At 35.1% G+C, this 72,089-nt stretch overlaps 1 protein-coding gene across 3 annotated transcripts; it reads left to right on the top strand.

Annotated features, from left to right (window-relative positions):
- Nucleotides 1-24,507: 24,507 nt before the first annotated feature.
- MS3_00007449 (uncharacterized protein) lies at nucleotides 24,508-64,557 on the top strand (the record flags this gene model as incomplete). Of its 3 annotated transcripts, XM_035730042.1 has the most annotated exons (15): nucleotides 24,508-24,810; nucleotides 26,829-27,488; nucleotides 41,769-42,026; nucleotides 42,061-42,177; nucleotides 42,209-42,352; nucleotides 42,384-42,446; nucleotides 42,477-42,569; nucleotides 46,405-46,503; nucleotides 46,540-46,713; nucleotides 55,794-55,880; nucleotides 58,845-59,162; nucleotides 60,925-61,096; nucleotides 62,135-62,234; nucleotides 63,018-63,416; nucleotides 64,034-64,397. In XM_035730042.1, the coding sequence occupies 15 exons, from the start codon at nucleotides 24,508-24,510 to the stop codon at nucleotides 64,395-64,397; spliced, it is 3,351 nt and encodes a 1,116-aa protein (XP_035589209.1). The 3 variants fall into 3 exon arrangements, with proteins under 3 accessions (XP_035589209.1, XP_051066254.1, XP_051066255.1); XM_051215724.1 differs by lacking the exons at nucleotides 24,508-24,810; nucleotides 26,829-27,488 and having other exon boundaries at nucleotides 42,209-42,569; nucleotides 64,034-64,557; XM_051215723.1 differs by lacking the exons at nucleotides 24,508-24,810; nucleotides 26,829-27,488; nucleotides 41,769-42,026; ... (8 more) ...; nucleotides 63,018-63,416; nucleotides 64,034-64,397 and adding an exon at nucleotides 54,085-54,389 and having other exon boundaries at nucleotides 58,845-60,096.
- Nucleotides 64,558-72,089: the final 7,532 nt, after the last annotated feature.

Genomic DNA, 72,089 nt, shown 5'->3' with positions numbered 1-72,089 from the left:
TGATCATTACTATCTAATTGGTATCGACTTTCTATTCATTTACATTAGTGTACATCCTTGACGCAGAACTAATTAGAAAGAAATATTTCTTCGCTTAACTTTTCATTTTTTTGTCTAGATTGTTGAGAATGAATAGAATTCCTCTTGACTGTTGCTACCTGATGTATTTTTAAGTCGAAGAAGACATTTACAATCGATAGACTATGACAGACTACCAGGTTATGAAATTTATCTTCTGAAAATTAAAAATAACAAATCATTTTTAAAAATAAACAATGAATTCATGCAATTATGAACTATTAGAAGTAACTATGGAAAAGTGCTTAATTCATACCGAGTAATTTTTAATACTAGTAAGGATAGCTTCTTCAAGAAAGTTAAAAATACCCTGAAATCGCTAATTCACTATTTATTACACAAGTGTGGTGTTTGAATGAACTAATGATTCCTTTGTACTTGTTGAATGCTTGATTTCGAATTCTAAATACAATACATTCGTTTGTGGTTATCTAGTACTTCTTGATCCAATTACGTTATTTCTGGGATTCTTAGTTCATACCATAATTCAAATACTTCTTATCACCATAACAAGTTTATGTAATACTTAAATAAAAACCGAAAATTATTAATATTGACATACAAGATGAATTTCGCTCCACTAACTTATGCGATAGTCTATGAAAATCTTCAAATGAACTTTCATGTATCAGATCCAAATAAACGATATCTCTATGGAATCTGTCAACATTTTCTATACATTCTCAATTGATTCTTCTTTAAACAATCCATATTTAGAGATTAATTATTTACATACATTTTCTCATGAATTTCATGATAGTCTCAAGTGATTCCTTTCTTAATTTTATTATAAACTATGTATGTTAATGAATAGTCTATGCAAGAAAGAAATTGTCGATACACTTTGTCTATTAAAAGCGGTACCTTCAATATTATTTTATCATTTTTTGTTTGTTTATTTATGATGATACCAGGGTAAAGTAACAATTTGGATTATTTAACTCAATTTTTAAAAAGAATGGACTGACTAACTTAATTAACTGGTAGATGAATGTTATCGATGGAAACTGTTAAAATAAATGATGTTTCGTTTTAACTAACACTTCAATAATTAGGGATTACCATTATTATTATTATTATTATTATTATTATTATTATTATTATTATTATCATTACCATTATCACTATTACCATTATTATTATTACTATTATTGTTACTATTATTATTATTACTAAGTTATTGCTTGTCTGTAACATGTTTTGACGACAAAACTTATCAAATAATTTCCAAGTGATTATCATCTATAAATATTGGACGAACATAAATTTTTACTTTAAAAAAAGTGTAACATTGAATAAGTAGTATCATTTGATGAAATATTTCTTTATTTTTTCCTGTTCATATTTTATTATCATTTCAAAATCATTAGGAAGTAATAGACTGTTAATTTCATTCTATTTATTAAGAGTAGGATTGTATAAATTGTACTGAGGTGGTTTGCTTGAATATTTAGACTACCTGTTCTTGATATCTGGATATTTCAACAAGTTATCTGTTTTCTTGTTTGTTTTAACACATCATTATGCCTATTAGTCTCATAACTTATTCAGGTGTGTTTATGAAAAGTTAATGACATTTTATTGTACAAAAGAGTCTAATCAAAGACATCGTGATGGCTGGCAATACACATCGAGAAGAATATACATTATTCAGATGTCAATTCCTAAACTGCCAACATCTAACTGGCGATCACTCAATATTTATCTCCAGGATCAATCAAGAAATATGAACAGGAGACTTGTTGAATTACTTTGTGCTGAGAATTCTATATCGTACCAGAAATATAATATTGAATAAAGCTAATAATAATGAAAATATGTTTTGCGTCTATTTAATAAATATGTGGTTATTATTAGATTAACTGTCTGCAAATTTAGTATAAATAAGTCAATAATGAGCAAAACATTTGCGATAACAATCAGTAGAAATTTTAGGTAGATAATCCAAACTGAAGATAAAATGAGTAGACCTTTTGAATGCTGACATTCTTCAAGAGGAATTGTTTAGATAGGGATTTTTCTTCATCTCTCACTTTAAGTATTAACCTAATATAAGAATTTTTTCAATCAGAGATGTATTTTAGTAAATCTGATTTGTCGCTAACAGTACAATCCAGGATATTCGCTTTATTCTATTTGGGCCTAGTCGGTCGGATTAACCTTGGTGTACATATTCCAACAGAGACTGATAAATTGTATCTCTAAATATAAACAACCGGATAATATAGATTCTTACAAGTAGTTCTATTTTGTGTGTAATTATTTCCAACGTACAGTTTTAGAATTGACTAAATATCTTAGAGATAAGTTAATATGATGAAAAGAGATCAAAAATGAATCAAGATAGTCTAACTTGTTGTGTGTTATACAGATAAACAATATGGAAAATTACTTCATTTGTATGATGACAAGTATAAAATTGAACCGAGTTATTTCTCTATTCTTATCTACTCACGTTATTTGATTGACGAAATATTTACGTGATATAAATCATTACAAAGACTATGCTCAATACAGTTTATTCATTGTATTGCACAACTAAATGAACAAATAATATATTTGTAATATCCCAATAAGTAGAAAAACAAGATTTTCGGACGTTTCGTGACTTGGTGTAAACCACTTATTCAGAAAATAAATAACTAACTCAAAATTTATCCAAGTTTAAATAATACAATGGAACAACAAGAACATTATGTATGATTATTTATTTATAACAATCTACTCAATGCTCAATTTATTCGAAATGATCAAGTCAAATCTTGGTAATGATACCAACTAAATGAACAGATACATGTTAATTGTGTTTCTTTCATTTCTACATACTTATTATCTTTTCATTCTATAGTTCTTATCATTTTCATCAACACTTTCATGATTGTACACTTATCATAGTCTTATCTTTTAAAGAGATTTATTTCTTTTAAAATATAAAACCATGAGAATTTCCTCAATCATTTTGAATAACTTTTTCATAACGAAACAAATAAAATCTTCCCATTTCTATGTTTATATATATTTATGTGGATTGTAAATCCTTCCATTTTTTAACGATCATTAGTACATCCGTCCATCGGTTCATCGATTCACCTCCCTCAAAAAATGAACAGGTGATATATATATGACATAGTAAAAATATATACCATCGTATATACTTATTCCTTACGACAAGTAATTACTATACAAATTTAGACCACCCTTACAGTACGTTCAGTAGTCTTTTGTTCAGAAAAATACAATGAATTCTCTTATCTTTATAAGACAAATTCTGTGAATAATTATCCCCATATTCTCTCTCTCTCTCTCTCTCTCTCTATATATATAGAGAGAGAGAGAGATTGAGGGGGTAAAAACAACTAAAAGAGTGATAGAGTGGATGAGTTAGTAACAAAGCTGAAAGTTTTACAGTGCACCTGTAGACAAAATAAAAAGAATCATACTATACACAGTTTAATACACTTTATTATTTAGTAAGGAAATGAAATAGAAAAGCCAAAATTATGAAATATAAAATGATAATAAATTAACAGATATAAAGAAAGATGAATAATAATAAAAAATTGTCTTTTCAGAGAGAAAAAGAAAACAAAACAAACAGTGGACATAATTTAGTAGTATTGAACAGGTTTTCGTCCATTATTTTAATCAAAAGGGGTTTTTGTGGAGATTTTTAGAAATTTCACTGATTGAAATCATGAGTCAATTGAAGCTAGTGATTTCAATAGTTAAATACCGGCTCAGTGGTCTAGTTGGTTAAACGCCTGGCGCGAGACTGATAGGTCCTAGCTTCGAATCTCGTGGAGTGTGGGATCGTGGATGAGCATACTAGGACGAAACGGCCGTCCAGTGCTTCCAGGTTTTCCATGGTGATCTAGCTTCAGTTGACTCATGATTTCAATCAGTGAAATTATTTGAATGTAAATTGAAAATTATAAAATTATATAATCTCTCTTGATTTTTCATGAATTGTTTCGCATAATCAATTAATATCATCATAGAAGTAATAACTTTAAACATACGGAGTTAAGTGGATTTGTAAAAGTTTTAATTCCTCATTGTTGATAATCAAGATTGTAATTGATCAACCTCCATTGATGTATGTACATCTTATATAGATTTGTTATGACCATTTAATTACAATGTTTTTAGTAATATTTGGTATGTAACAAATTGTAGAAGACAGGAATTGTGTTTTTTGTTATTCAAAACTAGTCATTTGAATATACCTGAATCGTATTGTTGGTATTCATGTTTAGATTTAAATTCAGTACTTATTACCTTAAATGCCACCATCTACAATAGTTGTTCATTGAATAGAATAGAATAATTATTCATCTTGGACCAGATTGTCAGGCGAAATGTTGGATTTACTTCAAATTCTTTCGTTGAGATTTTACAACTACTTCATCCTCTTTAGAATAATTATTTGTTAGTAACGAATTTTATAATTGCTACCTTCAAAAACAAACCACCATACTGTAAAATGAGCATAGTTTTTTTAAATGTAAAATGATTATGAAAATTATTCAATTTGAAGATAGTTTTAGTCATTTATCGAATTTAACTTTAAAGAAAAATCACTGAAAATCAAAGAATGGTAAATACAACTGATCTAATGAAGAGAACCCAGAGGTTACAAATAAGTTTTACCCATAAACAGTAAGCTTCTTTATTTTTAGTAAAAACATATAATTGAAATTAGGTGAATAGAAAAATAAATAAAAAATCAGTTGCTTAAAGTAAGGACATTCAGCTTAAAACTTATCCTACTTATTAGATGACATATATATTACTTACTTACTTGCGCCTGTTACTCCCAGTGGAGCATAGGCCGCCGACCAGCATTCTCCAACCCACTCTATCCTGGGCCTTCTCTTCTAGTTCCATCTATTTCTTCATTTTTCTCACGTCTATTCCCATTTCACGGCGTAATGTGTTCTTTGGTCTTCCTCTTTTCCTTTGACCTTCAGGATTCCATGTGAGGGCTTGTCTTGTGACGCAGTTGGGTGCTTTCCTCAATGTGTGTCCTATCCACTTCCAACGCTTCTTCCTGATTTCTTCCTCCACTGGGATCTGGTTTGTTCTCTCCAACAGTAGGTTGTTGCTAATAGTGTCCGGCCAATGGATCTGAAGTATTTTGCGTAGACAACTATTAATAAACACCTGTATCTTCTGGATGATGGATTTCGTAGTTCTCCAGCTTTCCACCCCATACAGTAGAACTGTCTTGACATTTGTATTGAAAATCCTGAAATTGGTGTTGGTTGACAGTTGTTTTAAGCAACAGATGTTCCTCAGTTGTAAATATGCTGCTCTTGCTTTGCCGATCCGTGCCTTCACATCTGCATCGGATCTACCGTGTTCATCAATGATGCTGCACAGATATGTAAAGGATTTTACATCTTCCAAATCTTCTCCGTCAATTGTGATTGGATTGGTGCATTCTGTGTTGTATCGGAGAATCCTGCTTTTCCCTCTGTATATATTGAGACCTACTGTTGCTGAATGACATATATATGGTACGTATAAAATGATGTTCACAAGCTCTGAACCAGTAAACTGTTAACTCAACACAGATGTATTCAGTTATCAACATATGAAATTCTTCATTATAAGAGATAGATATATTGTTAATAAGGTGGAACCAACTAAAAGACCCTTATCACCAGGACTAACATAAACTTTTCAATCTCTCTAATTCAAATCTAAGTATTATCATCTATTTGAACAAAGTATAAGAAAATGAAACATACATATTAACGCAAAAGTTGAAATTTGTACTTATGATATAGAGATTAAAGTGAAAATGTAAATGTTGCAAATGAAACATGAATACATATTGGTGCCGGTTACTTTATTCCTTATAATTATTAAACATTAGTAATCCTTTTTATTGACATCAATTAGTTATGGTGTAGACATGTATTTCCAACAATAAATAACGAACTTTTCCTACGGTTTAGATAAACATAAGCTTACAGTATAAACCAATTATATATATTACAGAACTAACCAATTCAAGCGAGAACAATTATCAATTTTCCGTTTCATTAAAGTTATTTAGGTGTATTATTTTTCTAAGCTCAAAACATGAACATGTACGAACATGAACAGATTTAAGCAATAGCTTTGATATTAATGACATATTTTACAATTTTCTCTTTGAATAGTTATCATATTTACTGTAGACTAGCAGTACGACAGATGATAACACTACTAATAGTTGTAATAAGAGTAGTAGTTGTTGTTGTTCTACATCTTCCTTACTCTTTACCCATATATATTTCCTCTATCAAATTCACAAAGAAAATCCGGAACAGTCAAGTTAAAAATGGTTTTTTTTCTAAGGAAAGAAAGAAACATGAGACTTTATATATCAAAGAAGGGAAAGCAACAGTAGCAATGACAACAGGTAAAAAAAAGAGGGTTAAACAACAAATTGACAATAATTGACTAAGTATACTGTTTCCTCTTTTATTCAATTCCTATATGTGCATACATGTTCCACAATGAAAAAGGAAAAGTCGATTATGCATGAATAAACTTTATTTGGAGTTATAAACACATGATAGATGTTTTTTTGTGACATGAATTATGTTGTTAAAAAATGATATTTACACCAATGTTAGGCTGTTTTTCGCATAAAATACCAGAAATAAATAAATGAATGGATCAGAACATGTATGATTTATGAAGTGGACATTGTCAATGAGCCGTGTACTAGTAAATATTATGTATGTATCCATTTTGATGATCGGTTTTACCATGTAATTTTTGGTAAAACAGACGATAGGGGATTTTAGCAAGCTACTTGAATTATCTACTTAGTTAATAGGCATCTAATTCTAATGAATAAGAACATTGTTGAAGATTATCTCAGTGTTAAGAGTATAATACATGAGTTGGTTATATGAATAAGAAAGACATAAACATACCGTATTCTGGATTTCGGTTTTCATATATTACTTAATATGATAAAGTACGTTTACCTTAGTGTTAGGTAAGAAATGAATTGATTATTTATAAATAATATATACTGCTTGAAACAATACAAGATATTCTATTCAACTGTTTCATTTATTTAATGAGAGATTTAATGCAAATCTATGACTCCACTAGACATTGAATCCAGGGCCCTTTGAACTTACGGCTGATGTTTGACATTTAAACTACTGAATTAGCACCCAATGGACTGCAATTCGAACTTCAAGCAATTTATGATACTGGATGATAATCAACCTTTACCTCTGGTGATATTTGTTTTACTCCCCATATAGTTTAACTCTACTGGTTGCTCCTTGTTACTAGAACTCCGGTAACTACTTCCAAAGTTAGTCAGCGATAAGCTCGAATAACATTATTTCAGTATATTGTCCTAACTTCGAGTACATATCGGCTTTGAGCAACTATTTCCGTATTATTTTGTGGTGTTGTAGGGTGTACAGCCATCATATACTGCTGTCCAACAAAATTTAGATGTCAGCTGATGGGATTAAAGAAATATGAAGAAAGAATCTATATCTTTCGAAACCGAAGTTTATTCGATAAAGCTAGTGCTATAGGAATATGGATAGGAGAAGTAAGTATCGAAATTCAGATTCAAACTCAAATATTTACGAACTCTGAAATGAATTAGGACTACTCTGTGCTTTGTATAGATTTCAGAGACCATAGAGATATTTTGAAATTATGAAATATGAGAATCATGCTGTTAACTCATGAAGCACTGAGTAATTAATTTTAATTCCCAAAGGTAAATAGTTGTCTCAAAACGGCAGCTTAGGATTCTGTAATGCAATTTTCATTTGGAAAGCGTCTGTCACATCATTGACAATTAATTACCGCCCGCCCTCGATAATGTTTTATTTGAAATAATTCAAGTGTAAATAGTGTTGGTGAAAATTGTACTTCTCTTAGGATGGAAAAATTGGTCCTAATGTACATTGAAATGGGTTATTTACCATAATAATTTATGCTACTTTCAATCTTTATTAGTAATATAAATAATGTTGAAAAAGTTTTAAACATTTCAAAGCATCCAAATATTTTTTAGACTAAAGAAATGAAATCAGCAAATTTCATGTAACACTTATGATATTTCCTGAAGTCTGCCGAAAATTCATTGATTGCGCTGTAATAGGATTTTCTGAAGCTAAATCTTTGTGTTTTTTTAAAATATATTTGTATAAGATTTATTCAGTAGTTTATATCATAATATTCAATTATATGATTTATCCTAAACTTGTGTATTCATAGTATTGGTTTTCCATATTTTGCGGTTTTCCCAACATAATAATCAGATGAACAAGTAATCATATCAGTGGATTACGTAAACATAGCAGTTAATCAATTTAGGTACCTTATAAAATGTAATTCAGGTTTTAATGCGGAGGCAGTAAGTAATGCAATTGATTAAATGAACAATGATTGTAATATATTATTATTATTATTATTAGCTTTATTCAATATTATATTTCTGGTACGATATAGAATTCTCAGCACAAAGTAATTCAACAAGTCTCCTATTCTTATCTCTTGATCGATCCTGGAGATAAATATTTAGTGGTCGCCAGTTAGATGTTAGCAGTTCAGGAATTGACATCTGAATAATGTATATTCTTCTCGATGTGTATTGCCAGCCATCACGATGTCTTTGATTAGGCTAGTTTGTAAGTTGTGCAGCGAAAAATACGGTAATGAAAATCACTCCTATGGAATCTGAAACAGTTATGAAAACTTTATGAGTCAACATATGCTTAGTATTCTTGGTCACTACTTCAGTCGCCAAGTCGCTAAATCATAACACGGTTGAAAAAGAACACAATTATACACCAAATAAGAAGGTTGATTGGAAGCGGAAATCACAATAAGAGAAACGCTAATATATTTACAGCTTTTACAAGAGATGATTCTAGAGTCTTCTCCAACTATCCACTAACGCTGATTGCTTAAGAAATAGCCATTCAGTGTCCCGACACAATCCTACATGAAACGTGCTTTAATCCAATCTATATCCCGCTAAAAGAACTAGACCTCAATGAACATTGGAAGTGATAACTAGAGAGTATAGCAAGTTTTAGAAAGTAGTTGTATAATATTTTGATATGTTTCTCAGATGAAAAAATCACTTGACAGAAATGCTACTGTTTTAAAGTACAATAACTGTAGCTTTCAATGTAATGAACGTTGATTTTTACTATTGGTACGTCTTAGTTCAGTTATTCGATAAGTTAATGTTAATTATGATTCTCAGAAGGGGTTTTGTGAAGATTTTAGAAATTTCACTGCTTGAAATCATGAGTCACTTGAGCTAGACCGCCTGGTGCGAGACTGATAGGTCCTGGGTTCGAGTCTGGCGGGGTGTGGGATCGTGGTTGCGCACTGCTGAGGAGTTTCATACCAGGGAGAAACGGCCGTCCAGTGCTTCCAGGTTTTCCATGGTGGTCTAGCTTCAATTATAATTCTATTTTATCAGGAATTATCTTTGTCAATAATTAAGTGACTTAAAGAAAACAAAGTATTATAGCTTATCAATATATATTTATGAAGCGTAGATTTTAGCTGAATTGATGTGATTTTTAGTATGTTTGTATTCATTATATGTTTGACTTTTCATAGATTATTCGAATATTTCTTATCTACAGTAAAGAGAATCTCTAAATTATTATAATCAAGCTCGCAACAGATTGGTCACTTATTAATGACCAATTTCATGTTTGTTTAGTTATTAGGTGCACTTGATCGATTTCTATTGATCAAGTTGCGTAATAAGAGTTCAAATCCCATATAGAGTAGCATTCCCTTAATAATTATAAATACAGCATTGTTGATAAGGGTCAGCTAGATCAAACAGGGTTTCCTACTAACTACCTTTCTTTGATTAAGATTCAGTTTTTTGAAATCTTTGGTGAAATATTTCACTTTACTATGATAGGTTATATTAACTAAGTTAGAATTTCACAGAATTACTTCATCATAAACACTATGCTGTATACCCTACATATATCATGAAATAATTACTCACTTAGACAGATTATTTGGATAAGGAAATTCATTTTGTTGTTGTTGTTGTTGAATGAAACGTAACATTATGCATGAACATTTGATGGATGACACTCATTTAACAAAATTAAAAAAAAGAAAACAACAAATATGGTAAAGCACAATCATTATCATTATCAATACTTATTAGGAGAACACAGAAAAAGAAAATGGTGGCGAAAACAAAACAAAACACTCAACATTTAGAGTTAACAAGACTTAAATTATGAGAATACATGGAAATGTATTAATATATCAATGTACTAAAATGTGTAAAGCAAATAATAAAAAAGAGGGAGTGTAATACTCCCTCGGGTAATCATGTTTAAATTATACAATATAATATTATTTCCAGTGAGATTTGTCCTTGTTAAAAAATAGATTCCTTATATACACATATTATGTAATGTATAACGCTTGTGTATATGCGAACATAGGCTCTTAACCAATTGATTGACTGATTGATAAACTAACTGAATGACTAAGTAAACTATAATTTTAATTATGACATGAACATATTTAACATTAAATGAGCAAAATATCAAAATGAAATAGTTGTATAATGAATAGATGTTAAATTATTTTATTTTTTTTATTATTATCATCATTGTTATTTATTCGGAACAACAAACATTTATGAGTTTCTCATGTCAATTGATCAGAAGAAAATAACTCATTTAAATGAGAAAAAACATCTGGAAGCACTGGAAGACCGTTTCGTTCCAGTATAGGACTCCTCAGAGGTGCGCACTCACAACTCCGCTCGTGGGATTCAAACCCAGGACCTATTGGTCTCGTGCGTAAACGCCTAACTTGTAGACCAATGAGCCGGCATCCAACGGTGTTAATGTCTGCACTGTTGAGGAGTCCTATACGACGACGAAACGGCTGTCCAGTGCTTCCAGGTTTTCCATGATGGTCTAACTTAAATTAACTCATGAATTCGACTATAAATGAATAAAATCCCCACAAAACCCCCTTTTGAAAAAAGTCGTTTTTAGAAGTGATGACAAAAAAAAGCAAAGAGTGATACAATATAAACTCCAATGAAGTACATGATGAAAAGCTGTTAAAGTTGTATTAATCTAAATTTATAGTTTGTGAGGTTATGATTTATGATTGAATCAATGAAATGAAAGTTAGCATGTCTTGGATTTTGGCACGAAATTCATTTACCCATATAATTAATTAGTATTTCAGTATTATAGCTGATTTCAGTTTGTGATGAAATCTATTAATAACCGTTTTTAAACATTTTAGGATTATTATTAAACCGTTATCATCTTAAAAAGGTTCATTTCTTCTTCGTACCTATCAAGTGGGTAACTGTCTCTCCTATTTTTGCCCCTTAAGTTAGTTTTTCTTATTCTTCGTTAATATAGAGCAAGACAGGATTGTCACTAATTTTATACACTTTATGTTTTGGGAAGGTCATCTTATAGAAGTAGTGTTAAGTGAGTAGTTTACATTATTTGACTACTGATTAGCGAAAATAAATAAGTTAGCAAGCACATTTCACGTATCTGGAGTCTGTTCACTCTCTTATTTTACAAACTTTTCTAGTTAAGCAATGAAAAACTCAGGAATGATTTGTTAGAGCCTTCAAAAAACTTTAATTTACTTCATCTTGTAGCCTTATCTAATCGTTATTAATATGATTTTAATGTATGAAATCATAAACGACTTGACAGATTCAGTCGATCAGTGAACAATTTCGAGATGCAATATTGTAATAAAATACCGACATAAAAGATAGTTTTATAATCTTGAAGAAAATTCAATTTGTCAGAATTAACCTAGCAAAATAATAGTTGTTTGAGATATAGTTTCATGCAGTCTCTGAGAATAACAGGATCTATGTCAATCGTTATGACGATACACTATGGATACAGCTGAATTTTACGTATATAAAATAGACACACCGTAAATAATTGACAATCATATATGAAATTTGTTTTGTATTGTTTGTTTGAATCTTCCCATTGATGTTTAGAACTTCACTTGATCAATCTCTTATTAGTATGTGTGCATCCTATGCGGATTGCCTCGATATTGCTTTAATTCACAAGCATTATAAACAAACATAGATAGTGGCTAACGTGTGGAATCCAGGACGCGCGTTTTGTCTTATTTGGGACTCGTCCCAGAGAGAACATCAACCCTGAGATGCAGGTATATCCAGCTGACGAGTCCCAAACAGGACGAAACGAGCGTCTTGGATTCCACTGCTAGCCACCATTCATTTTTGCTTATAATCGCATATAAAGTTTTGGTTAATTGAATTAATAAAATCTCTGAATATTTCTGCAGTAGAAACATTAAAATAACTTGTCCTGTACATAAAAGCTGCTAACAATATCCAAATTCACGAAATTTCTTAAGTAAGAATTGAAAATTTAACTACATTAAAAAAATATGTTATTGAGGCATACATCATAATTACTTGACTTTACCATATAAATATTATGTGCTCTACCATCTAAAGACGTTTTCGTAATTTAAATGGAACATAACTTTTTTCAATGTTCCATAGACTTAAATAATAGAAATTACATTCCTTTATTAACATAAATACTGTAAGTAGTTTATTTGTCATTTTTCAGTAATATAATAGAATTTCATCTTCAATTGCAAACATATCTTTATTTACAATAGTTGAAATCACGAGTCAATTGGGGCTAGACCACTATGGAAAACCTGGAAGCACTGGACGGTCGTTTCGTCCTAGCACGGGACTCCACAGCAGTGCGCATCGACGATTCCGCCCCCGCCAGATTCGAACCTAGGACCTATCAGTCTCGCACGCGATCGCTTAACCATTAGACCACTGAGCCGGTATTCAGCTATTGAAATTACTAAAATCTCCACAAAACCCTTTCTGATAACAATCATCTGCTCTCTAGTGACTGACTTCAAGAGGCATGTTCTAGAGTTCTAGTGAGAAGCCGTGACCAGTGGAGTTCAACCAGGTCTGTTGTGAGATATTAGCTTACTGAAGACAATCGTGTACAGTGGCGCGATTTCGTGGATTGATTGAAGTTAGACATTAACACCGTTGGATACCGGTCGACTCAGTGGTCTAATGGTTAAGCGCCCGCGCGACAGGCTGATAGGTCCTGGGTTCGAATCTCGCGGGGGCGGAATCGTCGATGAGCACTGCTGAGGAGCCCTATACTAGGACGAAACGACCGTCCAGTGCTTCCAGGTTTTCCATGGTGGTCTAGCTCCAGTTGATTCATGATTTCAACTATCGTTATTACTACAATCTCCACAAAAACCCTTCTGATAACATCTTTATTTAAATTGTTCATCAAGATTCTTTTAAATATTATTTTCCCAAATTTATTAATATTACGTAACCAACAATTAGATAATCTATATGGACAGATTAATATTTTAATTTATTTATTTACATAAATCAATTTAAAAATGTTTATTATTTTATTAATTCCTAATTCTCCCGTCATCAGTTTTACCATTTCACATATAGAAACACAATGAAGTTGAAAAAATAACCAAACAAAAAAAAAACATCACAAAAACAATGTTATTACTCTCATTTAACAAAGAACAATGATAACTAAAGAAGACAAAATTGTAAAAACAATAACAAGAACAACAACAACAACAACAAGAAAATGATATATTTTCAATCAAATCTTCTGCGCTAATTTTAAACCATACTAAGGCGCCCAAAATAGTAGTGAAGAAGCAAAACAAAATACAAAAAGACAAGCTTCTATTGATGAAGAGAAAGAAGAAAAGAAAGAAAACATACAATTAAAATGAAGATAATATAAATTAGTATATGAAACTATGATGAAAATGAAATGGAAATGTATGTCAACTTCTTAAATGATAAAACCAGGTGCAGATTTATTAATTTTTTTTCTTTCATCAAGAGTAAAAATTATTCACAGTTCATAAAACTAATCATTATTGGTAGGTAAGGCGCCAGAATACTGACATCTAATTTTTTTTCAGGGATTTTGTTATCTCATCGATTTGTGTTTTTTTCTTTTAAATATCAAATGAGTATTTGTAGATTTAAAACAAAATTTTTAAGTAATTAGTTATAAATATCATAGTTGATTATTTAAGATTTATTATATTTCTATTACACTATATAACCTAGTTACTAAGGTCAGAATTTTCAATACAAATGTCAAGACAGTTCTACTGTATGGAGTGGAACCCTGGAGAACTACAAAAGATATCATCCAGAAGATACAAGTATTTATTAACAGCTGTCTACATAAAATACTTCGGATTCGTTGGCCGGACACTAACAGCAACAACCTACTATGGGAGAGAACAAATCAGATCCCAGAAGAGGAAAAAATCAGGAAGAAGCGTTGGAAGTGGATAGGACACACATTGAGGAAAGCACCCAACTGCGTCACAAGACAAGCCCTCACATGGAATCCTCAAGGCCAAAGGAAAAGAGGAAGACCAAAGAACACATTACGCCGTGAAATGGGAATAGACGTGAGAAAAATGAAGAAATAGATGGAACTAGAAGAGAAGGCCCAGGATAGAGTGGGTTGGAGAATGCTGGTCGGCGGCCTATGCTCCATTGGGAGCAACAGGCGTAAGTAAGGAAAAAAGTAATATGACCTAGTGTTGGAACTTTTATGATTCAATTGTTGTGATTATTTATTGTTTATATTTTCAAATAGGAAGTGGTTGAACTAGAAATTAACAGTTTAAGTCATTGGCTATAAGGTGGAAGTTATTCTTCTACGAAGAGTCTAATTCATGCTTTTATGTGGTAAGAATCAATCAAGCCAAACATTTTAATCATAAAGAGCAATACTTTTCCAAAATATGGATTCTTGGCAGTCATAGATCGGGGATTTTCTTTTGGTATTCCATGTCTCAGTCAGATATACGGTTCAATGGATAGTAATTATATTTGTTATTGATTTGTATATAGGCAGTGCAAATCCGTTCAAACTGTGGTCAGAATAGGACTAGAAAAAATATAAATCTACAGCTTGATGAAATGCTTATTGAAAAGAGATTTCTTTCCTGAATTCTGTGTTTTCGATTTTCTAAAGAAAATGTATAACTGTTTTCGTTTAATAAAAAAAAACAGCTTTCAGAATTATCTTCTTCCAGAGAAATAAAAATAACGACAAAGATTTTTGATTTACTCAAACTCTTTATTGAATTGTTGATGACAATGTTAAAGAAAATGTCTCAGTTAAGCATTAACATTCGAATAAAACATTCTATATTCCATAGTATTTAACAAATGTATAATATTTACATTAAATTAAGGCGCCTTTGTTAATGAACAATACATTATTACTATTTTGAAACAATCCTTCTTTCTACCAACAGGTGTAAGATATAGATCTCCAATCAACTGCCCATTAGGGTGGAAAATAGCTGAGCAAAGTGGAAAAAAAGTGGTACACCTAATGCTAACGGATTCACACTACAAGATCCGCAAATACCAGCACGTTATAGAGGACCAAAAGATGAAGCTAAAAAGGACGCTCACATCAGAACATTTGGAAATCGTGGCAACAGTCATCGAGATATCATGCAAACGACACAGAGAACAAAGAAACACCTTAAAGAAAAAACTAATCAAGATCTCAAAACCACCCATGGAAGAAGACACAAACAACTGCGTGATCAATCTGTCAAAACAACCACTAACAAATACGGAAAAACACCTGCTCCAAAAGAGATTAAACTACAATACAAGCAACGCCTCAAAGCTGGAGTTCTTCGCAGCACTAGAATCATCACTCAAAACTTCGGGAATCAGTGAAGAAACACAACAGGAAATAAGGCAAACTATAGTACCGACAACTCAACAGGTGAAAGAAAACAACCAACTGACTCCACAAGAACAAAAGGCCTTGAAAGAACTAAGAAATAGAAAGGATATTGTCATAATACCAGCGGACAAAGGACGCGCCACAGTAATCATGGACAAAGAAGAATACTTCAACAAAGCCGAAGAACTACTCGAAGATAAGAACACATACAAACTGATGGATACAAATCCCGTCAAAAAATTAGACAACCAAATCTCAAAGACTATAAACAAGCTAGTCAAAGCAGGAAAAATAACAAAACAAGACCAATAGAGAATGAAATCCAGTGGACCAGTACTCCCTCAATTCTACGGCAGACCCAAAATACACAAACCAAACATTCCACTACGTCCAATTGTAGCACTCCCCGGAACGCCAGCGTACCAAAAAATGGTTAAATCAAATTGAATGTTAGAAATACAGGTTAGTTTTTCGAAATTTTACCCTGATTTTCATGATCAGTTTGAGATATTAAAATTCAGGTTTTCCTTTCATTGTAGTGCTGTGGATGTACACTGGTTATATAGAATCATACTAGTTAGCTTACAAGTTACATATATATATGTCACCACGAAGCTGTTGGTCATGGTTTAGCTAAGTATGAATATGTGTAAGTATTCCTAGATAACAGTCAAATATTTTTTTGAGTAAATTATCAATCTCAATAAGCTAACAAGAGACTTGTCCAGAGGTTTGATTCTCGAGCGCTAGCTCGTCAATGTTCATTGCTAAGGAGTCCCATTACTAAGATAAAATGGACATTTAATGCATCCAGGTTTTAAACGATGGTCTAACTTATATCGATTTATGATTTCGATGAAACTATTTATATTTTCACATATTATCTAATAACAAGATGTTTCTTGCACATCAATATATCTACAGTATATAAAAGTTTCTCTTACAAAAAGCATATACTGGTTTTATAAAATAAAAATCTCACAGAATGGGATCATGGATGCGCATTACTGAGGAGTCCCACACTAAGATGAAATGTCAGTCTAGTTACTTCTAGATTTTCTATGATGGTCTAGCTTCAATTAACTCATGAATTCAACTATTAAATTACTAATAATATCCACAAAATCCCTTCCTGGTAATTATCCTTCTATTGTTTTTGTTTTTTTCTTTCTTTTTTTGTTTTGTTTTGAACTTTACGATTCTCAACGTGTTTTTTTCTCTTTTTATCAACCAATTTCTTAATTAATTCAAAATTATTAAATATATTTTGGATGAAACAAATCACTCATTGAATTCAAAGATTTTTGTTTTTTTTTGTTTTTCATAGAAGATAAATTAGTTGTATCGTTTAAAACAACAACAGTGATAATACTATTTATAAAGGAATATTATTATGAGTAGTATGTAAAGTAGGCTAACAATATTAGCGAAGAATAAATGAGAAATATTTATGTTCATGATATAAAGTAAAAAACAATCACAGAATACAATATATAGATGTGTGTGTATATGAGTTGTCTACGGACATACAAAATAATAAAAGAAAAGAGAAGAGATGATAGAATATCTCTTAAAACACATATCTCAATCTAAAGCTTTTCTTTTTCATTTCAATACGTTATGTATACTCATTAAATATGCAAAAATTGAACTGAATAAAAAAAATTTTTTAAAAAACGTCGGTAATAACGACAGTGATGATGATTAAAATGACGACGAGGGTGATGATGAATAACAAATATGTCTCTCCATTGTCATTACTGTTGTTAAATGAACTTCCTTTCTGTTGGTTGTACTACAAAGAAAATAAAGAATCAAGAAATATGAATGAAATTAGATATTCGGTTACATCAACAACAAAATTATCTTAAAATATGAAGTATTGATACACGAATAGATGATAAAAACAACAAAAAAAACAAGAATTAAAAGTGCGAACTCATAAAGGGGAAAAATAGAGAATGGAAAGAAGAAATTTAAAAAAAAACGCTTTATCGTTCAATGTTAAACATAAGTGAAATTAAACTGTTTTTATTCACAAAATTAATATGGAGGGAAATTTGAATAAGTATTTTTTTTGCTTTGTTTAACAGACTAAATTATTGAATAATTAATTTAATGAAAATAGAGTTCATTTGTGCAATATTAAAAGTATATAAAGTCGTATAGGTAATTAGAATAATGAATTTAAATTATATCAGAAGGGTTTTTTGTGTGGATATTATAGTAATTTCAATGGTTGACATTATGAGGCGCAATCATGAATGAGCACTGATGAGGAGTCCCAGAATAGAACGAAACGGCCGTCCAGTGCTTCCAGGTTTACTATGGTGATCTAGCTTCAATTGACTCACGATGTCAACCATTCGAATTAATTATTTTTAGGAAACCATCATTATGTAGTTAATTGTTCCTTTTTTCTTAAGGAAAATTCAAATAGATGTAAACTTGATGTAATTGTCTGGATATTGGATCCTATTAATGAGATCATACAGAAAAAACAATTTGTGTTCTTCATCATTTAAGTTCTAATTTTTCTGTTTAATAATAAATTAAACTAATGATAACTCATTTGGTTATCAAGATGTGAGAAATGATATTTTGAATAATGTCTTTGATCACATGTACTTCTATTATTAATCTCTTTATCAAACTGATTTGTAAGTTTTTCAACTTTTCAATCTATGTAAAAGATAATTTGAGTTTTATTGATGTGGCAGATGTATACCTGTAAAATGAAGTAAAGTGCAATTCTTTTCATATTGTTCCTATCATTGGTTGACATTGTTTAAGGAACAGTTGATAAAAAGGAATAACTGTTATCTTTCAATAGTGAGCACCTACAACTCCACTGGAGATCAAGCTTGGGACATTCGTTTCTTTAATTTTTAATTAATACAGCTAAGGATAAAATTGTCTATTATTGCAAGCTCATGATGTAGCTTTGTGAGACTTACTTACTTACTTACTTACGCCTCTGACCCTCGTGGAAGAGCACTGGCCTCCCACCAAAACGAAACTTAAAGTATCAAAACTTTACATTCAAAATCTTGTAAAATAATGCAACTCGAGGGTTTTAGATTAATTTCACTTATTCATAGCTCATATTTTGTTTGATATTTTGACACTCAGTCAATAAACTAACTTGATTCAGGAAATATGGTCATAATATTTACCAAAATTTGATATCTGAATGTAGACATGTCAAGATTTTGGTCTGAATATTAGCCTGTATTTTCTAAACTTTTTTATGTCTACTTAAAAATGGGATGCAGTACAAAAATTTTATGACCACGAAATTAGACAGACATGAATAGTCTCTTCAGATTGTCTAATATTGTTCGGAGTAGATCTGGAGATATACTTTTACAACTTCTGTGGTGTAAAATTAAAATTTTCATTTCTAAACTCCTATCATATCAAATAAAAACTACAGAGTCTTGAGGATCATTTTTCCCGAGAAATCGCTTTAATGGATTAGTTGTAATAATATGACTATTTGGTGGTTTTATAAATTCTATGTACAAATATACCTTTCGACCAGTACACATTAGTATGTATTTATGAAAGAAATAAAATGTGTTTTTATGGTCAGCTTTACCAAATATACTAGAAATGCTAGAAAAGATCGATTGTTTGTGAACCTTTAACTAAATAACAGAAGTAGTTTTGGAAGGATAGTTGATCTAATGGTATAAGCCGGATCACGAATATAGTACATAGTTTTTCTTAACTGTATACTGGTTATATTTTCAGCAACTTAACTTTATACACAGTTAAACAATCAATGTAACTCTTGATGAACCTAGGTTTCGTCTTTTTCAAATGAACTAAAGTTCTTTGAGTGTTTGCTTGATTTTGGTTTTCCAGTTTGCTTGCAGGGTTAAGCGTGAACTAGCAGATAGGAGAAGGCGAGTGTGCAAAGTTCATTTAATCAAGCGTGACTCAATATTTATAGTCAGACAAAAATAAGCTACAGACATATGATGAATAGGGTAAGCAATACACTCACATACATTCAGATAAAAACAGTGAGGGTTATAAACGAATATTGACAAGGTCAAAAGGTGACACAAGAAGAATAAATAAATGGACTTGACATAGTGCAAGACACTACAACACCACAAAGTTCAACGATTTTCACAGTCTCCTATACCAGAAAGTCATGATAATTCCATGACGCTTACGTATTAAACAGCAAATTAAATTACTATGATCCTCAAAATTGTCAGCTGATAAATGCGTGTGAGGTATATTTTTTAAAATGAGAACATGATTTCAACGGCCGTTTTGTCCCAGTATGGAACTCCTCAGCAGTGTATACCCACGACCCCGCCCCCCGTGAGATTCGAACCTACGACCTACCAGTCTCGCGTGCGAGCTCTTAACCATTAGACCACTGAGCCGAAAGGCATCCAACGGTGTTAATGTCTAACTTCAACCAATCCATGGTGGTCTAGCTTCAATTGACTCATAATTTCAACTATTGAAATTACTAAAATCTTTACAAAACCCCTTCTGATTACATGATTAACAAAATACTTTTTTGTAGTTAAGATAATAGGGAAACGAACATCTTAAAGCATTGTTATGATTCGTTCGACAAATGCAATCTTGATACAACTTTCATACTTATCGGCTTAAAAAAAGTTATCATTGTTGTTTATTGGATTATCTTGTTGATTCTACATTTTCTACAACTGGTTCTTATATTTTATATTTAAAAAAAAAATCGAGTGTTTGCTGTAATATTTTCAATTAAGTTAAACAATTAATTCTTCTTTTATACTATCCTATCAACTGTAATATTAGAAAGTATTCAGGGTTAATTTTATAAGATAGTGCTTCATAGTTGTAAGTGAAGTAGAAACAGAAATAAAGTTTAGATTAAGTGAATATCACAGAAAGCAAGAAAATATTCACTTTATTACATCAGGTAAGTTCTACGTATTCATAGATGTGAGATAGGTTTATTTAAGATTTGTCTTCCAACGAAAGGGAATGATAGTATCCAACCCATATCTAAATAACTTGATACCGTCTTTCTTCGAAAGTAATCAAAATTGTATGAAAATATTATAGTGTAAACACTTTTAAGGTATAACATACTCTTTTTTCTAGTTGTGGTACCGAGAGACGTTCTTGATCAATTGCCTAACGAAATATTTCTATATAAACTATCCATTTGGATGCTTTATCAATCCGTTATGAGCTATTAATCATATTGTATTTAATAAATCATTTAACTTCTGAATAATAAGCACTAATAAACACTGCACTCACTATTCTACCTTGAATTTATGGAATAAAAACATGAATAAACCACAACCAATACAAGAATATTCACTGTATTTAGTGTTCTCTCACGTATGATGCAACGAAAATAAACAACGGATTTACACGCTAAACCATATTAACCAATAGATATGTTACTTTACAAACAGAATTTCCCTATCAATTCACCATACAGACATAAAATCTTAAAACTGTTTATCTATCTATATCCTGTGGTGTATGCCTATTTATATTGTATAAATGAGAGAAATAGACAAGAAATTTAAAGAAAAGTAAATGTAACATACAAACAAACAAAAATGGAAAGGAATATTCCGAGTTTTATTTAATAAACTAGATAATAATTCTGATATGAACAAACAAACAAGGGAAATTGAACATAATACCTATTATTCAGTAGACTTCATTCATACATATGTTTATATGCATAATGGATAAGAATTCAATGAAAGGGATTGGGAGATTTGTTCACTCTTCCATTCAATAACAATAGATCAGTTTTATTATATAAAATTTATTTCACGTACATTATGATGGATGACAAAATAAATTATTGTTGTTGATCAAAATGACGGAATCAACCATTTCAGATACAAACTTAATAAATAACTTTGTAGGTAAGTCGGAAAGTATCGTCTATCAAGTTTAACTATTTCATGAATGATACAAGTCTACGTTAATATGTTAATAATAATTATCTTGATGACTTTTGGCAATTATAGATATTTATTCTTTGAATCAAAGGATAAGCGTTCTCCCTTGAGACCGAAGGCCCTGGGTTCGAGTCCCGCGTGCGGGACCGTAGAGGCGCACTGCTGAGGAGTCCCATACTAGAAAGAAACGACCATCCGGTGCTTCTAGGTTTTCATTGGTGGTCTAGCATTCATTCATTCATGATATCAATTGAGAATGAACCATCTCCATGACCCTATACAGATAATCATTGATTTACGTATGTTTTTAGACGAATACTATGATAATTAAGAAATATTTGATTATGTAAACAATAGACTGAGATGAAATATTAATGCTTTATGGGTGGTATTGGATTTTCTGATTTGAATAGTCCAACTGTATGACCATTATTATCATTTTGGACAAAATTATCAGTGTTTAGTTTGAACAACGCAAACCAGTCACCGAAATTGGAAAACAGATAATCTTATCATAATTTTAGAGTGAATCGGAAATCACTAACACTAGTTCACAATATAGGAATTTTTAGTATAATGAAATTAGTGTTGCTTATGAAACGGTACATTTCTTCGCTCTCATTTTATGCACAAAAAAGGACTAAACAGTGGGATCAAAAATTTAATATCATTTACAAAATAAGTCACACTCATTGCAAAAAAGTACTATCAGATGGAGAGAGGTAATCGGTAGGAAACTGTAAATCTAAATTCCACCCTATTCGAGGCCTACCAATAAGATATACCTGTATTGTTGGAGGGGAATGTTGCTCTCTGACAGGTTCGATCCCGTTTCACTCAGCTTTAGATTCTGAGACGTTACCAGTAAGTTATTTTGGCCTCAACTGACCTCATGTAGGACTAAGACATTTATGATTCGTTGATCTCTGTGTAGCGACCAGTGTCACATTTGTCTAGTCTTTTTTAGTAATGATCGAATTCTGACGATTAAGTTGCAATGCAGACACCAGGATAAGGAACTCCACCAGGCAGCTCCAGTTCTCTTGAAACAACAGGTATGCATTAATGAAGGGTCCAAACTGGGCCGAAACTTATGCCCAGATTTTCCTGTTGACTATATCCAAATCTTTAGCATATAAATATAGTCTATTTGATGATAAGTAACTTTGATTGATGTCTACATTGTAAAATTGGATCGATTGAATTCGACCAATACTAAAAAACTACATAAAAACGGTATCAGTCACTATTAAGTGATCAGTTAATTGTAAAAAGAAGTACATCAGACATAGTGAACGTTCAAGTCATCCGTGGGTACGAACACATTGATTAGCAGTTAAGGTTGATGGAAAGTTTTTGTAAACGCAAAAAATATAGCAGCCTACAACATCATCATCACCAATTATTTGTACTAACATAACTCACTTGGTTTGTAATCTAAGACATGATCAGATTTAGTGTGGTTTTCTTTGAGAACAGATAAAAGTTACGGAATTCAATGAGTACTGATGAACAATAGACAATTATATCTTTTTTATCTTGAAATTTCACATGAATATTTATCATCGGGAATCTAATGCTGAACCTTGAGTTTAGTGATAACAAGCATAGTAAACATATTAATTAGAACAATACCGCTTAATCTCAGGTTGATTTGTTATAATAAATAATATTTGTTAAAGTTTAATGGTTGGCAGTTTCTCTTATTTACGAGTCAGTTCACTTCAGAAGTCCATTTTTTTTATATCAAAATTTAAAAATTTCTCACTTCTCTTAAATCAAGTAATAATAAGCGGTGGATAATCATATGGTTGACGTCTCTTGAGAATTATATTAATTCCAAGGGATTAGATGGTGGTTGGAGGTAGTCAACAGGAAACCCTTGACCCGGGTTTCGTGCTACTTGGAACTTGTCAGCAAGATGTACCCGTAATCTTGAGGGAACTGGTGCTTCCTGACGGATTTGATCCCGTGTCACCCAGCTTCACAGTCAGAGATGTTACCACTAGACTATCCGGGCCGTGGTCGATGGCATTCGATCTGCATTAAGAAGGACTTGACACATGACATTGATCACCACTCAGTGATCAACCAATTGTAATCTCAAGGGATTTTTCCAGAAACAACATGAATTTAGAGGAAAAAACTAATAAAGCTTTTAAATAAGTAGCTAAATATGATAAGATTATGACACTCGATTATTTTTATTAATAGATTCCAATTCATCACTGAGAAATTCAATTTGTTTAAAATCAAAGAAGAATATTCATTCTTCATCGTTATCGGAATTTATAGATGAAACAAATCATGTAGAGTATCAAATGAAAAAGAATGAAGAAACACATCAATTTTATTGTTTTCAAATGGAGGAATCTGTGCTGAATTCATCTTCAGAATTAACTGTTAATCAAAATTCTGAATGCTTACAAATGAATAAACCAATTTTTAATAGTTATGATGGAAACATATCTACTGACTGGACAAATTGTACAAAAACATCACAATCACATGAATATCAAACATTTCCTGTTTATGATTTTACATCATTCCAATATCACCGTCATCATCATCATCTGACTTCACAGTATGATTACTATCAACGTCATTTGCATAATCCCATTCATTCAACATATCCATTACATCATATGTTTAATAAATATGATGAGTCGAGTAATGAGATGAATTTTCACACTGATATTACAGAGAAGCACAAAATAAATCATAATCATAGTGATGAGAATAATAATAATAATAACACTGAATGTAGTAGTAGTAATAGTAGTAATAATAGTAAAACTTTGAATAAAAAATCTAAAAGAGCTCGGACAGCTTACACGCAAACACAATTGATAGAATTAGAAAAAGAATTTTGGTATAGCCAATATTTATGTCGACCGCGTAGAATTGAAATAGCTTCAACACTTAAATTAACTGAAAAACAAATTAAAGTAAGTAAATGAGTTCTTTATTTTCCTCTACATAATACAAGTAGCAATAATACTTTCTGGTTACATTTTAGTGTGGTCATTCCCTTTGACATCAATAAGACTGCACGATGTTGTCGACGGGCTCACCACTTTAGTGGCCCGATATCTGACTCCCATAATATCGTATGAATGATTGTTATTGAAGTACATATATCATCAATCCTCGTATATTATCATCGACTTAACTCGCGTTAGTGAATAACGGAATTAACTAGGCCAAATACGAGAATGGATTTTGAATATGTATATTTCATGCACTCATTGATTTGAACAGGCAATCGGGGAATAAAGCGAGGAGAAGAGAGAGAAGCAAAATGACGCGCAGTGGAGAAGGCATATGAACCAACTCCATTTAGTCAAGCTTTAATCAATAACTGTATGTTACTCTCTAAAATTCTATTTTTCTACATAGTATTTTTCTTCATTAACTGATATTAATTAAATGGTGATACTTCTCAGAAGAGTGAATTAACAGTGTAAATATGGTCAAATGTTGTGGAATATTTAAGTTTCCGACTTCAACTAGTTCGTGATACTGGGTATTGTTAATCCAATATCACATTATGTTTAAATTAAGCTTTGATTTCTTTAACTTCATATTTTTTGTTTGCAACATTAAATTACCTTTGAAGAAGTAGGTAACAATTATTATGTGGTTATTTAAAGTGAAAATAATAATAGTAATACACAAAATTTGTGGAGATTGTAGAATTTTCATAGTTCAAGTCATTATCTGATCTTAGCTATACCACAATTGGAAACCTAGAAGCACTGGATGGCCGTTTAGTCTTAGTATGGAACTCCACAGCAGTTCGCACCCACGACTTTCAGTCCCACGCACGAACGCTTAACTTTTAGACCACCCAGTCGAGATCCAACGTTGCTAATATCTAACTTTCATCATTCCAAGATATTGTACATCCCTCATCCCTTGCCTACAGTTGATAACGGTCTCACACACGACACGGATGAAACTCCATTTGTTCAGCTAAAATTATTTTGTCATTTAAAATGTATTGATAAGATAATGATACTATTAATTAAAATGTTTGTAGTTACTGCTTAACTGTAGAGATAATTTTCACCATATGAAAGATCTCACGCTAAGAAAGAAATCAATCCACTTAATACACCTTTGTTGGAGTTATAAGCAAGTTGATCGCCTCTCGAAACTCAAGGGTTTACTGGGGTTTTCCTTCCTCAATTATAGTACAGCTATTCTAGTAATGCGCTAAACGAACGAAATAATTCTTATCTTTTAGAGATTTTGCAAATAAAGTGATTAAGCGAAACAATACATTCTAGTCTCTTTATGAAAGTTACAGGTGATTTCTATTACAGTGTGTTTACATAAAATACTGAAGTTTACTAGTTGGTGGAAAGAGATTTATCTGTCTACCAAGGGAATGTAGTTTTAGATGCTGTAATTCATCATGTAAAATTTTCTTACTCTTAGAACACTTTGACTGACAATTCTAGCGTTTGCTAATCTTTTGTTTTATCTTTAAAAGTATATAGTATTATCTTGAGCGCAAATCCTACCGGAGGCGCTTTATAGTGATCATGCCTATTTTCAATATATATATATATATATATATATATATATATATATATATATATATATATATATATATATATATATATATATATATATATATATATATAATGAATATGGTAAAAAAAGCATTTCCTTTCTGTTTTAGAAAAGTTACGTATCAGATAGTTTGTTCCAAACCATTCATCTCAGAGAAAAAAACGCCATAAAAATCATCCACCTAAGCTAAAAAGCTTCTCCATCATTTCAGAAATAGTTTTTGTAGCTTATTACTGTTTCTATGATAGCTTCTTAATGTTGTGACCCGAAAGTAATTATCATGTTATCTCTAGACGATCTTATTTATAATTATTATTAGTAATTTAAAAATCCATCAGTGATAATGTATACACTACTATAATTTGTGGTATTCTGTTACTTCTAGGTATGGTTTCAAAATCGTCGTATGAAATTTAAACGACAAAAATCGGCAGAAAATTTATATCCATCTACACATTATGGAGATATGAATACTTCAAATGGATTCCTCAGATCAGGATTTCCAACTCGATGTCATAACCCAATTGATGGAATTCATTTAACGGAGACAAATCCAACAATATGTCTTAATCATAATACTAAAACTGTTGCATATAATACTTGTAAATGTAGCAATAATCTTGAGATAACCGATAAATATGATACTCAACCATGTTCATATAAATTAGATAATACAAGTATTTTAATACATCATAACCTAGAAACTATTAAAACAAATAATAATTATCAATTAATTGAATGTAAATTAAAGGAACACAATGATTCATACAATAAATCTCTAATCAATAATGAATTATTACCAACAGATCATTATTCTATTAATTTTAATGAAAATAATAATAAATTACATTGTGATGAACAATTTACCTCATTTAATCCATTAACATATTCTAAACATATACATCTTATTAATCAGCAACCAAATTGTTTACATGAACAACAGAACAATTCTTTATCTGGATTAAATTCTTATTATTTACAAGATCTTCATCATAACTATTCATATCATAATTCAAATCAATTACTTGAACTCAATATGACTAGAGTATCATCAACCAAAGATTATTCTGATTGAATTAATCAATTAAATTGAATTAGATGCAATTTTTAAAGAAAAAATACTGTACATTATTTCGTAGCATATATTCAATGGATTAATAATAAAACTGTTAAAGAATCAAGGGTATGCATACATTGGTTATATATTTATATTACATTTTTAAAGTAACTGTAACCTTCCATAGATCAATCTGTGTAAAAAACAAACAAACTGATAATCTCATACACATAGTTCCATTTATCATTTTGAAAAGAGCAAAGACAAAGATTCTAGCAGAATAGCATGAATTCATTATATTTCATAGGTTCTCGTCAGCTGCTTACAACCTGTGATATTTAAAAATCATAATTACATAATGGGTTTAAATTGTTTACATGAGAGGGTTTGTTTAGAAGTTATATTGAAGATATATTCGTAATGTAATATCATGGGTGTAAATGAAACTAATAGACTGAATATTGTAAATATATACCTAATGTGAAAGAACATTCTGCAACATTAATTGTGACAACAGTTCAAAAGGGGGTTAGAAACAATTGATTACATAATGAATAAACATTGATAGGAATATAGTGATTAGAGTTCAGTTAAAAGATTATTAATTTGAAAGATAGTTGAAAAAATAAAATCAATAATGTAATACATACAAAAGAAAAAAGAAAAAACAATTAAGGTGCAGTGAAAGAATATTTGTCACCAAGGCAAGGAAAGATTAACAACCGTCTCCTTTTGAACACAAAGGTCAGGTTTTTGATGCCTAATGGCAACGGCTTCAGCAAACTTCAGAGGACTGGAGTTTGGCTGCTTACCCTGATGTCCTGTATCAAGGAGATATTTGGTGATTGCACTCTTCAGAGTCTTTCTTTCCCTTGTTCAAAGGCTTTTTGGAACATGTTCCAAACAAACCCTCTCATGTAAGCAATTTAAACCCATTATGTAATTATGATTCTTAAATATCACAGGTTGTAAGCAGCTGACGAGAACCTACGAAATATAATGAGTTCATGCTGTCCTACTAGAATCTTTGTTCTTGCTCTTTTCAAAACTGATAATCATTTACCCTAATAGAATTTTTTGAAGATAAGCAACAATAAATCTAATACTTAATTTAATATTGATTTCATTTTGAAATGAGTAAAAACATTGATTTGAGTTCCTTTAAACTATTTACAACCTGTTTGACAATAATAATAAAGAAAACCAATGATGTTTAGCATACTCATAAAAATCCCGTTGATAAGAAGTGAATTTAAATATGTCAGTACAGTGTAGTCGAGTTTAATGAAATTAAGATAAAACTCAGATGATTGAATAAGATAACACAGTTAAAGTTGATGTTAAAAGAACGTTCTGTAACATCTATAAAAATAGTTCCAAAAACACTATGGTGTCTAAATTAATTACTTATATAAGCCATTCCATAAATACAGTTTAATAATAATTTTGGTGAGTATAAGGAGTTTGTGAAGGTTACTTAATGATATTTGTATCAGTAACTAACCTAAATTAGGTGTCCACTTAAAACTAGGAAGTACTAGACAACCGTTTCATCTTGGAATAGGACTCTGACTTGTTTGTTTAGAGATCAGGTGTTCGCCTCGGGAATGAAGGTCCTGGGTTCTATTGAGAATCCGGTAGTGTATGTTCAATATTGACGAGTGCCCTACTGGGACAAAACAGCTGTCCAGTGTTTTAAGGATTTTAGTGGATGTCTGACTTAAATAACATTCAATGATTATGATATTGAAGATTTACAGACTATAAAAAGCTAATAACAAAGTAAAACGAATGTACATTATTCTCCCCAAACCACCGTTTTTCTTTTCAAGTTAGCACATGTAATGTTGTATATGAAATGTATATGGAATGTAGACAAATCTGAGTTCCCGAAAGACATTTTATTTCACAGTATGCTTATTATTTTTTATAATCATACAATTATGATTCTCAAGTGAGTTGTAAGTCACTTAGATTCAGCTTATATGTTAAAATAATATCACTGAAAATCTAAAATCTATGGAATATTTTTGTTTTTGTTATCCGTTCATGTAATTCCCTAATGAATAAAGTAAATTTAACGATGAGTATAGATGAGATGTTTTTCAGGGGAGTGAATATGTGTGATGATTAAAAGCACTTGAATTATTAAACGAACTAGGAATCCCCAAAATAATGAAATTTAGACCAAGACGAAATAGATAAGCACAAACAAACGTATTGTATTTGGAATTCGAAATCAGGTAGTCATCAAGTACCAAAGAATTATTATTTCATACAAGCACCACATCCACCATGTGTCTGTCCTATCATGTATCGGATGTAGACTCTTCTTTACATGATTTACTATCTAGAATAGCAGAGGTTAAAAGAAAAAAGACAGTTTTGATGTTCACGTCTAGAAGTAAAGCCTGTAGATGTCATCGGTAGTTCAAGACACATTGGACGTTTTTACATCTGAAATCACTTCGTTTCGTAAGCCACCATTAAAACAACTAAATATACTTGATAAACTAGTCAACTTAATTTCAGTAATGCTACCGGCTGTGTTAGCAATTAAACTGATAATTCAAATGTAATGAATTATTTCTTTTTTTGAAATTACTAGTCGATAACATGTCATACTAGTTGTAACCATTTCGAAATTTCAGCTCTACAATTGTTCATGCAAAGAGCTACTGTCGCTTAATGTCAAACTAGTTAGTAACTCTCTGAGCAATACCAACAATATTAGACTGTAACATATATCGATGCAATGGGTTGTTCACAACATTTTAATCGTTTAAAGATTCCCGTCATATTAAAAGACTAGTATTTGAACGAAGAATATTCTTTTCGATAAATTCTCATCAGGTTCTACAATGATATATCCAAATTAATAATCCGAAAAAATGGCCAGGTTAAGGGCAGAGTACATCGTTTAGAGCATGTGAATTTAGGATTGTGATAAACAAAATACAATAAAATTGTTAATGTTAATATGATTCATATTCAATGTAAACTTGAATCAGCCTATATGTTAAGTAAAATTTTAAGATCCATGATCAGAAAAAATATGGGTCAAATAGGGTGAGAGAGAAATATTACAATTCGATCAAATAAGTAAGACGTGATACGGAGGGATGAATGCGAAGTGAATGAATCATGTATAGGGGAGATTAATGATGTTTAACCAATAATACGAATAATAATAATAATAATAATAATAATAATAATAATAATAATAATACAAAGATTTATGAATAAAGATAACAGGGACAGTTACAAGTGACTACGAAGGGTCATAGTCAAATTAGTTCATTCAATAGTTAAGATTACGATTGATTAATTGGCCTTGATGTTGGCCAGGGGAGGAGGAGTGGTTGAATATATTTCTTCTGTACGCAAAGCTCCAGTTTCTTCATCCGGATGGCTATTGCTTCAGCCGTTTGAAGGACTTTCAGTCTGACCAGTTTTGGCAAAAAATTACTCACCTTATAAATAATTGAAAAAGATTGGTTTATACTGGCACTATGACCGGTTTGTACTAAATGGGCCAATATTGAGCTGTTCACCTTCTTCATCAAACCTTTATTGAGCCACTCTGGAAGGTGTTCACGAGCACGAAATTGTAAATTCCTAGAACTTCGACCAGTATAACTCGCTCCACAGGAGCAGTTGAACTGATAAATACAAAATGAGGTGGTCATTCTATGCTAATTTTTTCTGGTTAGCGTTCTTTTTAGCGAGATAGTTTTCTATGGGAAAGGGTCGCTAACCCCATGCTCAACCCTTCTCTTTTATTTGGGCTTTGGACCAGCAGTAGCCCCAAACTCTATGCTAATACGATATTTTAAGTAGTAGATAAGCGAGTTCTTTTGACTGTGCTTCAATCTTAAAGGTAACAGAAATGATAAAAAAGCATGAAATTTACGTATAGTAAGGAATCTTCAGTGATAAAATATCTGAATTTATTTTGTAATAATGACTAACGAATTGACAGGTTCATTGAAAACGTGTAAACTATAGATCATAATAAGACTGATGATAATGACCAACCATGAAGAAGTGGGAGAACTGAAAAGGAGATCAACACTATAGTAAAATGTGTTACACTAATGTTGAGTTTATGAACTTTGAATAGAAAATTCTTTTATCAAAACTGATAAGTTTGTAAGAGCGCAAGAAATGCTTCTATTTTCAAATGAAACTAAAAGTGTTTGGGCATGAAAAGTTTGTTGTAGTGATGGCCCCTCAACTGAACAGTTTCTTCTGAACATATCTGCAGAATAATATTTTAACATGTTTTGAAGCGAAATTCTATGGGAAGGGAGTGGATTTACCTTTGTCAAAATATAATTATTTAAGATCATAGAGATTTCTGTAACGGACTTACTACAGTTCTTTGAAGTTCTTTCAGAAGCTTACTGGTAGGGCTAGATTCTTATAAGTAATTCTGGATTTCTAGACATACACATGACAGAAATGTCTTGATATGTAGTTAGATAAGCTCTTTAAGTATCTCCAAAATGGTTTTGAAATCTTTACATAATATCTCTTTACCATCTGTAATATATCACAAGCGTAACTTCACACAACTCAACACAATTTTATTTTCTTTGTCCTGGTCTCCATGTATTATGCGTACGCAATACTTCTTGAACCCTTATATTAGGCTGTCGACTGCAACAACTTCCACGTGAAATTCCGCAAAATACTATTTATAGGCAATCTTGTGAGTAGCATTTACAACAAAAGAACTAAAACATGGCAGGACTGGTGATGATAAGGGATCAAGGGTCATTTGCATATAAAAGGAATGATAAAAGCTTTCAGACTGTATCCCCTGGAACTTTATTTGGCACTGGTTTTCAACAGGATACCTTTGAGGTAACCATTACTGTTTGTGAATAGCCGACTAAGAGATAGTTCATACTCGGAAATCGACTATTCATGATCTTAATATCCTCTAGGGTAGACCTTAATTCGGTAGATAGAGCTACATGGATGTCCTTGATGACATCAGCGTCGTGCTTTGTATTACAGTCACACACGGTCACATCACAACCTTTGTCACTTTAATTTCATATTCAGTCCGGTAGCTTGGGAAGATTTTAATATTTTAAAGCACACCCTATTGTAAGCTATATAGTCTCGATGACTGTAAAGACTGTTATTCTCTTATTTTGAGATTATGTGGTTTCCCAAAAGAATGGCGGTATTAGCTCCATGAGACTTGACTGTGTGGTGACTCACATTTATCACGAGAACACGACTGGTCTAATAAAAACAATTATTATTATAACCAACTGTACCAGTGTTTGTTTTAATGTGCTTTTGTTTGACTGTGCTAATAACAGCTATTTTGTGCTTCCATTACTTTACTTGCACTTTGGTTGTAACTTCGCGCGAATTCGGTTACCTTCTGTAACCAAGGTTGTATCCTGGCACGATCTCGGTATCCTTTCGATACCACGAGATCGCCAGCAAATATATATCTCGATTTGGTCTATTAATTGCCTTCTGGTATTTGGCTTCTCGGAGATTTTATGGGTTTCTTTGGTTACGTTCAACCTACGCCTTCTGATTTATTTGGCACGTGTTTCTTGGTAGCGGTGTTCATAGTTAACCTCAACTCGACACCACGCTACAACTGTACCAAGGCCTTGTTATCTGACGTTCGTATGGCCTTCTTTGTTGATACTGGTAGCATGAAGTACCGTGTCTGTTTTGTCTTCAGAGGTTATTACTAATAGCTGAGGAGAGTATCTAATTAAAAAAAATTATTGCTCTTCATGATTGTTGTCAATTGTCAGATACTGTTGATTTACTCTAACTGCTGATTAGTTGTTATTGTGTGAAAGTGATTAGAACTTACGAGTGTTACCAATAAATTCTTATCCTGAGTAATTGTTCTTCCCTTTTTAGTTTCTGTAGCCGATAGAGATTGAGAAAACTGCTTCCTTTTCTTAGTATTGCTTATAACCATGCCAACGGCAATGTAGTTTATACAAAAACTAACATATAGTCGATATGCAGGAGGACATGATAGTCACTGTGTTATTTCGCGTTAGATTATTACGTTACTACACGCTTATTTCTATTTACTGCAATTCGTCCAAGTATCTTCGGAGTCTTATACTTCACGCCCCCATTGGAGACGTCTAAAAGAGACCCAATGTGGTGTTTGAATGAACTAATGATACCTTTGTACTTGTTGAATGCTTGATTTCGAGTTCTAAATACAATACATTCGTTTGTGGTTATCTAGTACTTCTCGATCCGATTATGTTATTTCTGGGATTCTTAGTTCATACTTTAATTCGAATACTCCTGATTATCACATTGGTGTCACTATGGTGCCTGTGTTGGAACGGTTGGACATACATTCAGATTTTGATGTTTTTGAGGATTATTTGGAAAGGTTTGAAATCTGGAGCATGACCAAGAAAGATGCTAAAGGTGATAAAATTGTTGCACATTTCCTGACATTCATCGGAAAAAAAGCATATAGCTTATTAAAAACTCTGGTTTTACCGGGAAAGCCCATTTCTCTTTCTTATACAACTCTCAAGGACCCACTGCTAGACTATGCTCAGTATACAACTTTCAAATGTCGTAAAGGAGGGAGATTTCGTAAAATGATCCATGAGGATACAAAAAATTCCACTACATTACGTCATCCCAACCCAGTTCATACTCAAGGTTATGCAGATAATTCATTGAGGAGTTACAATGTAGTTCACGAAGATGGGCACACGTCTGGTCAATACTTGTCCTGTGGCAGGTTCAGCTCTTTTAATTCATGTAAATTTCGTAATTCTAAGTGCTTTAAATGTGGCGATTTTGGACATATTCAGCCAGTTTGTAATAGTACTGTTCATCTTGCCGCAACTAATATCAAGTTTTGTAATTCTGATTCTATTAAGTCGAGTATTTATAATGATGATTTATCTTTATCAACGATTTTGAAAGACAGTGTAGAGTCATATAGCAGTTCGGAGTTAAATGAAACTCAGAATTATTGCGGGAAAACAGTTTCTAACCAAAAGACTTATCAGGTTTCTCATGTTATTGTACCAGATATAGTTTTTCCTAATGATTCACTTATTTCTGACGAAATTCCCTGCAAATCTGAGGAAAATATGTTGAATGAACCTAGTTATGATCGAAGACCTGATACAATTTTGATAGATGCTGATTTTTCTAATGATCCTTTACTCTGCGATGACATTCTTAATAAATTTGAGGAAACTATTTCAGAAGAATCAAATCTTGATGTCATATCAAATATTATTTGTCCTCGTATTGCATTTGTTTCTTGTGGGAAACTTGTACAATGCGAAGCACTAGTACTAAATGAGCTCGAGTTTGATTACAATTCGGATGATTTCATATCAACTACTGTTTATCCCTATCACGAAGTCACTTCTAATGTATACTCTAACCAGTGTGAGAAATATGTTTTAAATGAAGCCACATCGTTCATAAATTGGGGATATAACGATCCAACATTATTTCGTGGGGGAGGATAGTGTAAGGGTCTATGGTTCAAATTCTAGGCAGCAGTGGTTTCGTTCAGTCTGAATACAGGTAATTGTTTCTATTAGACTAATAATTTAGAGCTTAATAAAAGTGCCAAAAGATGGGCTAAAGCCAGTAGAGATTAAAAGTCGATGGGCTGTCCCAAAATAACCTTTTACAGAAGGTTAAGGAACTTAAAAGCTGATTTTGATAAATTGTATCAGTTAACGACCACTGACTTCGAGAACCAGGATTCAGTTGTTGTCGGAGAAGTAGGGATCACCGTATCTGCAGAGCAGTGTAGCAGTATCGTCCCACAATCAGTTACTGCCTCATGCAGGTATGTTCAGTGTACACTCAACGGTATAGTCAAGGTTTCTTTACTAAAAAGTTATAAATTATGAAATTTCAGAAATATCTCTATCTATTCATCTATCAATGAAATAACGGCTAGACAGAGTTGTAATTAAGATGATGAAAGAAGGTGAGATAATGGTGAATAAAGCAAACGGAATTATGGATGTTTTCCGAATATACATTCCGGAACTCCCCCAGTCCGTAAGAAGTGTTCTACATGCAGCCGAGATTTCTAGAGACAGGAGTCTACCATCACCTTGGATTGAAAACAAGCTTGTTGAGAACTTCAGGAGATTGGCTACGCGAAATCCTTTTCACTGATATGAAGCCGCAACTAAACTACAACAGCCTATCTTTGTTCAAAAGCTCTAATCAACAATTATGGCCGATCCTAGGTCTCCTAGTAACTCCATTAGTTAGTGAAGTATTCACAAATGGGAACTATGGTGGAGAAGTAAAACCATCTGATTTCAACGAAGTGTTTGCAGCACTTGTAACTGGGTTTCAAGAATTGCTGACAGTAGGCATTTACGTAGATCAGTGTCAGGGACATTTGACAGTTAAATTAGTTGCCGTTATTTGTGACACTCCAGCTCGTAGATAAGTCAGGTGTGTTTTTGGACACAACGGTATCGCTAGCTGTGACAAATGTCAGGTTTTAGGGACACAGCTGGATGGTCGAATGACTTTCCCCGATGGTGTGCACAACTTGAGAAGTGATGTCACTTTTCGTAGTAGGTGTAGAATTATGGTCTACTATGATATTAATACTGCTCTAATAATAGGCCCAACCCTATAATTGTAGATTTGTCATGATATAACTGCCTAATCTATGAGATCTCACGTGGAAGTCACATCATCGTCTACACCAACTCACTGTATCGTAACAACTACCAATACATGATAGAGAACAAGCTTAGGCTAGAGAAAGAACAATATATTTAATATGAATAAAAGATATGAGGTTACATTCCGCAGAGACAACGCCTGAATGGCCGAGCCATGCCATCCGATCAACTCCAATGAATTCAATTCATTCTTCCCACCCTCTTCGTCGTTAAGTTTTTCTCCATGTTAAGTGTTGATTGTCTATTTCCCACATTGTCTCGTGTTAGGGCCCAATGCCACTACATAGGTCCCAATCCATCCATCATTATGGTAGAAGTTCATTCAAAAATCTGCCACTAGATGTGTAAAAATCTTTAGCATCAGAACCAATGTATATGATATTCTTAGGTATTACGGAAAAACTGATCTCCTTATGGAAGGATCCAGATATTAAGCCACTTAAACGGATGGATCAATCTATTTTCGCATCAAGTTGTAGCAATAGACTTGTTTAGAAATCACATCACATGCGACTTCCAGAGGAAATGTCGTTCACTACATGAAGTTTCTGCATGGAAAGCAACGGAATGTCGATCGTTTTTATCATACTTAGGTCCTGTGGTTCTTTATGATAGGTTATCAATAGCAATGTGCCGTATATTTATTATCACACCCGAAATTACACACCACCTTCGCAAATAGTGTCCGCGTTACTGTCAACAACTTCTTACTGAGTTACGAAAGCTGTTACGGTAGTGGACACTTAGTCTATAATGTGCGACGTTTAAAGCACACTGCTGACGACGTGATTGAAAATGGCAGTCTATAGTCATTTTCTGCCTCTCCTCTTGAATCCTACATGCGGAAAATTAGGCACTTCGTACACTGCGGATTTGCTGCGGCTAACCAAGCTGCACAGCGATGTGCCGAAGAAGTTTACTGAGTCAGGGCATGGCAGACAATGTGACTGAGTCTGAGGTAAGTTACGGTTTATGTAAGGAGATCATCGCTTGCAGAAACACAAAGCTATCAACTACCAGGCCTGACAGTGTAGTAATAGCCAACGACCAACCTAGGTCCATCAGACAAATCACTAATGGTTAAGGGCATTCCATAACCTTTTAGATTTCTTTACTGACCCCTTTTCTTCCGGCACTATAGGTATATTCAAGTGCTCTACCCTAAGCCACGACTGTACGTGGATTGCACTGACAGATATAATTCGCAAATGTATCTGTATACCAACACAACATTATGAAGTTATCAATCGCCTGGTACACACATATCAATAGATAATATGACATCGTTTCTCAAGGCCTGTCGCAAATATAATAGTTTGTGCAGTGAGTATGCCTGTTGGTTAGTGCTTTGGCCTCGCTCATCAGGGAGTTTTAGCGAATGTTCAGGAATGTAATAAACTTTCAATATTTAACGCCATGACATTGATTTTTAGCATCAGTCAAGACAGTACATCTTGGTTAATGACAAGGAGAAAAAGCAAGTTCTAGTAATCTCTAGCAAATAGTTGCTGAACAACGAACATTTTGTTTATCGTGATGATGTGACTGTAACCGAAATTCTTGAAAATATCGATTACGATAGTCGCTTTTCTTTGAGAAAATGCACGGTAGTGCATCTTTTTGGTAAGTCGTAATCACTTTTATTTCATTGTTTTCAGATGACTACCATGCAGTCAAAAAACGAAAGTATCTTTTACTACAGTACACGTTTACAAAAACAAAAATGCGACCGACGATGACACGCTTCCATGTGGAACCGAGAAGCTGAAAGGGTAAATTGTTCAACGTACGCAATTCATCTATTGTTAGGACTGTAAAACGCAGATTAAACGATTGCTTATGCATTTCCAAAGAACTAGAGGTTGCCGAAATTGAAACCGCATGCGTCACAGTCGACTTTCCAATTGTCAACGTTTTGACTGAGAACGTTTCTCCTATAGCGAGGTAAGAACCAATTGAATACATGCTCATAAAGCAGTTTATCGAAAACAGAGGTTTTATCGCCACCGCTTCCTTGTGCCTCAACGGAAGTTCGTCAACCGTAAGATGAAGTTTATGTAAACATGATAGCAAAAGTTTGCGCAATGTTGACAACAAAAGGATCATGAAAGCAATCAGCAATCTGTCTGCAAAGATGGATTAAGTGATCGCTTACATTAAAAGCTCATCCATGCGTGTGAGGGACAGGTGCACCAACCACACAGACACTTCAAGTTTCGCGATCCCATTAAAAAAACACGAGGAGTTGCGTTCTTTTTGAAGTTGCTTTGGGTGAGCTCAAGTTTCGTGATCAGTTCGTAAGTTGTAACAGGGGTTTCAAAATTGTTTAGATGGCCAGATTGTACGAGATCATATGTAATTATTCTCGTAAATTAACCAAAGCAGGCCAAGGTTACTTGCTGTCGATGGAACTGGATAATACCTATAATTTACGCGGGACTAAAACTAAACTGGGTATCAGTAATTACAAATTCTACAGGACGATTCGAATTAAGTTCACATTACATTATTAATGTATTTGTAGGTGTTCTGTGCTCCCTGTTCATAAGTGCAACCTGTTCAGAGAGAGAAATAGCGCACGCCATGGATGTCGCAAGCCAGACTTTCCTGCAAGACGTAAGAGATAAAGTCAATGAACGTGGATGGTGATCCAAAGAAAGGGTGAGCTAAATACAATTTAGATTTTTGATTAAATACCAGTTTTTGTTTTGATATTAGTTTTTGACAAACATTTAATCTGAAACAATTATTTCTTGTCCATCTCATTTTCAGCTGGCTTGGCAAGTGCTAACAGACGTTACTGTAAGTTTCTTATTCGGATTATTCACAATGTTGTTAAACCGTAGGTGTGTCATCAACGTTCTACATAACATTCAGGATCCATAAATTGATTGATTGACGTGACATTTGTTTGTTAAATAAAGATTAAATCTTTCTTATTTTTGTAGAACATTGTGAATGATAGTTCAGCGCCTACGTAACGTACTTCTAAAAAACACATAAACCCTCATTAAGAAATGGAAGTTATGTATTAATGGATAACTTTTAATCTATTAAACGTTAATTAACATTTAAATGTGTGACGAATCAGTTTTTTAATTACAGCGACAGATCGATTGCCGTTAAAAATGTAAGTCTCTTTAGCACTGCGTTTACTGAGTATAAATGACAAGGAAAAAATGAAATACATGAGTAGAAACTTTTAGGTAGTTATTGCGTTAAAATCAGACGTTTTGGATTATTTAACTGAAATTGCGGAAAATTTTGCGGTTTCCCCAAAGTGTAATATGATCCCGGAGAAATATAGGGGAAAATCCCCAAAGTTTAGGGAAAATATTGGGGAAAAACGCGAAATTTTGGGGAAATGGAGCCAAAACCATAAAATTCCGTCGAAATGTTAGATAGTGGCTCCCCTAAAATTTCCGGCGAACGGTTTAAATTTTCCCCAAAATTGGGAGATCGGGGACTTGCGGATTTGCGTTCCTCTGGTTACAAACAATATTGTTAGTCATCCTTTTTGCTGTTAAACTGAAGTCTCTCAATATACTGAGATTACCTTTTGCAAACTGCACTCAAGCATCCAAAACGACTGCTTCAACGTGTGTTAGTTATAGCACGATAAAAAAAGTTTGGGGGACTTTCACTCCATTTAGAAAGTGATTCTCGGACAATAACCGAGACAAAGTGGGATACATGGTTAGGTACTGTAGACAAAACTTCACTAGTGAGGTTCCGACCAGTCCAGAACCAATGTTGATGGTAACCAGACAGACATACTAAATGCACATCCCATGTTATACACAAAAAAATTAACCAGAAAGAATGAGCAACAATCTGAGTTACAAACTGTTTGGAAAACATGTAGTGCACGAAGTTGCTTCTATCACAATATTATTCAGGATATCACTCACCCGTGGCGTCTCATGATTGTCTGGAAGGAAGCCATAGTCACTGCCATTCACAGAACAGCAACGATATTGGATGCTTGTCATTATAGACCAATGAACATGAGCAATGTCTTCTTTGAGACCTTAGAATAATTGTTTAAGACAACTTTGTGGTCTTATTTGTGATCAAACCTTCTTTGCGGTTTTGGGAAAAGTTTGTCTTGTACAATGAGCCTTTTGCTTGTAATGGAAAACTGAGAACGAGTTAAAATAAAATCTCCAGACTCTCAAGAGTTTGATAGGCAAATACTCGTTTGCACCCTAAAATGAAGTAGGCCCAAAACCAAAGTAATTTAGTAACGAAATAGGAAACTTATGTAAATAGTAGAAAATCTATAAAAACATTATTCGTCTGAATTACTACGGAAATAAAATTCACCGCGAATCTTTAGTTTTGAGGTTTCCTGGAGTTTGGAAACAAAGCCACGAACCCAATAGCAAGAGTGGAATCAAAAGGTCAGGGTTAGAAAAGATAAATAAACCAAGTTCGAAGCTTGAGTATAGCAGATATGTCAAATTTCACTAAGAAGGACGGTTTTCGTTATATCAGCATGTTAGGTACTTCAACCTTCTCCTGTAGCAGCAGGACATCAGTAGATGTAACATACATAGATTTCCTCAAGGCCTTTGACAAGATTTTGTACACTACCGGTCTGTTGAAACTTAAACGTTTAGCAGCCCCTGGATACTTGCTTAGGCAGGCTAAAAGTTTCCGACGAGTATGTTATCAGTGATGACGTCACCGTAGGTAGTCAGTAGAACCCACCGACCAATTGAAAGGTCCCTCTATGTAAACTGGTACGTAATGGAGCGTGAAATTACCATATGTACTATTATTTATTATTTGTGCTAGTGAACTTCTGCTTGTTATTCTTGATGCTACCTTATGTTTATGATGTCAAAATATGAAGGTAAGTTGATAAAATGAGACAAGATAAGTCAATCACGAATAACAACTATTTGTTTACGGATAAGACATTTTATCAAAATATGGAGATCAGTAGGTCTTCTGTGGGATCTTTAGAGGTGTTATGAATGCTGTAAGTCTCTGGAAGACTGAATCGCTTATATTCTGAAAATTAAGGATTCAGTGATTCTAGGAGTTCCTCACAAAGCATGAATTTAAGTCCCCGAACTGGTTTTATCACTCACCTTTAATGAACTACAAAGTATTGATTTCCTTTTAGAGTAAAACTGGAAACGGTATGTTACCATAATGCAAATGGTGTTTAATAAAATTAATAAAAATGGTTTTGTCAAACTACACAAAACGTGCTTCATATTTTTCAATAGAGTGTTTATTCTACCAGCACTTTTATCACATTTAACATAAGATTTTTGACCATAAGCTACCAAGAAATCTGGATCTTCGTATTATGATGGTCAATCTAGATGGGAATCACCTAAGTCGTGAATATGGTTTGCAATACGTCACAGATGGACTACCACATACTGAAAAGGGTTGAAACTTGGCCAATTGGCCGCCGAATTCCATTACAGGTACTGCTAAAAAGAGAGTTGATGAGCTACGTATAAATATACTTTATAAAAACTAATGCATTTTGCCAAGCATATAATTAGTAAAAAGAGTCACTTTATTTTTAGGATGTTAGCTACTTCGTTCAATAGAATCGACTGTAAAAAGTTCCGTTCAAAGCGGTAGACTTGACTTTCGACTAGCTGCACGAAGGTTGTTACCGCGCATTGCTTTCCTTCGGTCAATGGCACTTGTAGCTCCTAAAGCTCTCCAAGGGCTGTACCTGTTTTGTGAACCTCTTGCCGAAGGATCATTTGGCGTGCTGTACGTTGCACTCCACGCAGTTACACGACAGAAGGTTGCAATCAAAATACTGGATAAGAGGAAGCTCGGGGTAATAATGTTAACATATTTATCCAACTATATAGTCTGATGCATATCGAGTCAAGGGTGAAATAGAAGCTCTTAAACAGCTAAATCACAAATACATATACAAGTTGTATCAGGTTGTGGAGACACAGACACACTATTACCTTGTTTTGGAGGTAATAACGCCTAATTTATACACTTTGGTAGTATCTTCCTGGTGGAGAGTTGTTTGATTATATACTTCAGAAAGAGCACTTGTCTGAGGTTGAAGCTCGCGTCATATTTAGACAGATTGTTTCAGCCATAGGATATATTCATAGCAGAGGTTTTGCTCATCGTGATCTAAAACCAGTATGTCTTATAGTGTAATTGAATTTTTAAGGAAAATATTCTGCTGGATAATGATCAGAACGTAAGAATAATTGACTTTGGATTATGTGCAAAGGTAAGTAACTCTGTCTTGTACAATTTGTAGGGTCATAATCTGTCAATGCTAAACACATTTTGTGGATCATTTGCTTACGTAGCTCCAGAAGTTTTGGCTAACAAGGAATACTCAGGAAGTGCTGTAAGTAATTAGTCGGTTTTCTTTCTATCTGGTTTATTGCATTTCGTCACAGTTTTGTACATTACGAGTATTTTGAGTCCAGTTAACTGGTCAAATTTATATTATTGAGCGACTGTTAAGCTAGCTTCCTAAAGTGGTTTCGTATGTCACTAGTCATCGCTATACATAATTTACAAAGGTTGTTCGTTGTTTACGTTGGTCGCAACTACAAAAGGACGGCTTCATTAAAGGGTACACCTTATCCTGAAATTCCAGTATCAAACTCAGTTCAGGTCTTCCTAAATCTGTTACCTTAGTTTAAACCTAGATTTCAGATTCAGATTTGTGCATTAAGAGCAGAAGGCCTACGGCATATGTTATTCCTTTTCTAATATGCTTCTGTGAGTGTCCAGTCTTCTCTTGAAAGTGTCAATTGAAGGTGCGGACACCACTGCTTCGGGCAGCAGGTTCCAAATATGGATGACTTTGTGTGAGAACCTGTATGCCACAGGTATTTTGTCCGTTCTTTGTTTTTCTACTCGCCTGCTATGTCCTCCGAGATGTCCCGATCTAGTGGGAAGAAAAACAGAATAAGTTAGGTCCAAAACCATTTCTCAGTATTCTGTACATCAAAATCAGATCTCCCCTTAGTCTGCGATAGGACAAAGTAAAAAGGTCCAGCTTTTCAAGCCGCTCCTTGTTTGGTAAACCCCGGAATTCTTGGGCTGCACGGGTGGCTGCCCTTTGTACTTTATCTAGGATATGCGAGTCACCTTTTAAACAGGGGCTTGCAGCCTGAACGCAGTTCTCAAGCTTAGTTCTCACCAAGGTTGTGTATACTGTGGTGAACATGGTAGAATCTAACTTAGTGAAGGTCAGTTTTAAAGCCTAGAGGGTTCTAAACCCCTTAGCTGCGACCTCCCGGCAACGGGCCGTCGTCTTAAGATCATGACTCACTGTCCCCCCTAGATCCTTATGAGACCGGACCACGGGTACTGGCACTTCTCCTATTACGTACCTGTTAACCTGCGTATCCCCAAAGTGCATGTAGACACATTTCGCCGCATTGATAGGCATCACCCACTCTTCATACCAGTTGATCATATTTAAGTCTACCTGAAGAGCACATGCTTCTGCGTCTCCAGTTATTACTCGCCAGATTTTTACATCGTCAGCGTATAATAACATTGGGGACTGTACGATACTTGGAAGATCATTTACATACAGTATAAAAAGTAAAGGACCTAGGACGGAACTTCGAGGTACTGCAATAAGTACTGGTCTCCAGTTGGAGCACTTGGAATTTATTCTTAATTTCTGTCCACAACCTACTAGGAAATCCTTAAGCCATTTTAAAAGAGGTCCGGTAATACCAAGATTTTCTAACTCCAATAGCAGTCTGTTAGTTGGCAGCTTGTCAGAAGTCTTACTGAAGTCTATGTAGACAACATCCACTGAGTTTCCGTTGTCTAGTGCCTTTATCAAATATTCCCTTGCTATAAGGAGTTTCGTTGTACATGATAAACCTTTTCTAAAACCATGTTGTTCTCTGTTTAACAAGTTATTGGTTCCCATAAATGCCATTATAGTCCGTCTGACTATTCCTTCCAATATTTTAACTACAACGCTGGTGAGGCTTATAGGTCTGTAGTTCGATGGAAGTTGTTTTGGTCCTGTTTTATGTATTGGAGTGACGATTGCGTCCTTCCAGTCCATAGGTAACATACCTTGGTCAAGTGACATATTGAATATCACAGTCAGTGGGGCCGCGATATACTGCGCAATATGTCTCAAGATTTTGGCGTGTAGTTCATCAGGTCCTGTTGACTTTTTCATGTCTAATTTGCTAAGAGCCTTAAGTACGTCGTCTTGATCGAAGTCCACAGTGAGCAGGTAGTTTGTTGACTCTGTATTTTGGTCTGGTTCTTTGTCTAGAAAAGGTTCCTGAGTGAAAACTTCCCCAAAATAATCAGCCATAGCTTCTGCTTTTTCCTAATCTTCCTCTGCCACTTCGGTCAGTCAGTCAGTAACAACCTAGAACTTCGTACGTACGTACATCAGTTCGAGTTGCCATACCACATTAGCACAGAGATCCAGTTGTCGATTCAAATTCCGTAGTGGTAGAGGTAGTAAGAGTATAAGCAGTAATCGGTAAGATTAGGGTTTGGAGATATTATTTAAAGAGTATAATCCAGTGAAATAAATTTGGAAAGAGAAAAAAGAGACAAGGATGAATCAGGAGATTAGAATTTGGGAGAACACAAAGAGTGTATGCACCTGCGCCATTGCAAACGATTTTGAGCCATGTCATTCAGGGTCTCTAACCATCGGTTGCTATCATCTCGCAGTCCGCAACCAGGTAGTCTACACCTACCAACATGACTCAGTCCACTTGTCAGTGACTTCATGGACTTGTGCCATGTTTTGGTCTGGCCACCCTCTATCACTTCAGATTCACTCCCTTCTTTAATTAGGTTGGGAATGCAATGATGCATCCTTGTTCTGTAGTTTATGTGCGAGAATATTCTCTTGGGTTGCTTCAGTGCAGATTGTACCAACTGCACTTCATATTTTCTTTGGGCTTCCCGAATTTTAGTTATACACGTGTTTCTTACCGATCTGTAGCGTTCCATCGTACCTGCTGTGCCAAGGCGGGTAGCAACATTCCGACATTTATTTTGTCTTAGTAGACGTCGAATATCCCGGCCTATCCAGGGATGGCCGTGCTTCTTCTTCTTTGGGACTGTCCAGGGTATGTATGGTTGAGCTATCCGATTGTATAACTGTCTGAAATGAGTCCATGCCTCTTGTGCTGATGCCCTTGAGTCAATTTCCCAGTTTTCAGCCGATGCTGCGGAGTTGATTGCCTCCATATCTGCCTTCCATATATTAAGACGGGTCGGCGCAACTGTTTGACAGGCGATCTCAGCCATGAATTTGAATATGATTGCATGGTCACTTCTCCCTAGTGGTAGGAGGAAAGTCATTTGACCAACGTCATCACCGTGTGTGAAGACTAAATCTAAAAGAGAAGAGTTTCTTAAGTCATATCTTGTGGGATTTCTAATGTGTTGGAATAAAGCTAATGCAATCGAGGTTTCTAACAGTTTGCAATCGAATGACGCTATCGATGACCCTACTTCTAAGTTAACCCAGTTTATGTACGGTGCATTAAAGTCGCCTACTACAAGGCTTTTACCTTTGTTACACCAGGACTTAAGTTTACTTAGGAGAAAATCATCTACGCATTCTGGACTGCGATATACTACAACTAATTCACTATCTTGCCGTCTACATTTCAGCTTGCATCGCACCAGTTCAGATGTCCCTGAAATATGTGCCACTGTTTCAACTGCTCTTATGGTTAGGGTACTTTTCGTGTACACGATAACCCCACCTCCCCTGTGGTTTAATCGGTCAGCCCTACTGGATAAAAAACCAATCAACTGAATTTCACTATCTAATACTTCTGAAGTTAATCAAGTTTCTGAGACATCAATAACATTCGGTTTTTCTTTATCCGCCATTGACTTGAGCTCCGCCATTTTATTTAGTAGGCTGCGAACATTTGTGTAGCATACATTTAAGTGTGTGGAGAACCTAGTTAAAGACGTTCGACTAATCTGGTCTGTCTGCAAAATGTCACCGCCATCATCTCACTGTTTATTAGAGCTACCAAGATTGTTTGATACTGTATTTTTTCGCATCTTCACAGTTTACTTATAAAGATGATTTGCCTTCATCTTTCAAAATATCTTGATCTTAGACCATCTGTAAATCCCAAAGTAAATTGTTAGGACTTTGCGTTCGTTTATGTAAACCTGTTTATAAAGACCTAGATTTTGTTTATTCCCAGGCAGATATTTGGTCCTTGGGTGTCATTCTCTACGCATTACTTTGTGGTCGTTTACCATTTGACCCCACAAAACCGGAAGAGCTCCCACAAATAATTGGTGTAAGTTGAAGTATTCTTAACATCATGTAAAATCAGAAAGGTTTGTTTGCAGTTCCTGATGGTCTTAGCAAAACGAGCAAACAACTTCTTAATCAAATGATATGTGTTGATCCCAAGAAGCGTATAAAAATGGATGAACTCAGACGTCACGCGTGGGTAGTTGAAGGTTTTATGGGTCATCCTGTGGATCTAGATGAAGAAAAAATACCGGTAAGTCAAATGGGTTGCTTCTGATGAATCAGTTCTGCTATCTATTGTTAGACGTTAGTAATATCTTACATTTGTTGCTATTTGTCTGGTTTTTACCAAAACGTGCTCATGATTCATTATTGATATAGCCATGACCATCATAATGTCCCACAGTTTATATTAAAAATACATGAGTACTAACACGAATTAATCCTGCTTGAACACGTCCTGTGCTAGACTGCCACTTTAACCATCTTTATATTCAAATAATAGTTCTTTTTTTTCAATGTTTATTACAAATAAATGCGTATTAAATGTTGTCTTAACTTCCTATCAAACACTTGCCAATGCATTTTCGCACCTATAAGATGTTATCGCAGCAGACAGGTTTATTGTTTCGTTTAAAGTCATAGCATTATTATTTAGGATTATTAATTTGGATATATAATTGTAGAACCTGGGGAGAATTTATTAAAATGAATATTCTTCGTTCACATATTAGTCTTTGAATATGATTGGGGTTTTCAAACAATATGTATGTGTCAAATTAAAGCATATGAAGAGATATTGGCTTGTGTGGTGAACTTCAAAACCAACCTTTTTATCGTCAGTTTGCTCTCACTTTGTGAAACATGATCTGACTTTTCACTGATCGGTCTCCTACCAGGAAGTTCATTTATCGAGTACACAGACAACATTGTGCTGTTTGTTGATGACTGATGCAATGCGGTCTGTTGAACACTAAGTATCAATGAAAAAAATGTTCGGGATGCAACTCTACCTCAAAACGTAAAAAGTTGAGTCGAGACTAGTTTGAGTCGATACATAATTTGACAATAGTTAGCGAAGTAGTCTCGCGCGTTGACTACTTATCTTGGGAGTTTTAGCTAGCTCAGTCGACGCTAATCCAGAGGGCTTGCTTGACTTGACCTGTCTCATAAGTAAGATGCCCACCTGCCAATAGAGACAAATAGTTCATTCCGTATTGTTGTACAGCTGGAAAACGCCAAATAAGGTTGAACGACATACATATTCGATCATAGGTATTTTCGAGGCACTGATCTCATTTGGCGGAACCACTGAGTAAGGCTGTGGCACAAATCAGTCGATAAGATTGTGAGTCTTCATCTTCTATGGTGGTTGGAATATTTATATCTAATCACCTATTAGTTGTGTAATATTGACTGCAGTACGCTGGAAGAATTGTAAGTGCATCGAAACTCCACCAGTCCGTCCATTTATTGACTGTTTGTCTAACCCGTTTTGGTAGACAGACCTCGTGGTTTGGATCCATGGGATAATAGAGAATAGCAAATAAGTCGAAATAAAGTTAAAAGTTAATAGTTGCACGAAATAAGTGTACTATACTGTTCAAATCAACGTAGTAGTGTTTTTTACTTCTTGGCACTTATCAACAAAGCACTTTTTCAGGATCGTAATCTTGGTTATTCAGTGCTGTAACCAGAGACAATAAAATAGAGTTGTTTGTGTCTCAGTTGGTATCTTTGAATAAATTAAATATACTGGTCGGTTATTGAGTGTCGTAATATTGTTTGATTCTTATAGGATGAATTGAATTTTATCAATTATATCGGTTATATGGCCTTTAAACCAAGAACTTCAGCATCTAACGCTTTGGTTTAAAAACAGTTAAAATCGATCAAGTATTTATATCGACTACAATATTGATGTGAAGTCAATTAATCTTCTTAGTAATGTCTAGCAATATCAGTCTCACTTAGCTTACTGACCAATGCACTTTTGGAAGTTTTTGTTTACTTGGGAATACTGAATGGTTAGCATTTTATAGCAGAATACCTATTTTATTTTCATTTATTTAAACACAAACAAGGAGGCATCAAACAAATATGCGCCACATAGGTCATTCGATTTGTGCTAGGGCTGGGATACTGCCCGAGTGCCCAAACCGAGACGGGTGGTTGTCTTAGGGGGCCACACCCTGATCCTTTGACCTAATCGTCTAATTCACAAGGCAGTGGGGTAACGTAAGGAGATGCAGTCCCATGGTAGCCGGTGACCAACAATAGGTTCATACTCCATTTGTTTCCTCAGGATCCTGAAGCCCATATGCACCATTGGTTTTGAATCAGGGTTTTCTAACTTCCCTAGGTGGACCCTCTGCGTCCACCAACCTGGTTAAAGCTCCAAACATTCGCTTTTCGTCCTCTCAGTTTCGTAAATAACACCCCCACCACGAGAAGGCAGTGAGTAGGACTTCCCTGTCAGTGGTTGTATGAGCGTGGCAGTGTGAGAGCGTTTCCAGAGGGAGTGCTGACTCCCCACTCTCGGCTGTACCAAGGCATTTGGGGGCAATTCCTGATTTATAATTCTTATATCAGTATATAGTGTACAAATGAAATTCGTTTTATTCAGATGCGATGTTTTGTGGAAACCTCAAAGAAACATCCAGGGATTCTACACATGCATTAAATACTGTCAGTTGTGTAGTGAAATTCCAGGGTTGATTTGCGTTTATATCTAGTCCAAAATTAAGAGCGTATTGACCATTTTATTTATGGAATTGTATCAGCCTGATTGAATTAATCACCTTCAAATTGTTGGTACAAATACAGAAGGCTTGTACGACACCTGTCATACTTCATTCATGTGACTAGTGAGATATCCGGTTGTTTTTCAAGAAGCTAGTAAACTTCAAAGTGGTGTTCTCCCAGCCCTATTCAATTTATTAAGGTTTAGTCTCAAGTAATAGACAAAACACATGATTTAGAGTCACTCGACTACAACTGCCTTTTTAATATTCTCAGGGTGTACTGGACCTGGCAAATCAGCTAACGTCCAAGTTAGTGATAAGTTTTATTACTTACTCCTGTTACTCCTCGTAGAGGAGCATAGGCCGCCCACCAGCACTCTCCATCCAACCCTGTCCTGGGCAATCCTTTCGTTTTCACAGACCATGCCAGCCGAAGTAGAATGAAATGTCCTAGCACTAGTAGTTACCCAATTAAAAATAAGAAAGTAGTCTATGAATCGATCAGTTATTTTAGTCCCCTTGATATGTGTGACACTGGGCCCAAGAACTAGGCCTAGCAGCAAAATCTTAATTCGAAAATGAGTGACCTGCAAGCGAACTTTCTCCAGTCGGGTAAATATTTCATGTTTATTTTGTGTTTATATTCTGTACATAAATATGTTGTCTTACAGAAAAAACTACATCCCTGGATAGTGGTCTTGTCTTTGATTTTCAATTATTCTAGGGCTTACGTCAGTAATACTGTCTTATAACTATCATTCAGTCACATACCATTACTTTCATCTACCAATTAGCCTTTTATTTATTGATTCTTATGAGCGTAAATCAGTTCACCAGTTATTAGAAACTTCTTCCATAGCATAACGTAATATGATTGGAGACTATGTGATATGGTTCACGTGCATTCACTCCACATCCATTGGTTTTCTCACTTTGCTAATTTTCTCTTTTTTGTGTGCTACGAAGTGGTAACTTTAATCTAAATAGTTTTAAGTTCTTAAAAAATAGTCCTCATGATTTTCATCTAACGGTTAAGAAATTGAAGAATACTGCGTTGTTTTTAAAATATCGTGGAGATATATCGTATTTGGTAACTAGCTTCCCTATCTGGAAGTTCTTTATCATTTCGTTAATGATTAGTTGTTCATCCGAACAAAGTATATAACTCGGAAAATCATATTGTTTATTAGACGTGCACTAACTTACAAAGCATGGGCGTGATGTATTTGGTTTTCAGAGACATCTTATATGAAGGGTAATGAATGACTACCTAAGCAGTAGTATGGTTACCTTCGGATTTGTAACTTGTTAGTTGAAAGCCAAGTGCTTCAACCTCAAAGCCACTTATTTGAGCCATTCGGTTGTAGGTTGAAGTTCTGTCTCATATAATTCGGTTTAGGTACTCGAATGGTATTACTAATCTTCAAATCAAAATATGGTTCAGAACGGAACAACTAAACCTGTACTTCGTAAACGAGTTCATCAAATCAAAGTGCTTGTTTATCCAGGTGCAATAGAAAACAAAAGCTAATCAGCTTTTAATAGATTTTACAGCGAGACAACAAAGTTTGCTCTGACCCATCGACATCAAAGATGTACTGGAAATTCAGTACGTGTTAATAATTCATCTTAAAGTTTATTCAGGTTATTAGTTCAAATGTGGATTATCGAATCACTAATCATAACCTAGAGCCTAATGCACTTGCCTCAACCCAAGTTGTCATTTCACACTAGAACCACGAAACTAAATTTTAAAAAAATGAATACCAGTCAGTTACAACGTATGACCAGGTACGTGTATGCGTCGGTTCGAGTTACCATACCTCATTAGCACAACAAGATGAACAAGAAATCCATAGAAGTATTTAATTCAATGGTGGTAATATATAAAAGAAAGATTGTGTGTAAATACAGGGAGAAAGAATTAGTTAGTAGAAAGAAAGATATGAGGCGTTTTTAATCTCACAGTTTAAGGGAAGACAGAGTGTATAAATCGACGCCATTACGATCGATTCTGAGCCATGTCACCCAGAGTCTCCAACCATTAATTGCAATAGTCAGGCTGACCCCAACCAAGTAGCCTGCATCTACCAACATGGCTCAGACTAGGAGTTAGTGACTTCAAGGACTGATACCACGTTTTGATTTGGCCGCCCCTACATTTCTTCCAACCATCTCCAATACTAGTCAGAATTGCGCGTCGTGGTAAACAGTGTTCAGGCATACGTAACACGTGACCCAACCATCTCAGTCGATGAAGATTCACAGCCTCATCAACTGATTTACCATCATCCCCTAATACCTTGTGTCTAACCTCACTATTACTTACCCAGTGATCCCAACAGATGCGAGCAATATTTCTAAGGCATCTATCGTCAAATACTAGTAGCTTATGAGTATCTTCAACTCTTAATGGCCACGTTTCGCAGCTGTAAAGTAAAACAGAATGAACTGCTGTGCAGTATACTCGTCTCTTAATTGATAGACGGATATGTCGCCTCGTCATAGGTAGTGCAAGATGGCAAAATCCAAATGAATTTTCTGAATCCGTGCAGAGATTTCGTCAGACACAAACCCCACTGATCAGAATTCCGAGATAAGTGAAGTTGTTGATGCAGGTCAGTCTTGAAGCAACAACTTACATTTAGAGGGGGAGAAATGCGTCCCAAACATCCTGGCATTGTTGCTCAGTGCTATCAAAAGATTGCATTTTATCAGTGTCTCTACCAAACAGGACTATATCATCTGCGTATTCTAAGTCGATAAGTGGACCTCCTGGTAGATCAGTTTCTGAAAATTTAGTCGACGATAGTGTTATTCCCATCATCATGTCTATGATGAAGTTAAACAAAAATGGAGAAAGTGGACAGTTGTCGAACACCACTTGAGGTTGTAAAATCAGATGACAGTTCGCCATAAGCTCTGACTCGACTGGTAGTGTTCGAGTAAAGAGCCTTCACAAGGTTTATGTACTTCTGAGGTACACCTTTTAATGACAGACACTGCCACATAACCCATCGGTCTACATAGTCAAATGCTGCTTTTAGGTCAATAAAAACTATAATTGTCGGACGCCGATAAGTATGTTTGTGTTCTAAAACCTGACGAATGGTGATGATGTGGTCGATGCATCCACGATCAGGTCTGAAACCAGCCTGATTTTCTCGTGTTTGCAGTTCACGAATCTTTTCTGGGAACCCGACAATTATTGAGTCTAGTATTTTAGATGCTATGTTAGTCAAACTAATCTGTCTATGGCTGTCACAGGATGATTTTGACCCCTTCTCATATATTGGGACAATCAGTGATTGTGACTGGTCAGACGGGATTACGTCCAACTCCCAGATTTTAGCTAAAATATTAGTCAACCTAATCGCTAAAATTCAACCACCATCCTTAAAGTCCTCTGGACCAGCTGCTCTTCCTCGTTTCAGACTAACAACCCTTCGGACTCCAGATAGACTCGGGGGACCTACTTCAATGTCCCGTTCACGCTGTCTGGGAATGGTGGGTAGTTGTAGAGTAGCTAAAGGCCAGCTGATCTGCTCCTTAAAGTGTTCCGCCCATCGTTCTGAACGTCTGGATTGAGAGCAAATAAGTGTCGTCTTTTTCCGAGATAGTCTCACTTACACTTGACTTATTGATTCCAGTTTCTTTTATGAATCTGAAGAGCTGTTTTGTGTTACCTACAGCCTCTGCCTTTTCCATCTCTTTTGCTTTCGTTGCCCACGACTGCTCACCATCGTACCTAGATCTGATTTGCTTTCACTCTTTATCGTGCTCAAAGCCTAATGGAATGAGTTTATGAGGATCTATCAGTGCAATAGACTTAGAAGGAATCCACTTGTTTTTTTGTAACCCTTTGGTTTAGATTACCAATAGATGTCACTGCTGTTTCCACAGCCGTTTTCATCTTTCCAAGCAGCATCTGGGTCAGCCTCGTTTTCAGAACTACCTAAGTGTGACCTCAGTTGTTCCTGGAATCTACTTTCGGCTCTCTCGTCACTCAGTCCAATTCTTATGGGTCTTCTTTGTGTGTTTTTTTGCATCCAGTAAGGCGCAAGCAAATGCGTGCCCGTATTTGAGCATGATCGGAGTTCAAGCAGGTGTTCCAGAACGAGCGACAGTCTTCTGTCGAGCCCCTCCAATGATAACCTATGGCAATATGGTCTATTTGGGGCCATCCTTAGTTTGGTGCAGGGTGTCGCCATGTTAGGCGGTTTCTTTCCTTATGCTTAGAATTAGTGTTTGCTAAAAATAAACGATTGTCTGAGCACAGTTTTAGCAGACGGTCACCATTATCTGTTCGCTGAGTCGGGATACTAAAATACCCACCTACATGTCTTTCTGTTCGGTTTAAGCTACCTACTTGGGCATTAAAGTCACCTGCTACGAGTACTACTGTGCGTTTAGCTTCCCGAAGAAGTTCAGAGAGCTTTCCGTAAAGGTGGTCTTTCACTTCAGCTGGGATACAGTCAGTAGGAGCGTAAGCAGAAATGACGAAAGGACAATGACGTGTGTCCCTATCCTTCCAAGTTCTTACGAAGCCGTTTAGCCGAACAGCACATAGACGACTGTCAACGGAGATCCATTCCAATAGTGCTTGTTCTTCCCTTGTACTTATTGCTATGCATACACCCGCCAGTTCACGAGAACTAGCCATCGGGTCACCAGATACACGGAGGGTGTATCTCGTCGGCTCTCCGTTTTGCCGAGGTGAGGTCAAGTGAATGACCACACTAGGATCCTGTATACATGTTTCGAAGACACCGCATACATCAATGGTACGAAATTCTAGGGCTTTAGCCAAGGGGCCTGCTCGCCGCTTTGACACAGGGTGGTGCGTACGTTAAAGGCTTCAATGTGTAGTTTGGAGCGAGGTTTCAGTAGACCTGGGACAGTGTTTTGCGCACTAGAATCGTTGGCCATGGTGACACTTGAGGAGGAAGCCAAAAGAGGAAGTTTAGTGTTGGGAGTCGATGTAGAAGGAATAGTAGGAATTGAAGAGGGAGATTGATTATGAATACGGTTATCTCAAGTGCTGTTAGAGTTATGAGGGCGGTTATCACTCCCCGGTTGCCCACACTGTGTAAGGGATTTTCTGGAGGTACCTGAAAAGGAAATTGGGTTAGAGGTGGTCTTAGTGACCTGAGAGCGTGATCGCAGTACCCAACAACTGCTTGAGGTTGGTCACACACGACCTTTTTATGAGTAGTTTTTGTGTTAGCTCCGTACTTGTTGAGACCCTACAGCCGGAGACGAATATCCGTGGGATAAGGTGGGGTGTGCATTTGTAGGGTCGATTTTTTCTAACCCCACTCTTTCTTATGGAAAGGCAGCATCACTGTTATGCTGGTTGTCTGGAGGAAACACCTTACTGCCGTCACACCACACGGCAGTACGACTTCGCCTTCGAACCTTGGGTTTGTTGCTTTTAGTCTTACCGCTCTTCAACCGACCTGTCTGACATGGTAGGACCTTGAGGAACGATTGTTCCAACCAATATAGCTCGATTAGTTCATTACGATAGGCAAGCCCGATCACCACGTCAAGGTAGCAGCAACGGTCGGGTAAAAAATATGAACGGTAAAGGAGTCGAAATCGTTGTAGTAGCAATGACAATGAGATAGAGTAAACTTAAAGAATATGGTTCAAGATGTAAGGAAAAAGTGTGTTTAGTAATACTAGAACTCATAGTATAGGGGAAGATAAAGAGTAAATGTATCTGCACTACCATGATCGATATTAAGTCACGTAACTCAACGTCTCCAACCACTGGTTGTGGTTAATGCATGAACCCAAATCAAGCAGTCTGAACCTGGCAACATGAAGCAAACCAACAGTCATTGACTTCATGGGCTGATAGCACTTTTTGGTCTGGTCACTTATGTTTCGTCTAATTTACTCCTGCTCCAACCGACATTGTGGGCGGTGGTTTGTGATACATAACATTTGTCGTAGTCACCTCAATTGATGAAGATTCTTAGCCTCATCATCCGATTTACCTTTTTCCCTAGTACCCTAAGTCTAACCTCAGTATTACTCACCCAGTCATCATGTGATGTGGAAGCAATGTCTCAAAGACACTTATGTTCAAAAGTCTGAAGCCTATCCATGTCTTCTGCCCTTGTAGAATAGGTTTCATATAGAGTGGACTGCTGCACAATGTACTCGCCCTTCGGTTAGCAGACTGACATCTCATCTACGTCACAAGTAACACAAGTTATCAAAAGCTAAACGAAATTATTGGTGACAAATATTTATGTTTTCAGCTATTGCTTTGTGATTTCTGTAAATGTGATGAACTACAGGACGTTTGCCAGATTCCTCGTTCAGTAACATCTAATTTGATTTCTTTTTGATGTCATACATTAACTTTAAGGAAACCGGTACAATCACCATTCATTTGTATGATTTGATTCATGCTAAGTATGTACAGATAAACTAGTGAATGAAAAGCCAAGAAATTTTATTTCAAGCAATACTCTGTTATGAATTTTGCATATACATTTCACACTTTCATGGTCTTATTTGTCACAATGGTCTTGGTTAATACTCAGTAATTATCAACTTGGTTTTTCTTCTGCAGTTGTCGCCTCTCAACATGCAAATTGTCGCTGAAATCACTGCGTACACTCGGATTCCAAAAGTGGAGCTTGCTCGGATGTTGCAAAAAGTAATCGTTGTACATATTTCTTTGTCTCTTTCTGTATGTCTTCGTAGGTTTTAATTATGACGGTTTTTAAATTCACAGTTCCACTGTTCGAGAGATAAACTAGTAAACTAGGTGGAACTTGAGGATACTTATCAGAGATTAAGGTCACTAACTTTAAAGTAATTATGTATAATCTTGGTTGTACACTTCCTTGGGAGCAGTATAATGTGTATCATCAGTTTATTAAGGATATAAAAATGTTGATAATCTTTGGGATATTTTACGTTTATAGTTCTTGATACTTCATCATTTGAATAGATAAAAAATACGGATGCTGTTTGTTCCTTTCCGAATTTGTCAATTACTTCAAAATTCTCTGTAAACTCACTAGTAGTACACTTTGCCGATGCCAGTGTAGATATTGTCCTGGTTACTCTTCCCTATTAAATTTCGTTTTACCTTCCTTTGGTTCCCAAATCCCGAAATGACCTTATACCTTTCTTCTCTACACCTAGTCTTTTTACTACTACTGATTCTGTTACTGCTCCCATCACTCTGGGATCTGTCGAGATAATTTTATCTCACTGTGCTAGTTTGATGAAGTAAATTAAACCAACACACATATGTGTCAGGTTCTACGTTGTATATGACTGAGTCTATTGCACTTAAATTATCCATTACAGATTGAACCAGTGAATCGTTTCATTGTTTTCAGAGTAATACATTTAACTGAAAACTAATTATACTTATCGACGTTTAAACTTTTTATCCTACTCATACAACTACAAATCATGTGTGGATCTCTGTGGTTAGATTTCTGAGAGTTATGGTGTAATACTGAGGTTTCTGTCCAATACAATTCAATTAGTATTAAGATAATTCAGGGCGAAATTATGTATTTATTATGCTTAGTACATTACAGACTTTAGAGTCATCACCTGTTTTCCTTTAATTAAGCAATTAATCGTGTTTTATTCACTTCATTTGTTAAGGTAAACCACTGATGTGTTATTATTTGTTCTGAATGAGGAAAACCGTATATTCAGTACTAGTTCACTCTCAAACCAGTCAGTGTCTTTATGTTTAAGTTAAAAATATTAATTAACTATTCAATGGATGGCTTCTTTTACTGATCTATTGATTGATTAATGTAATCTGATGATCTGGTACTACTGTTAATTTAAAGTAGCACTAATGTGCTAAGTACCCCTAGATTTTGTTTTTTTTTGTTTATTTTTTGGCAGCTAAAACGCACAAGTATTGTCGCTTTAAGGGACAACTAACACTAAAGGATTTGCCGCATTTGAAAGCTATAATGCATATCGACTAAATAAAAACCCAGCTTAATAAATTGATTTATTCGTTGGCCAGTGACTTGTTTATGAGGGTTATTGATGCTGCCTGGGTGTCCAAGCCGAAATAGGTGTATTGGGGTTCAAATCTGGGACTTATTGGCTAAAAGTCAAACGCCTTAACCAATAAACCACTATTTCCAAAATTTGTTTGTCCTTCATGACTGTCCACTTCTGATGCCCATCATCTACCTAAAACGTTTCTATTTCTTAGATCTGATTTTTCTTAGAAGTTGTATTTAAAAAAACTACAAAGATATAAACATTTCCATAAAATGACTGTGAAGTAATTGTGTATTCTCTTTCTCCATCCTAATTCTATTTCAACGCATTTGAATTAGTCATACGTAACCAAATGTAAATAAAACGGCTAAGGTACATCTATGTTCTTCCAGTTCACTGCTCTTTTATAAACTATGCGTAATGCATTCTGATTTTACATTTAGATTCTTAATTGTTTGTACTCCTTGGTGTGCTTACAAAGGAAAATTATCCAAACATATTTTCTTGTGTCTGATGGCAATGATCCACAATAATGCAGTTGGATTCATTGTTTATATATTGAACTTAGTTTCATTCGATACTTTCCATTTTCAATCTTATTCGTTTCTTTTGGATACTATTTATTATTTTTTACTTTCCATCACAGTTAATGTGATTCCCCTTCTATTTCCATCTTGTTGCTTTAATCTCTATCTGTAGTGATGCGAAATGTGGCAGCTTAGGTTGATTTACACATATATCATGCTCTACTTTGTTTATAACTGACTGTTATTAAATAAGGTATGTCTTTTCAATGGATGCATTCGATTTGTTGAATGTATTTGAATGCATGGAGACCTTTTGTCACAGTCTTGGCAGTATGGATTTGCGAAAATGCGGATTCGCATGTTATGATGAGCTATAATTTCGTGTCATTCAAACTGTTATTTCACAGGTATAAACTATTAAAGCGTTAAACCATTCTGACTCTAGGATACGAAGCGCACCTGTCTACTTTTGAATGATACAATATGATATACTATTATATACGATTAATTCAACAATGTGTTGCTGTTTTTACAAATACCTCTTAGAGTAGTTTAGAATCTGATCAATGCATACGTCGAAAAAAGCAATTTTTAAACAGACGAAACTAGTAGTTTTCCGAGTGTTAAAATTGGGTTCTGTATCTATTCTTGGTTCATAATACATATGATAGTTGTAGTCGTTTATGCAAACCATCTAATTCTGCGCTCATTAACTATGTTTTCGAAATTGGTTCCTAGAATTTCAAGTAGGAGGTCGTGATATATGGATGCAACCCAGTCGGATCTATAACAAGTACCACTGATTACAGTACATAATGTTCACATTATATCCCAAATACAATAAAGTTGTAAAATGAAAATGCTTCGACTTCAGTTTATTGTTTAAATGGTACGAATCACACTAAAAGACCAGAACTCCATAGTTTCGACTTTATGTTGAACTGTAAGTAGACAGTACTGGAAATTTCCACACTGGAAAATATTCACAAATAGACGTTCGATAACCTTCACATTCTGTTAATTTACCTATTAGTTCTGTAATAATAAATGATATATCAGTTACTGTTCCTTTACTAGAATACGTGTTTTTTTTATTTCAACAGCGTCCATATGATTATATTATGGCCACTTATATGATAATGGAATCAGTTTTAGAGGAGGAGGACGTGTTTATCCGACTCCAACGCCGCAATAATCTACCTCCTAGTGCAGCAGTACCATCTAAGAAGCTCCATACATTTTCTTGTCGTCAAATTCGAGATGAAAAATTTTCAGCTTCAGCCCCCAGTAGTACCCCACTACACCGTGGAAACGTGACTGTTCCATCATCGATACCCGGAGCTCCTTTGCATGTTAGATCTGGCAACTTAATTCAAGCTGCTTTTATTGATGAATCCAGTACTTCTGATTTACTTATCGAAGTTCGTGCTCTAATTGTTTTTGGTTTATATCATTTGTTTACTTAAATTAATTCTTATTCGGATTATATCCTATCATTTGTCTTTACACTTGATATACTTTGTTCTTCTACTGGGAAGAGTTCAAATACATCAGTAAACTATAGATTAAAATTACAGATGGTCAACCACATTACCTCCTCATATGTCTGGTTGCCGTGTTTGCGGTAAGTGAAGCGGGGTTAAAGCTTACACCATATGGTAAGACAGTTGATTTTCAAATCGTATTCCATACTCTCAGGTGATTATTGAATATCAACTTCGGAGTTGGATGAAGAATGCTGGTGAGCAGCCTATGTTCCTTCATGAAGGGTACTAGGCGTAAGTAAGTAAGTAAGTAACTTCGGATTATGTAAGCCTAAGATAAAGTAATTGTAATTGCATAACCATCTCTGAACTAGGGACACAGTAAAAATGAAGATTTTTCGTTTATAAGAGGGCGTCACGATTATGGTACAACTCATCCGTATATGTAATCGCTTATTTACATTGGTTATATGTGGATCATTGGCTAAGGTGTCCGACTTTCAAATATCAGGTCCCTGATTTGAACTCCACATCACCTACTTCAGTTTGGACGGCAATGTATTGTCATAAGCTATCGTATTTAGGATGTGCATCATGCCAATGTACCTGGTAAGTTAGAGAAAACACGAAACAAAATAACATGACTAGATAAAGAAGCTAGTGAGAGTAAAGCATCGGTCATCGTGAAAAATGTAGACTTCTGATTCATAATAGAATTCCGGCCGAATAAAAGTGAGAATTCAAATTATTAAACAAAAACAACATTGTTAAGGCATTTCTAACATTCTTGAATTAATAAAAAGTGATAACTTCAGGTGATCTTATCTTAAATCCCTTTTTTGTTAATCTCATCTATCTTTTCTAAATACCTGTAAATTTTATATATATATATATATATATATATATATATATATATATATATATATATATATATAGTGATAAGACGTGTGTTAGCACACATCTGTTTTAATGATAAGTTTTATTTAAAGCATTTGCTTCCTATTTACTGGCCTATAGGTTTACTCATTTTTTGCAAACTTATGAGTATCCCCCATAATAATTTTTTTCTAATCTCAATGAAAATATGCGCAGTTTCATCATAACATTTTGTAATAAATTATTTTCTGCGATAAATGATTTGGATTTTGCTGGTCTGTTTGTATGCATTATTATCAGTAAACGGTTAGTTCCGATTAATAAAGTCTTTGTTTTGGTAAACATCAAAAAGCACTTTTAACTAAGTATAATACTATAGAATTAGTTTATATTTGTTTAAGCTAATGAGCACTGATAATCATGTAAAAAATAGCTATAAAGATTAGCACTACTTTCACGATTCTGTCAGTTTGTTAGAAATAACGATAATATAAATGCAATAACGTTGTGTCTATAGTGACTGTACAGAACGTAACTACAGTCCTGTGTCAATGAAATATATTTCCTTTTGCTAATATATTAAACGTTCATCAGGCCGCTTATTATATTGCATATTCTGATATTCCGAATTCAATACTTTAGTGTTAAGTGTTAGTTCATAATGTTTGAAAATATTTCATTATCAAATAATTCGCTTCATATCTGATTACTGCTGTCGACCGTGTTGATTATGGCTATAAATCTACTATATTTTAATGTTTTATTTTTTTTTTTACCTTGCAACATCATATTGGAATTGTCGCTTTTACTTGATACCAATCAGGCTGATAAAAGTACCAAGCTCAATTCATCTTTCTCTCCATCTAAACGTGATATTTTTCCAACTCAAAATAAACACAGAACTGGTCATACTAAAAGTGAAGTCGAAAATTGTCCTCCTCAGTTCTTTTATCCTGATATGGTTCCAGTGAATAAAATGATCCCTCAATCTCGAGGTAGTTTCGTTTTTACTGTTAATTATCATATGCTGTAAGTACTCATTAGTATTTTTTCCGTGTAGGATTTACCATTTAGCAGCCTATCTTGAACAATACAGCAATACAAGTTGAATATCTAAATATAAATATTCAACCTCTAAGATATATAACGAATTAGATAATTAAAATAACCCATAGTGTCATTGAATAAGAAAAAGAGAATTCAGCGAAGAAAATTTTCTTTTCGACGAAATCATTTACTTAACGAATTATACATGCGTTTGGACTAGTTTAAATGGCTTTGAGCTGTATCGAAGAATCTTCAAAGAAATATTACTCATATGTCCGTTTTTTACAACCTAACAAATATATATGCAGCTCATATTGATGACAAGTAATTGAGTTGTTAAAACAAGCGAATATCCTAACAATGTCAAAATAAATAGGATTACTTATGTATATATATCATAAATATTTATTTACGCAAGTTCCGATAGTATTAGTTAGGATCCGCGGGGATGTTAAGTAAAATGCCTCGAAATCGACTACAGTATTGAAGATACATTCGCTCTTTATACTCCTTTAGGTCTCGAGCTTTAATATTATTTCACACTGTTTATCCCTCGGATTCATCTCTTCAAACTGTATTCTTCGTTGCTTAATCTTTCTTACAATTTCGACTTTCTCTATTTTTTTAAAAATTATTTAGTTTGGCAACTTAGGCTGACGCTGCCAAGCCGTATACTGATTTAAAAAAAAACGCTGCTTCTCAATTCTATTGTTGAAGTCTCGTTCTAAATTTTTCAAGAATATCAATCATGATATTCTAATATTTCCATTTTTTGGGATTCCCACCCACAGTCTTTCCACCAGTGCAAGATTTTTTTCATTATAGTTATCTTAAAATTAGATGACTTGGATATTTCAGAAAAAAATAATGTTCATTGGTATAATGTGATTTAACACGTACATTTCAGATATTAAACACAATAAAATATATCTTTTGCCGCTGTTAAATTCTAACTTCATTTAAATAAAGATTGATCAATTTTTCAGGTAAAGTTACAGATCATCCTGGTCTATCTCCCAGTCGTTCCGTTGACTCTCAGCTCATCAATTTGACGCATGATTTTCACAATGCGCACTTGACTGAAAAGTAAGTTAGCAGACTTTGAAGTTTTGTTTATTGAAGCTTTCGATAAAATAAACGCCTAGAAACGATTTTTGCACGCCAAACTTGTATACTTACCAATGGCCAGCCGCTAAATATAATAGACTTAGTTATTCAGTATCCGAATATTTGATCTGAGATCTTGACTTTAACGTTCTACCTCTTCGTATTTTCATCAATAAGTTTATAATGTATACACCTTTGAATGGATAATTTTTAGTTTGGGAATGTCACAAAATTCTCTTCCACATCTTATGCAATCGCATCCATTATTATGTAAGAGACAGTAGCTTAAGGGTTTGTGTTTATTTCTCATCCCTTACAGATGAAATCCATCTCTTGGTCAATCACATGGACTCACTATTTAGCGATTTTTGATTGGGCCACTTCACCGTCATTTTAACTATCTGGAGTATATTCATGTCTTATTTTTATACTTGCTTTACTATTGACAGCTTCACTTATGAAATCTAGTTACTATATTTGTTCAGTTGCAACCGAAAATCTTTTATGAGTATATTCTTCTAATTGTATTAAATTTCTTCATTATATTTAGGGCATTAATAAAAAACCTTAGAAATTTTTTGTGCTTATTTAAACTAAATTCAGTCCAGCTAAAAATGTGTGGATTACCGTTTTTACCAGTTATTTGCTTGTGTGTTTCTTTTACAGTTTTAGTTGCCGTTGTGGATTTTCATGAAAAAAAATAGAATTTCAATGATTACATCAAATTTAGATTGTAAACACTTTCTGTTTTTATTTATATAGAAGACGTCCTATTTCGGTAACTGAGGCTACTAGTGAGGACAACTTATCTACCGCCTACTCATCGTTGTCATCGCAATTACAGCATGAAATAGCATCTCTCCACTCAAGTCCTGGCGTCGCCGGTGATGATTTCTCACAATCCCAAAGTTCAGCTGATGAATGTGGGACCAATTCAAGTCGTGTTCCTGAAGTTAGTAGTTGGCGCAATTTCGGGCGTCTACGAAAAGCTCTTACTCCAAAAAACGTCGTGCCAGATGGTCGACTTGTTGTGGATCGGTTACGAAAAACGCGTCATTTAAACAATGTGTTAATTGTACGAAACGACTTGAGTCCTGGTCAGGTGTTTGATCAAATAACTGCAGCGTTAAAGCAACAGTCTATACGCTTTACTCTTAAAGGGTTTGTTCCAACACATTTGTTGAATTTTTGTGTCATTCGTTTTGTTGACTCAGTTAAAAATCTTTTCTTATTTCAAAATTTTTTAGTTTACACTAAGAAAGATTTGTTGAAATTTATTATCTATTACTGAATGTAACATCTCTAGAATTGATAACTTCATAAAGGTACTGCTTGCATAATCGAATACTCAAACTTTTCTAAATATTTTCCCGTATTGAGTCACTAATATTATCTGTAATCATAATGCTGAGTATTTTCTGACAAAATCATTAAACTTGAGATCTAAAAGTTAAACCATTAGTTAAGTTTCTGCTTTTAACAATAAGAATGATTATCAGTTGTCGTTATTAATTGCAGACTGTTAAATTCAGGCTATCGATATATAATGAATTTTATAAGAATGTAGAAATATAGTGAAGTATTACTGTATTAATGTTTTCATGACATCAATTACATATTTATCTTCCAGTACACCTTCTGTACTGGCGAACATAGAAGGTTTTTCTTTCGCAAGCTATTGGAATTCTAGATCCACATTCAAACAACATATTTTCTATAGTCAGTTTATTTATAAAGCTGAGTAGTAAAAAAGTAATATTTCTTTCTGTTCTGAGTAGATCTGGCTTCCTGTGCGTTTTCGCCAATGATTGGGGAAAAACTGTGTTGTCATTCGAACTGGAACTGGTTTATGTTTCAGCCAGGGCACTCGAAGCTTCAGTTCGGCGTCGAATGACTTTAAGGTCAACGTCACCAGCAGCCCCCATGGTTCCTGCGCATTCAAGTGAAATTTCAAACCATCCTGGAATGGCTACCAATACATCGACTTCTTCTAAAGGTTCCTCCCGTCTGCCTTCAAATTCTCGCGACCAGCATGATCGAATGCTTGGAATAAAGATGAAACGTATTCGTGGTGACTCATTCATGTACACTAGCTTATGTCGTACTATTCTTGACTTAGCTGGTTTGCGACCAGAAAATTAAGATCTTTTTTTTACAATTCTGACAAACCCGTCAATCTATTCCCCAAGCGTTTGTGATAGAACAATTAACACATCTAGATGAATGCAATGAATATTATGTTAACAATAAATGCTAATGATTTCATAGTTTTATTTATAATGTAATTAATATCTGTTTGATGGTGAATTACCTTTTAAGGCTGACGTTATTAGCTTTTCATGAAAACAGTACTATTTCCTACGTGAAGCCAATAATCAGGGTTGCCTTTAAGACTAGTCAACATTTGTTTGAGATCTAATAAACGGCAAACTGAATATGGTAGCTAAGACTGGTAAACTAATTTTAAGGTTGTAACATCAAGTTTGTTGGTGCATCACCTATGGTGTAGGTGAGATTATCTTTTACTTATGGAGATGTAGTTATACTTAATAGCAGTTTGTTGTTGTAAGTGTTGAACGTGGAATTTTACATTTGATCAAAACTGTTTGCAAAGCACTCATATATGGTAAAACATAGTTTCAGTGTTAGTTGGTTTGATTGTTTTCTTTAAACTCCGAGATTATTCTTAGATCGAACAAAGACATATTGGTTCCCGCGTCATTACCCGATATACCAAATGCTGGCTAGATAGTCTCGCGTTTTGGATTTGAGAGTTTTGTGGCCCTGGATCTGACTCCAGTTATACGATATGTTAGATTGTTATTGAAATATACATACCGTCAATCTTCGTATAAAATTGTCGACTTAACTCTCATTAATGAATAACAGAATTAAATAAGTGAAATCCGAGAATTGGCGTTTGAATACATGTGTTTTGTACACTCGTTGATTGTAGCAGAGAATCGCAGCGAATGAAGCAAAGAGAGAGCGTAGTGGAGAGGGCGTGTGAGCTAATTCCATTTAATCAAGCGTTAGTCGATATTTATGGTCACACCAAAATAAATTTCAGACATGATAAATGAGGTAATAAGAGCACACACCTACGCTCGTATGAAAACAGTCAAGGCTGATAAGCAAGTATTCAACAAGGTCAGAATGTAGCTTGAGAAGAATGGATAAACTGGATTGTCCGTAAGCTAGGATAAACTGTGTGGACTCGACATAGGATCAACCAATACAAGAGATATGGATGTAATCCGTTTCAGTTGCAGTCTACTCTCTGCGACCTACGGTTTCAGTTACGTTTGGTGTCTTGATAGATCTGGACTATTGTACTCTTGTTGTAATTTATTTCTCGGGATTTATTCAAGAAGTTCCACTCTAATTCTTTTAGATTAGACAGGAGGTCCAGCTTATCACTGTCACTTCACAAACTAAAAATGAAGATGATCTATTCAGTTCTGTCGATTCATCGTCATGTGGAAAAATTAGGAACCTAGGGTGTTTCTTGATGGACGGTGCTATCGCTCATAAGTTTAGGTTTTGAGAATATTCAGTGGTTTTTCTCATCGTTAAAGTGAATCAGTCTTGAGTACTTCTTTTCTGAGTAAACATTGATAAGGCTTTATTAGTAACGGCATAATGAAGCCACCTAATACATCGGGATCCTCCTGTAGCGGTAAATAAATCCCCAAAATAAATAGCACTAGGTTTTCGACATTGGATGCTGACCATATGTTTTAGTGGACTCATCTAGCTGAAGGCGCTCGGTCATGCATCCGCACCAGATCACGTGTGGTAACGCCGTGCTCAACATCAACCGCAATCGCTAGCCAGATTAGATCAGAGAATTCCGATATATTGGTCATCGCCAAATATACTCTTCCGATCTCCTCGACTCTGTCTTTTGATTTCTCTGGGTGGGAACGAAATACATTAGAAGGTGTTACTGGTAGAAGCGTTGTTCAAACACTGAATACCTGTGACATCATTGGTGAGACCGACGTGATCTGGTACACCTATTTGCAACTGTGAGTCTGTTCCTTTTTGGGATTATTATATACCATTGCCTTATTTTTTTATTTTTTTTTAAACATTTTGATTTTTTTCGTATTTTTTCTTAGATATATATATATTTCCCCTCGTTCATTATCGTACTTCATATTTCATCATGACTGAACAGACACCTAAAGTACTCAAGCTTAAGACTTTGTCCCCACCTTCGTTTCAACTGATGCCTTTCTGGCCCGACAACATCGAAGCTTGGTTTTGCTACGCAGAAGCCGACTTCTCCGAGCACGGCGTGATCGACACACGTGCACAATTCCTCACAGTAGTCAAGGCACTATCGCGCGAATTCAACAGGTACGTAACACCTAGTATGTTTACTAGTGATGTTTCTGAACCTTACGAAACCTTGGAACGTTTGATTCTTAAAAGAGGAGATCTAACCGATCGACAAAGGTTAGGTCAACTCTTCAATAACATCGACCTGCAACATGGTTCTGCGACAGACATGTTGCAACGAATGAGAGAGGTTATAGGCCCAAGAACTTTCGACGAAGGTCTATTCAAACAACTCTTCTTGTCAAAACTTCCCCAACAGGTGCAAGCAGTTCTGGTCTCGTTCCAGAACAATGCCATAGACGAGCTAGCTGCATCTGCCGACCGCATTTTAGAAATTACGAAACCTTCTACTACCGAGGTATTTTCAGTCAAAGAAAAGCCTCAAACGACTCAGAATGATATAACCGATTTATGTCATACACTCACGCGTTATCTTGGTCTTCGTGCCGACCGTAAGAGATCGCGCACACCACGTAGAAGCATTTCACGTAAGCGATCTGTCTCTAGACCACGAGAGACAGATAACCCCGACTGGTGCTGGTATCATAACCAGTATGGAAAGTTTTCCAGAAATTGCAGAAAACCCTGCAATTTTCCCAACACGAAACCGATTGATTCGAAAAGCAATTCGGGAAACTTCCAAGCCGGCACGCGTTAACGGCAACCGTAGCCGGCGAACAAAGCCGTCTGTTATTCGTCACAGATGTGACAACGAGAGTTCGCTACCTCGTCGACACTGGCGCAGAAGTTAGCGTTCTCCCAGCAAATCCTAACGACCGACTACACGAATCGACCCTAAACTTACAGGCGGCAAACGGAAAACCGATCGCTACGTATGGCAAAACGCACGTTTACCTTAACGTGGGTTTACGCAAACCCATTCACTGGATTTTCGTTATTGCAGATGTTTCTATGCCAATCATTGGTATGGATCTGATCATCGACACGCGCAAACGGAGGCTAGTAGACGGAAACACTAATTTATCCGTTTGCGTAACTTCTTTTACTGGTTGCCAATTATCCCCAGTCACAGTTAAACATATGATAGACCCACTCTATCAGCCACTTCTCGATAAGTACCCTGGGATACAACAAACTCAACCGAGATTACCGTGTGTAACCAGCAATGTTACACATCACATCACGACTACAGGACCACCTGTATTCTCTAAAGCACGACGACTAGCTCCTGAAAAGCTAAGGTTAGCGAAAAACGAATTCGATCACATGATAGATTTAGGAATCATACGACCGTCAAATAGCCCATGGGCATCTCCGTTGCACATGGTCCCTAAAAAGAACAGCAACGATTGGCGTCCAACTGGTGACTATCGGCGATTGAACGCGAAAACCATTCCCAATCGTTACCCGTTGCCTCACATTCACGATTTGACAGCTACCTTGAAAGGTACAACTGTCTTTTCGAAAATAGACTTGATTAAAGCGTATAACCAAATCCCTATGGCTACTGACGACATTCCGAAAACAGCTATCATAACTCCCTTCGGACTCTATGAATTTTTGCGAATGCCTTTCGGTCTAAGAAATGCTGCTCAAACATTCCAAAGATTCATAGACGACGTTTTTCGAGGTCTCAACTTCGTACGCGTATGTTGACGACTGTCTAATCGCAAGTCCGGACAGAGAAACACATCTCAAGCATCTGGACCTTGTTTTCGAACGATTACAAAAACATGGCATTACTGTAAACGTTCAGAAATGCCAATTTGGAACCGACTCATTAGACTTTCTGGGACACACTATCGATGCTCAAGGCATTCGACCTCTTAGAACCAAAGTGGCGGCCATTCTGGATTACCCAGAACCGACCACCGTCAAGCAATTACGCACGTTTAACGGCCTCGTAAGTTTCTATAGACGTTTCATACCCAAATGCGCATTAATTATGAAATCTCTGACCGACCAACTTCGTGGAAATGCGAAATCCACTAACTTGGACGACACCGCACGAAAAGCATTCTCCACAGTCAAGGAACTGATTGCTAAAGCAACAATGCTCGCACATCAGGACACCGAAGCACCCATTAGTATCGCAGTAGACGCATCCGACTCGGCAATCGGAGGAGTCTTACAACAATGGGTTAACAGCTCTTGGCAACCTTTGGCATTTTTCTCTAAACGGTTGCTAGACACCGAATCGAGGTACAGCACATTCGGTAGGGAACTCCTAGCTATGTATTGTGCTGTACGGCATTTCCAACACTATATCGAAGGCCGTGAATTCACTCTTTTCACGGACCATAAACCGCTCACTTTCTCGTTAAGCTCTCCTTCTGACAGGTACTCACCTCGTGAGTCTCGACAACTGGACTACATTTCGCAGTTTACTTCAGACATTCAACACATCTCTGGAGCAAACAATGTAGTTGCAGACGCTTTATCTCGCATAACTTCCTTGAACAGTTTCCAAGGAATCGACCTTCTTAAACTCGCCGAGCTTCAAAAAGAAGACAGTGATCTTCAGCACGAGTTATCGTCCACAACACTTAAACTACGCATCAAACAGATGGGAACAGGTAAGGAAACCTTACTTTGTGACACATCTACAGGTAGGGATGGCCCAATCGTGCCGAAACATTATCGACGCAATGTCTTCAATACATTGCACAAACTTTCGCATCCAGGTGTTCGTGCAACCATCAAGCTTATAGCAGAACGGTTTTGCTGGCCTGGCATGAATAAAGACGTGAGGGAGTGGGCACGCTCCTGTGTAAGCTGCCAAAAATCTAAGGTTATCAGACACAATAAATGTCCCTTAGGCTCATTTAAAACTCCCGATGCTCGTTTTGACCATGTTCATCTGGATTTGGTAGGACCTTTACCAGATTCAAATGGATACTCTTACCTCTTAACCTGCGTAGACCGTTTCACTAGATGGCCAGAAGCAGTACCTATCAAGGACATCACTGCTGAAACAGTGGCTCGCACCTTCGTCGAACGATGGGTAGCAAACTTTGGCTGCCCTTCAACCATCACCACAGACCGCGGACTTCAGTTTGAATCCGATCTTTTCCGTCGTCTGACCACACTTTTAGGAATCACTCGCTTCCGAACGACCGCCTACCATCCACAAGCAAACGGGTTGGTAGAACGTTTTCACCGACAACTAAAAGCTTCACTATCAGCAGCAAACGTTTCACAGTGGACCGACGCTCTTCCACTCGTCTTACTAGGTATTCGCGATGCAGTGAAAGCTGACATTGGATACACTGCGGCTCAACTGGTTTATGGAACGACACTTCGACTTCCAGGAGAATTCGTGGATCCTTCACCCTCTTCAATGAACATGGATCTAACCTCCTACACGAACAGGCTTACAAACGCAATGCGTTCAGTTAAACCTGCTTCCACTCGACCTCAATCAACTAATGTTTTCGTTCAACCTGACTTACGATATAGTACACACGTTTTCATTCGTCGAGACTCGCATCGACGACCATTCGAATCAGCATACGAAGGACCTTTCAAAGTTCTTCAACGCGAACCGAAGTACTATATAGTCGATAAGAACGGAACAAACGATAGCATCAGCATCGATCGCCTCAAAGCAGCGTATTTAGAAGGAAATCCTATCTACGTCGATTTTCCTTCGTTACAATCGAACGACACGACTCCACTCATAATTCCTCAACCGACAACCAACACTAGCGATGATACTCCGAATGTATCTGAAAATAAACCTAAAACGACGCGTTCCGGAAGAAGAGTAAGATTTCCAGAACATTTAAACGACTACTGCACGTAAATCACTACTCGACATTTTATATTATCTCGATCTTTTTTACGATATATATTTTTTTTAACAAAAAAGAATTTTAATATGCTTATATATTTATTTTTTTTACCTAAAAAAAACAAAACAAAAAAAAACATTTTTAACGCTATTATGTGTGCTTGAGTATATTTTCCATTTTTCGCCGACATTGTGTTTTTACGCACATGCGAGTGTATTTCGACATGCACTTACACTTTCGTTTTTCTTTTCCAGGACGGCTGGAAAAGAACAATGCAGTTTACGAGGAATCGAAATTTTTCGTTGTAACTTTTTCTTTTTTTACTATGTTGTACCTCGGTCCCATATAGTAAGGAAAGACGACCAGACGCTGCTACACTTAGTAAGCTATCAGAAGAGTGTTTACCAACGACAAACTCGTTGGGTTTAAACTTCTGGCTGGCCACGTCTTAGGGTCGTCACTGCCTCACTAGGGGGGAGTGATCTGTAGCGGTAAATAAATCCCCAAAATAAATAGCACTAAGTTTTCGACATTGGATGCTGACCATATGTTTTAGTGGACTCATCTAGCTGAAGGCGCTCGGTCATGCATCCGCACCAGATCACGTGTGGTAACGCCGTGCTCAACATCAACCGCAATCGCTAGCCAGATTAGATCAGAGAATTCCGATATATTGGTCATCGCCAAATATACTCTTCCGATCTCCTCGACTCTGTCTTTTGATTTCTCTGGGTGGGAACGAAATACATTAGAAGGTGTTACTGGTAGAAGCGTTGTTCAAACACTGAATACCTGTGACATCCTCACTCCCAATAACTCCTAATTATATTTCTACGTAATACTTTTTTATCTACCTACATTCGAATAACTGGAAATCCTTTGTTATATATATCACAGCCTGCAGAAATTTAGTTGGGTTTGCGTACTATGATGAATCACTGTTTCTGCGGCCGATACATGAACAAATTTTGGCTCTTAAAATTAAGCTTTGCAATCTCTTCAAATCATAAAACCGGTGAAAGCCAACGACTTCACAGAGTTCAATGTTTATCTTCAACAGTCACGAGTCTTAACTGATTGTTAAACATTAGGTTTATAAAAATTCTGTCGATAATTGTTACAAATAGACAACTTTTTTCCCTCTCTAATGACGATTGGCAAATCACCTAACAAAAATAGACAAACAAGCTTTACAAATTCAACTTAACACAAATGAACAAATCTCGATGGTCCTAACACGCCATTTTTTTATAACTGATACAATCCCAGCCATCCGTACGCACAATATGGTGTGCCAGAGAACCTTTCCAATGGGTTCGGGGCGAGAACTTGCGCGCTAACGTGTTAAGGAAAAATATAACAAAGTGAGTTTCATCGATAAAACCTATGAAAGAAAACTTTCTTATGGAGGAAATCATTTACTTGACCTGTACATGAGGATTTATATTTTGGTGAATATCTTAGTCTATAAAAAGATTGGACCATAAAGTGATTCACGACTTCAAATATAAAATAACGTTACCTACTAATCAGGGGATTAGAGAAGAATAAAAGGATCACCTTTAGGTAAGAATTATAAAAGTTAATTGTCTGCCTGACTGACGTGAAAAACTGAAAACAAAGGTCATAATAATGACTGAATAATAACAATGAAGAATTGTTAAGCGACGATAACAATTGGTTGCGGTTTAAAATCACAAAACAATAAAACGAGACCAAAATTACTACGGAT

The sequence above is a fragment of the Schistosoma haematobium genome, chromosome 4 (genome assembly GCF_000699445.3).
Source record: "Schistosoma haematobium chromosome 4, whole genome shotgun sequence".
Classification (NCBI taxonomy): domain Eukaryota; kingdom Metazoa; phylum Platyhelminthes; class Trematoda; order Strigeidida; family Schistosomatidae; genus Schistosoma; species Schistosoma haematobium.
The sequence above is the reverse complement of the archived record's forward strand: the minus strand, read 5'-3'. Positions and strand labels throughout refer to the sequence as shown.